At 38.7% G+C, this 72,089-nt stretch overlaps 2 protein-coding genes across 2 annotated transcripts; both read right to left on the bottom strand.

The window, feature by feature from the left end:
• Positions 1-1,222: 1,222 nt before the first annotated feature.
• Positions 1,223-3,280, bottom strand: RBMXL2 (RBMX like 2). Its single transcript, XM_003920376.4, has one exon. The coding sequence runs from the start codon at positions 3,243-3,245 to the stop codon at positions 2,052-2,054; it is 1,194 nt and encodes a 397-aa protein (XP_003920425.3). The 5' UTR covers positions 3,246-3,280; the 3' UTR covers positions 1,223-2,051.
• Positions 3,281-26,598: 23,318 nt separating this feature from the next.
• On the bottom strand, positions 26,599-64,181 carry NLRP14 (NLR family pyrin domain containing 14). The gene is made up of 11 exons (XM_003919796.3): positions 63,882-64,181; positions 62,982-63,053; positions 58,489-60,085; positions 55,642-55,806; positions 53,962-54,129; positions 45,244-45,414; positions 44,636-44,806; positions 42,860-43,030; positions 41,952-42,122; positions 27,432-27,602; positions 26,599-26,734 (listed from the first exon to the last, which is right to left on the bottom strand). The coding sequence occupies exons 1-11, from the start codon at positions 64,168-64,170 to the stop codon at positions 26,599-26,601; spliced, it is 3,282 nt and encodes a 1,093-aa protein (XP_003919845.3). The 5' UTR covers positions 64,171-64,181.
• Between the last annotated feature and the right edge of the window lie 7,908 nt (positions 64,182-72,089).

Genomic DNA, 72,089 nt, shown 5'->3' with positions numbered 1-72,089 from the left:
AATAACTTTTAAAACTACCGCTGTCATACATTGTGACAGACGTGGACTTGTATCTAGGATAACAGTTTTGGTCTATTGGTCTGCCTATCCTTGTTTGTTGATATCATACACTTAAATTGCTAGAGCTTTATAATAAGTCTTGGTGTCTGTAGGATGACTCCTTCCTAACAGCTGTTTTTCTGAATCGATTTGGCTTTTCTTGCTCTTTAATCCACCATGCAAATTTGAGGATTAGCTATATCTCCCATTAATGTCTCTTTTCTAAATATTTGTTTCTTAATAATTTGTTGGTGGTGAAATGAAGCTATTGATTTTTTTGGTTTTGTGGTTGGTTTACCAAATCTTTTATTATTCCATCGTTGATCAACACAAATGTTATTAGGAAAGAGGGGAGGGGAGCTGTGTGAAAAAAATCATGTGACTTCATTTAAAGTTGTATTGGTTTTCCAAATTAATTGATGAGGCTGAGAATAGCTATAATAAAGTCTTCCCAACCATGAGCATATCAGTCTCCACTTACAGTTCTTTTATGTCCTTTAATAAAGATTAATAATTCTTCCATAAAGATCTTACACATTTTTGCTAGATTAATCCCTGGATCATTTTTGAACTACTTCTTGCATTTGGTCTTCTGAGCCACTAGTGTGTACTCTCCTTTAATGCGCCTATTATTTTGTCAAAAAATGATATTTTTAAGAGCTGTGTATGTGAATGTGTTGCATTCAGATCCCTTTAAGTACTTTTTGTTGTTGTTCACTTGTTCATCTGTTTCCTCCAGCAATTATTACACTGAACATGGCTTCTAATCGTTAACCTGATCCTTCTTTCTCTGGTTGCTAGAGTCCCTTGACTGCACAATTACCCTTCTCACAGATAAACTGGGAAATCCACAGGTGCTGAATGGAAAATATGTTTGTTTAAAAGAGGAAACGTGCTCCTCCTGACACATCTTCGAGACTTTTTTTCTGCTCAAGCCCTTCTCCCCACCTTAAAACTAAGAAACAATCCATTCAATCCTGCCTTTTGTGGACAGGAAGACCAGCCCCTTCATGCCAGTTTGAGATCCTCAGAGGCTGAAATGCCAAGCTCTTTCAGGGATTCTCTGGCCTTTGCTCCTGAGCTCTTTTGATTCCTTCACCCCTAAAGGAAGCAGCTCAATTCTCTCCACAGAACTCAGTGGCTGGCTCTAGAGCCAAGGGCAAGTGGCTTGGAATTAGGAATGGAAACCATTATGGTCCCCAAATCCACCATTGGTTTATTTTCTATTTGTTTCTTAGTAATTAGTTGGTGGTGAAAATAAATGCTATCAATTGAAGAATTTGGGGTTTGCTTGTTTTCAGCAGCTTTGTGGTTGGTTGGCCAAATCTTTAATACAGTATTCCACTCTTGTTCAAAACATAACTACTACTTTTGGGAGAGAACAGGTGATCCTGTAGATCCCCAAAGAAAAGGCAAAGGCAAAATAGGGCCAACATTATCCATTTGCTTCTCAAATTTACTGAATGAATATAAACATTTGATTTAAATCATTTGTGTTGTTACTGCGGTTTGTTTGGTTTTTAATACTGGGAACACAGAGATTTCAGTTTGAAAGATATCTTGAAATCTTAAGAGTAGCATACAACAATCCCTCCCATTCGCCACCCAAAATCTAGTTGCTTTAAATGAGCAGAATGATCCATTTTTCCATCTTAGGTGAGCGGATGTTTACGAAATATCTTAGAACTGTTTGCCTCGTTTATCGGGAAAAATGACAAGGGAAGAAGCCATTAACCGAGGTTCTACTTGTAAATATAAGAAGACTAGCACTCAGGTTCATAGACTTTTAACATGAGCTTGTTGAAAGAAACGTTAACAACTCCAAAACTAAATGAATGTTAAGATTTTGCTCCGAAAAACATAAAAATGGAGAAGATTTTAACAGAAAATTTTTAAAGCGTAAGAACAACTCTTCCTTGGGTAGTTACTAGTCCTTGGGTAGTTATCACAACAGATTCTTCTTTTTGTTAGTTTCTTCGAAAAGGGACTTTCGCTTCCAAGTCAGTTCCCGCTTAGTATCGGCTCCGGCCTCCCCCTCTCTCCAAGCGGCCTCCTGGACGGCCTCCGCCCCTGGGCACCCTGCGGCCCGACCGGCTGTAGGAATCACGCGGCGGAGGGCAGCCCCTCTCCACGGACAGAGGGGGCCCCCGGTCCGGCCTGCCCACGCGGTCTCGGCCCCGCGAGTAGCGCTCGCTCCGGCTGTAAGTGCTGCTGTAGCTGTCGCGGCCGCCGCTGTAGGCGTCGGGCGAGCAGCCCCGGTACTCGTCGTAGCGGCCTCCTCCTCCGTAGGACGGCGGGGTCCCCCGGCCCGGCGCGGCGCCGCGCAGGTCTCCGTAGCTCTCGAAGGGCTCGCGGTAGGAGCCCGCGCTCAGGTGGTCCCCGTAGTCGCGGTCGCGGCCCCCGTAGCCGTCTCGGTCGCCGTAGCCTCTCACGGGGCCGTCGTCCCGCGCGCCGGAGTGGCCGTAGCTGCGGTGGCCGTACTCGCGGGGCGAGGGGGCAAAGCCCCGCGGGTCGCGGTAGTCGCGGCTGGAGTAGCCCTCTCTGGACGAGTAGCCCTCCTCCCGCGGGCCCAGGTAGGGCGCGCGGCGCGGCGGCGGCGGCTCCCGGCGCGGCGGGCCCGAGTAGCCGTCCCGCCCCCGCGCGGCCGGGGCCCTCCCGCGCACGCCGCCGCCGCCGCCGCTGCGAGCCAGGCCCGAGGGCGCGGCCCTCTTAGGCGGCGGGCCGGCCCTGCGCGGCGGCGGCGGCGGCCCGCGCTTCATGGGCATCGGGGCCCTGGAGGGCCGCGGGTCGAACTCCCCCGGGTAGTCGCCGTCGTCATCGGGCCCGCCCCGGGAGGGGGGTCCGCGCGGGCCGCCGCCGCCGCCGCCCCCGTGGGTCCCGCGCAGGAACCTCGGGCGACCGCGGCTGCGAGGGGGCGGCGGGCCGCGCCGGCCGCTCTCGAACGCCGGCTTGGTGGCCTGGGCCACCTTGATGGCCTTACCATCCAGGGACTTGCCGTTCATGTCTCTGGCGGCGGCCTTGGCGTCTGCGGGGCTCTCGAAGGTCACGAAGGCGAAGCCCCTCGACTTGCTGGTCTCTCGGTCTTTCATCAGGAGCACCTCGACGATGCGGCCGTACTTGCCAAACTCAGCCTCGAGGGCCTTCTCGTCGGTTTCGAGGTTGAGGCCCCCAATGAACAGCTTTCCTGGGCGGTCCGCTTCAACCATGGCTGCGGGTCAAACGGTCGCTCGGCGGCGGCGGGCGGGCACGCTCCTGGCGGCTGGCTCCCACCGGTCGGGCGGCGCGAGTGGCGGAGGCTCCGGAACCGCAGCGCGGCGTGGCTCCCGGGCGCGCCCCCTCCCCCCGGCCTGTGATTGGCCGGCCGGGCAGGTCCGCCGTCGGGAAGATTGGCAGTTCCGTGTCTCCCTTCGGTCTTTAACTTCCTGCTCCCCTAACCCGGGCTTAACGGCTTTCGTGGCTCTCCGAAAGCTCTGGGGCTCCAGGAAAAGCCGTTAGGTGGGAAAAAACTTTTTCTATTACTTTTTATGAGAAGAAGGATAATGACCCCAACCTAAGTTGCCCAAACTATTTTTAAACAGAAAAAAAAAGTATGAAATTTTTAAATTACTACATTTATTAAGTTAAAAAAATCAATTTTCAATTATTGAAAAACAGAGTAACAGTTTGCAAGTTTAAAAATGGCGTTTGTACATAAAATTAATATAAAATGTTTGTGCACTTGCTAAAGGGGAAGAGAAGACTCTAGTTGGGAGTTGGTTGGCGGAGGCCAAAGGAGAGAGCCTTTTTGGATGCACCATTTTTTCCCCCTTCTGCTGTGTTTTCTTCAGTTTTTCAACCCTCAACATATTGTATTCAAACTGCCGTTTTTAAAAAGGGTGTAGCACAGAAAGTCACCTTTAGGCAAAACATGAGAGCATTTGCACAGTCATCAAAGTAGCCCCTGAGCAAGCATAACAAGCAAGCCTTTACTCCTTCACCCCAGCGTGCTTTCTTGGAAAGAAGTAGTAAGTACACTTTGGCATAGCACAACCTTCTGGGTTCCTCCAAGCAAATTACGTAATTCAAGTTTGTTCCATACGATATTCTCTGAATAGAGAAGTAAGCATGAAAAGTAAATTAATGAGCTTATCTTTGCTTGAAATAGTAATATCTAAAACCCATTTTTCTTTACTGTATTGATTTAATGTGGTTAGGGGCTATTTATTCAAAAATGGTATACATTTTTCAAAGGCTATGATGAAAAGTTACCACAGTCATGAGAAGTCTATATAACACATATATATTATATTGGTTTATTGCAGTAGGTGTATAAATTTGAAAGAGTTTGTGAAGGCAGGCATTTTTATGTTATTTCTGACTTTAGTGGAAACAATTTTAAAGTGTTAGAATTTTTTTTAGCATGCCAGAATGGAAGTTAAACGCATCACATCCGTTCATGTGATGAAATATAGTAACAGACTTTTATTGTTAAAATATTGCATTTCCAAGGAATGTATTCATTTTCTAAAAATTGATAAATTTTGTTTGCTCATGTTTTATTTACAAACACCATTTGGGCTTGTGTTTTAAGTATATTTTAACTAACTAATGATTCAATTTATTTTAGTTTTGAGTCTATCCAGATTTTTAATAATTTTCTCTTGACTTTTTTTCAAGATACACATTCCTAAGAATGTATTTATTTTGTTTACATTTTCAAATTTATTTTATCTATAGCTGTGCCTTGTTTTGTTTTCTCTTTTTTTGTGACTAGTCTTGCTAGAAGTTTTCTTTCTTCTTTATATTGCTAATCTTTTTAAAATAATTTTATATGGTGCTATTGTCTATTTTCTTTCTACATTTATTGGATTTGTAGTTTAAATCATTTTTTTCTAATTTTTTACATAAGGCACTTAACACATTAAGGGTTTAAAAATGTTGCTTCTAATTGTTATATTTAAGTTTAAAATTTATTCTCTAAGTACTGGTTAATATCATGCCTTGAGCTGTAATACATGTTGTTTTCATTGTTGATCAGTTCCTAAGATTTTCTTATTTTTATTATTTCTTTTTTGGTTCATAAATTATAAAGAAGTATGTTTGCAAATTTTCAAACATATGTGCCTTTTCGTTATTTTTTAATATGCTCTGTACGAGATCCATTGTTTTTCATTGAGACTTACTTTGTGACCTAAATATGGTATAATTAATGTTCCATATATACTGAGCAGAAATGGTATGCTCTAAATGTTGGATGAAGTTTTTTCTTATTTTGTAATATTTAAATCTTCCCCTTTCTAACTTATTTTTTATTTGATAGAATTGGCAAACACTAGAATGCTCTTAAAATTTCTCATAATTGTGGATTTGTAAATTTCTCTTTGTGTTTATGTCTGGATTTTGCTTCATGTAATTTAAGGTAATATGGTGAGATATATAAAAAAATGAGAATTGCTATGGATTTCTGGTAAATACATTTTTTATGTAATGATCATTATTCATAAAAACCTTTTTATCTTAGTCTGTTTTGTGCGATGCTTATATCTTTCAGTGCTTTTGCAATTTCTTCCTAAATCTTTGCCATCAACCATGCCTTTCTTTTTTTCATCCTTCTTCCCTTTTTCGGTAGTCATTTGTCTTTGTTTCTTTTTCCTCTACTATGAAGAAGTTATGCCTTCTATTTGTATTTTTTTTTGAAAGACTGCCCTTAATGTTTTTATTGAATGCTAACTTAAAAATGCTGTTTGTAAATTTACTTATAAAATCAAGTTTACTGCTTAATTTTTACATCTGTGTATATCCATGTAACCATGATGTACATCAAAATCTATAACACTTCCATGATTCCAGAGGGTTCAATTGTGCCATTTATTAATGAAACCTAACTGAAATCTGCTCTCCTGGCACAATAAGACCAGATATGCATACTGAGGTTTGCAGCAGGAAAAAGGAGGGCATTTATTTGCAGAGCTCCAAGCAAGGAAGACCAGTCAGCTACTCTTAAATTCTGACCTCTCAATGGCTTGCAGGTAAAGGTTTTTTTAAAGGAAAAATGTAAATTTCAGTAAAGCAGAAGTTACAGGCAAAATCATAAGTCAATACATGGAGGCTACATATTGGTATTGGCCCAAAAGGAAGAAATCTCTTGAAGTGGGGGTCTCCCAGGTCAGAGGTAGATTTAAAGATTTTCTGATTTGCAGTTGGTGAAGGAAGAGAATTTGCAGTCAGCAGAAAGGAATGAGTTTTGGCTCCTGGGTGGGACTCCCTCTAGGCCCCTCAGGAAGAAATTTAGAATAAAGAAGGGTTGCCAGAGTTGAGTCACCAGTCCCTCTTATCTGAGGTCTACCTAGCCATGGAATTTTTTGGTGGGATCTGGATTTCTGAAAGACAACTCAGGGACATATGTTAAGATGTTATATTTAGTGTCTATAGGGGAACAAAAAAATCTCCTGACTCTAACTTCCATAGTTATTGTTTTAAGTTCCTATTACTTTCTTGCTTATCAAGTTCCTTATTCATTTAAGAAATTTGATGAAGTTCCTTAACTTCATTTCTCAGGGCTAGCTAGATGCCTGGAATTTCTCTTACAAGAACTCTAGATTTTCCTTTATTTCCATTTTTGTGGGAGAGGGGTTGCACAGGCCCCTAAAACAGGGTCTCTGTTCTGCAAAAAAATGATATAGAATCAAGATCAAAGTTTGGGCAAAAATTGGAATGCTTGCATAGGCTTTATGTGAAATGATTGTGTCTCTTTTACCTGAAGATATTTTGCATGTATTTTGGGAATGGATATTGTGTCTGACTGGGGAATGTTTCCCTACCTAGTACTATAAAACACAAGTTATATAAATTCCGCCTTTAAGCAATAGTACTTATATTTGCTAAACAGAAAGGAGTAAGTTTGTCCAAGCCTACACAGCATAGAATAAAACTTGAAGTACTAGAAAGGACAAATTATCTGTTCAGGGGACCTGTGCAGAGGGTAGATTGGGGCTTGTGGCAAAAGCCTGGGGGGCCTCCCAGAACAACTACAGGGACTTTGAAGTAGAGAATTTACATCTGAGGCAATTACTAGCTCAATCGTGGACATTAATTGAACCCACCCCGTGACTAAAGAAAATGTAATAATCTTATTATCTTACATCAATTAGGATATTGTCAAAAGCACAAAAAGAGTAAGTGTTGGTGATGATGTGGAGAAACTGGAACCCCTGTTTACTGGTGGTGGGAATATAAAATGGTATAGCCACTACTAAAAACAGTATGACAGTTCTTAAAAAATTAGGAATAGAATTACCATAGGATTCAACACCCTACTTATAGATATTTAACCAAAAGATTTGAAAGCAGGTTCTTAGATATTTGTACACCCACACTCATAGCAACAATATTCACAATAGCCAAGAAGTGGGAATAATGCAAGTGTCCATTGACAGATAATTTAAAAATGTACCATAGTCAGCCCTCCATATCTGTGAGTTCCACATCCATGGATTCAGCCAACTGAGGATCAAAAATATTTGACAAAACACTGTATATGTACTGAACATGTACAGACTTCATTTCCTTGTCACTATAAAAAATATAAATACCTTATAAAAACTATAAACAATACCTTATAAAAATTATTTCCATAAACAATACCTTATAAAAACTATTTCTGTAGCATCCATGTTGTATTAGGTATTATCAGTAGTCTAAAGACTTAGCATCCCTGGTATTCTTGGTGGTCCTGGGACCAATTCATCATAAATAGCAAGAAACTATTCTATATACATACAATGAAATATTATTAGCTTTAAGGAAGGAAATTCTGACATAGACTACTCATGGATGAACCTTAAGGACATTATGCTAAGTGAAATAAATCAGTCACAAAAAGACAAATACTGTATGATTTTACTTATATGAGGTCTTATCTAGTTAAACTCAGGGAGACAGAAAGTAGAACATCATTGCCAGGGACTAGAGGGAGGGGAAAATGAAGAGCTGCTGTTTAATGAGTATAGAGTTTCAGTTTTGCAAGATGAAAAAGTTCTGGGGATCGGTTGCACAACAATATGAAAACACTTAACACTATTAAACTGGTTAAGATGGTGAACACAATGCTTTATGTATTTTACCACAATAAATATGAATACACCTAACACTACCAAACTGATCAAGATGGTGAACACAATGTTGTATGTATTTTACTACAGATTAAATTTTATTTAAATATAATTTTTCCCACACCAACCAACTCTCCAGCTCCTGGACACCAACAGGGTGTCCTATAATTCAATTTTGACCCTAACTGCCTGAATTATTGCAGACCTCAAAGGGCTTATTTACACAAGATTAACCCCAACTTCAGACACCAGTCACAAAAAGTAGGTCCCTAGATCATCCACACTTCTTACCCGACTTGGCTACAAATTGGGGATTACCACAACCCTCTCCTTGGATTTGATAATTTGCTATGATGTACACAGAAATCTGAAAAACATGTTTCCAGTTTATTATAAAGATCATGATAAAAGATACAGATAAACAACAGATGAAGATGTACATAAGTCAAGGTCTGGAAGGGTCCAGAGCGTAGGTACTTCTGACCCATGAAGTTGAAGCGTGCCACCCTTCTGGGAAGTGAATGTGTTCACCAACCTGAAAGCTCTCCGAAGCCAGTGTTTTCCAGATTTTTATGGAGGCTTCATGACATAGACACAATTGATTAAGTCAATCTCTAGCCAATTTCCCTTCCCTGGAAGATGGGGTGTGGGGCTGAAAATTCTCCACCTCTAATCATGGCTTGGTATTTCTGGTGACCAGCCACCATCCCAAAGCTATCCAAGAGCCCACTGAGACTCACCTCATAAAAACAAAGGGTATGAGTATCACCCAAGAAATTCCAAAGGTTTTAGGATCTTTGTGTCAGTAACTGGGAGCAGAACCCAAGCATATATTTCTTATGTCAAAATAGAAATACACTACTAAGGGAGTAGGTAGACTCTTCCCCAGGACTGACTTTGGAATATTGTGAGGAGATGCCAGATTCTTTTATTTAGATAGTACCCTGTGAATAGTTCTCGCATGACCAGCAGAGAGTTGTCTGGTTTACAGATAGCAGTTTCAAGGTGAATGGACAACATCCTATTTGGAAGGCCACCTCTATGTTGGAAGAAGATAAAAATAAACCAGTTTGATGGACAACATAATGTGCTACAGTATTTTCCTTATAGTGATCAAAGAATTGAACAAGGATAAAACCCCCTGCTTGAGTTTTTACTGCCTTTTGGATGGTGACCAATGGCTTGACCATATGGCCAGACAGAGAGAAATGGAAAACTGCCTATTGAAAGCATACCCTTTAAATAGTGGTGATAGGAAAATCTCCAAGGGAATCTGGGGAGGAGTAAATTGGTACTCCATTAAGGTATGTTGATGTCTAACAGAAGAATCCACTTGTAGGTTCAGCAGGTGACTGGAATTGACTAGTAGATATTCCAGTTTGCTTGCTTGAAGTGGCCACCTGGGTCCATGAAATGAGTGGACATTGGGGGCCTGCAGCAGTGTCGAGATGGATTAACTCTAGACATATTCCTGTTGTACCTCTCAAACACAAAATACCACTAAAACCGGTTTTATCTTCCAAAAATAAGAGACAGACACTGCAGATGACGGTGTTGGAGTCACTGGGAGAAGACCCTGAACATAGCTGGTAGCTGGGACTGATGCTTACTATGAGTGGGTTTTGACGGGAACAGACTCTGGACTTGGCTTTGCCTACCCAATGATAGATGCAAATGTTCAGAGAACTGTCAAAGAACCAGAATAGAAGATACTGCATCAATTTGGACTACTAAGTATCATTGCTGCAGACTGAAGGAACACCTTTCACAACCTCTAATTTCAACAATGAGCAGAGAGATATTTTCCTCAGAGTAATGTAATAATTCGGTAGAGAGCTGGAATGGGCATTTAAAACATTAGTTGCCTAAAATGGGAGAATATAAAAGCATGAAGAGCTGGCTTGCATGCCTTCACGAATGTGTGCTCACACTCAACAATAAGGAGACAGTGAAAGAGTGTCTCCACTAGATAGATTCCTGGTTTTCTGGTAGATCAGCAAGATGGGGAGTCAGAGAAGATACTGGTATGACTATGCATTTTTTCCTGCAGGGAAGATGACTGATGACTCTACTTCTTCTTTCTTTGCCATGTCACTTCAATTTTGCTTTTCCTACTTCATGGTCACAGGCTCAAGGCTCCAACTGCAAATGCTGGAGGTGGTGACGATTCCTAAACAACAAAGTATAGCTATATTCTAAACTTTATGTCAGAAATCCTACAGGCCTGATGGAGCAGATTGTGCCTTTACTTCATCTAGAACTATTAGGATTGACCGTGAACACAGTTATATTGTCTAATGGTAAAAAATAGCCCATTTCTATAACTATGTAACACTACCTATATGAATAGCAGTGGACTGATGGGGAGTTACTAGCTAGATTAGTATTGCTGCCTGCAATCGGACCAGCACAGTGGTTGAACCTAATGTCCCTTCCAAAGGTGGTAAAGTTTGTATAAATGAAGAGAAGGAGAAAAGGTAGATGAGGATAAAGAAACAAAAAATGGATTCTGGAATGAGGAAAATCAATAGTACTTTAACACCTTGAAGGACGCTCAGAGCAAAAGATGTTATTTTCGTTTACTCAATTATATCTGATGCCTCAAAGGGTGAAACCATCTATTGCTGATACCACTCCTGCTATTGGAACTAGGTGGAATCAAATGGAAGCCTGCAAACTGGAGTGGCCTCATCCCAGGAGACATTTTCATGCAGTATGATAAAAGACTGAACTAATTATTAAGGACTGAATGGGGTTCTAGCAAAGTGCCAGCATTTTTTTGACTTTTTATTTTTCAAGTTACATCTACCATAATGTAATCTGGTCTTACACTTGCATTGTTGGTAAAAATTACAATGCCAATATCTATAGTTAAATGAATTGGAAAAATGAGTTAAAAGCCTCCTATTCCTATACCACACTCCTTCCTCAAAATGCTGCTCAGACAGGTGATCCTTTTGCTAAAAAGAATCCATGGTGAAAGACCAAGGGGTAACCTGTGATGTAACAAAAAATATATATATATTTGGTCCTTGTCCTGGTTGCTGGTACAGAGCTTCTAAAACCCTTGGAGATTCTTGAGTGGGAAGACTGTCTTTTGTTATCCATAAAGAGCCCCTTTGACCATACCTGAGTTTATGCTAATGAGGTTATTCATAATGGGGGCCCTAGATAACTTTAGAATGGGGGCTGCTTACCAGAGAAACCAACTCTGTGAATGGAGGGTTAGAACTTTAGCCCTACCTCCCGCCCTGAATTCCAGAGAGATGAGAGGAGTTAGAGGTTGTATTTAATCACTGATGGCCAATCATTTAATCAGTCAGATATATATGATGAGACTTCACGTGAAAAACTCCAAGCAGTGGGGTTTAGGGAATTTTTAGGTTGATGAACACATGGATGTGCTGGGAGGGTGGCACGAGAGGGCATGGAAACTGTACACCTTTCCCCCTTCCTTGCCCTATGTACCTCTTCATCTGGCTGTTCCTTTCTATCCTTTAAAATAAACTGTAATCGCAAGTATATAGAGCACCCTTGACCTAACTAACTCCATCATAGAAAAAGACTCCACTTGATATTTCACAGGACACTTTGGCAATAAGAATATGATGTTTTATTTAATACAAATTTAAAAAATAAAGACTGCATCCAACCACATAAAGACACAAACAAGCACTCTTCTACTATCTGTTCTCATCAGAGGACTCTGTGACTATAAAAGATTAGGCCTTCAGCAGCTCAAAATGGCCATCTTAAGTGATACCATCTTGCAGTCAAAAACTCTTCCTTGCAAGACCAACAGACCACCGAGACCAGGACTCTGTCTTCTTCACTTTCCCTGGTCTGGTTCATTAACCCTTTCTCCTATCTGACAGAGCAGAAGCATCATCATCTTGGACAAGCCCCTCACTCTAAAGTTCACCTAATAAAAAACCACCTAAATCCATAGGGCATCAGCCTAATGGCTAAGGTCAGAATGATCATAAACCACAAATAACATCTCCAACCAGAAACATTCCAAACTCCTCCCCGACCAGAGACATGCTATCTATCCCCTAGAAAAGCCCCCTCTGACCATGTAGATGCCAGGCTCAAGATAACCACCCTCCAGGTCAAAAAGATGTCTGCCCCAACCAAGATAACCTCCTCTCCTCCTGGGAGATTCCAGTTCCACCATAAACTTCTCCACACACATAAAAGCATTCCAAGCTTGTAATAAGCTCTCTCACCCTAAAACCAATATATACTCTTAGCCTGTAAGAGAAAGTGCTTCTGACGGCAATCGCCAGCAGTACCTCTCGGGTTTTAACTAAAGAAAACCTGTCTTTGACTGCCAAGCCGTTTTAGTTTTCTTTCCTCTTTAACTCTTATATTTTGTGCCAAAACCTGAGACGGGTGCTTGGGGCAGAGGTTCTCCTGCAACCGAGAAAGCAGTGGCAGCTCATCCTGAGTTAATTTCTGAATCCTAAGGGTCTCTGGCCACCTGCCCCATCGTTTCTCTCACTTCACTTTTCCCTCATCCTCCCTTTTTTTCCTCTCTCTCTTCCTTGTGCAGCTGCAGTCCAAGAGGTCCTTTCCAATTCCAACCAGAACATCCATCAGACACAAATCCAGCTGACTGGTAAGATCTACTCACCCTTCTTTCCCTGCCGGCTTTCTCGTGGTACCCAGGAAAAGTCAGGTGAGCAGTCTCAGTCCTCGGAGGACCAGCGGGACTAAGCTAGAGGAAATCTTGGGGATGCCCAGTTTCTTCTTAGCTTGACCATCTTCTTTAAAAGAGGATTCTGGATTTTTGTCTTCTGTCTGGGGACACCTAGAACAAAAACAGACACCCTTGGCTTCTTCTCACCAGTCCACATGGGTGCCAAACAATTCCCACATTCATAAGCCCTCTCCACTGTCCTGTCTCCTTCACAAACTCACCAAACTTGGCTTAAGCATTTAGTCATTTACTGTAAGGGTCCTGGACCCAATACACATTAGATGATGACAGCTGATGGCCTGAAAATAGCTCCTTTGACTTGAAAGTTCTCAGGAACCTTAACAACTTTATAACCAGGAAAGGCAAATGGCAAGATGTTCTCTATATTCAGGCTTTCTTCTACTTCAACCTTAAATCCCAACCCTCCCTGTTCAAACTTACACCTCTCATAAAATCTGTCTTCTTAATAAAAACCCTCCCTGGGTCTCTCCTTACTCTGAAACTCCTTTTGACCCTGCAGATGAACGCCCTCTGTATTCTTATCCCCTTGCGCCTGCCCCTGCCCATCCAAACCCTCTGCCCTAGTTGCCCCTCCTGCCTCTACACCTTCAGCCCCAAACACCACTCCTCCTCCTTCTCCACCTGTTACCCATTCAAACCCACCTCTGCCATTCTCGCTGTCTGGGAGGTGGCTGCGGATACAGACATTGCTCAGGTTAATGTCCCTTTCTCTATGTCTGATTTGTCATAAATTAAAGCTGTAAGTATATTTAAAAGGCCTTTATATTTTTCTCTTCATCAATCTTGTTTTCCTGGAAAAGATTTTTCTCCGTTAACTGAACTACTTTTCTCCACTCTGTCTTGGCACTTTGCGCATGTATTAAAAAACCCTAAAATAACTTCCGGTGGCCTAGGACTCCTTGGGAAAACAGAAAAGACACCACAAATCCTGTCTCGAGAAAAATCTATCATTCTTATGGAACCCCTAGAATTAGAGGTAAATAAGTTCCTCTCCAAATCTGCCTTTGTATTCCAGCCATACTTGTTTATTAGGCCCTAGAAACTGTGTCCCTAGATCTGTTTTTAAAGGGCCTCACCTGAAGGCCAATAATCCAATTGGGAAATTAGCAGGAAAAAAAAAAAGTCTTACACTGCTGAAACTTCTTCTGGTTGTCTCTGTGGCTATGTAATTGTTAAGCGTGCAATATCTATTAAAAGAGGTCTAATTAATTGGCCCTAGAAAAATAAGCACGTAAATCAAAATTTTAAGGAAAAAGTAAAAGCTGTGGAACCTTTCTGTTCACATGGCTTTAAACTTACGGGTACAGTAAGATTAGAAATGTCTTAAGAGTTGCCAGCATACATTTTTGTTCACATTTCTTAATCAAGCATTTCCTACTTCTCTCTGCCACACAGTATAAGGAGTCAAAATTTGGCATAGAGGCTACAAAACTATAACTCAGCCCAAACAAAATAATATTTGCTTGTGTAATTTTTTAATAAATGAAGCATTAAGATTGGTTTAATGAAGATAGCTACATCTTCAACTATTTAGTAAAACATCCTAACTTCTAATCTTGTGTTCTTAGGCAGTCTGGTCCACAGACATGAAGGAAGTTTGTTTTTGGAAAGAACCGTTATCTTTAATATTAAAGAAAAGGAAATTTATATAAAAAGAATCTTATGTGGTAAAGTCTTGTCCTAAAGTAAATTGACTGGTTGTTTAAAGAAAGGGATGTTTACAACAAGTCAAATAGTTAAGGTATGTCCAAAATTGTCTGTGAAAGTCATGAAAAATTTTATAAAAGGAAATTTATAAAATTCCCTTTTTATAATTTTATTTATAAAATTCAGTGCACTGTATGCACTGAATACTTTATAAAATGTCACTATAATTCTTACTCTTAGCTGTACAACTTACCTGATTTGCAGCTAGGTAAAACGTAAGGCACATGGAGTTAAATGTTGGAATAAACCAGACCTTATCTGCACTTCTGTCTAGGTCCTAGGATCTACACCTAGCACGTAATTAAAATCCCAAACTTAGTAAGGTTTTCAACAAAGGTAAAGGTTGCTAAAAGTTAACAGTGTAAAATGTATTTAAAACCATTGAAGAAGCAGTTTATGTGCAAGGCGTGTAAGGAAAGTAAAATATACTTTTGGTAAAAAGATTATAAGGAGGCATAAGAATGTGGAGTTTTACCTAGATTAAATGGTTAAGGAGTTGTTTTAAAGGTTTAAGCAAGTTTTGAAAGGTTAATTGTAAAGGAAATTCTGTGTGTAAACATACTGGCTAAAGTTTAAGGGGTATCATCCTGTTTTTCTATAAATTGAGCATTAAAGTAAAAGCACAACAGGTTTCTCTTAAAGCACTAACCTGTTCTTTAACAAAAATTATAAAGGGTTGATAAGAGTCTATAAAAATGTTACCTTATGGTCAGACATTAAAATTGGGTAAATATGCCCACAAGGTTTTATTAAAATTGAGTTTAACATTAATAGCACACTAATATAAAGTTTGGGTCAATTGGTATAAAATCATACAGGAAGCATTGTCAAATATAAAATGGTGTTTGGCTTTCTTTGGGCTATATTTGTATAAATATGTTATTTCCATGTGTTCCAAAGTTATGGGGGACTCCTATAATTCTAATATATTTCAGTGTACATTATCAGCAATAATTATAATTGTTATGTTAAAATTATTGTTTGCCACAGAGGTAAGAGATATCCTTGTCAACTGTGTCTTTAACTACGGTTACCCTAAAATTTTTTGTCATCCACAAACAATTGTCTTGTTTTGGTCCTCTTTAAAAGGTGGTTTTATAATCAGCTATAAAGCTCTAACAGGTGCTCTTAAATGCAGGTTTCTGATAACTTTAGACATTGCATCATCAGAATAGAGGGAAAAATGTTCAGGACTTTTGAAGAGCTAAAATGTTAATTAATATCAAGCGGGACAGGAATTAACTGCATCAGCTAAATTAATAGGAGACTGGAGTAATCTTTTAAATGTTTTGCTTAAAATATTGCTAATCCTTCATTTTGCTTTTTAAAGTCAAAGAAATGTCTCTTTTGAGCTATTGACAGCTTTTAGCAATTTAGTATACTCCCATGAACAAAATTTGGAACATACTTGTTTCTCTCTGATTTTCTCCAGAATTTGGAAACTGTGAGTATCATTAAGTTATGGCAATATAGTTATTTGCATAAGTGCAATAAGAATCTGTTTTCTTTTGTAAGAGGACACAATTGGAGAAACTGGTTATTTTACCAAGGCCTTGACGGAATGGTGTGCTTTCCTGTAAGGAATCAAACTTGACTAACGGAGCCAATAAAGCCCTTGGAAAACAGGCCTCATATTTTGTGTGCACAGTCCCTGTACAGGGTTTCTGATCTGTGGGAAGTAAAGAATGCCACTTTCTAGCCGGCTGGGAACCTCAAGTTATCTCGGGATCTCAAGAGGAGTGGAATTCACCAACTCGTAGCTATTTGATGACACAAATCCATGGCTGAGTTTGGCTTTAAATAGGTATCATCTTAGATTCCTTCTACGAAACAAAGTTCCATCAAAACCAATTTAAAAGGCCTATGTAACAAATAATTATTCTTGCTGCACTGTATGCAAATAATTAAGCCAAGTATAATAAAGCACATCAGTCCTACCATAATTTGTGTTTTAATAAAAATGGAAAACTGAAGAGAGAAAATCATGTTTCAAAAAGTATAGCACTGCCTGTTGTTAAATTCTAGCATTGCCTAATGTTTTTCTATTTTTATGATTTTCTACTGTTTAAATTCTATTTTTTCTGGCTACAAGTTTCCAAAATAAGCTGTGCTTTCTTAAAGGCCTATAAACAGAAAACTAGATGTTTCAGCAGGCACTGCCTATGAGCCTCCCGACCATCACAGGAAAAAATCTCTTTGCTGCTGCTGCTGCTGCTGACAACTAATAACTGAAGGTACCTGGAATCCTTTGCCCCACGTCCAGTAAGTCCACAGAACCCAGGTTAATTAAGGTGGTATGTGTTGCAGGAATCAACTCCTAAATACATCATATTCAAGTCAAATCCTTGAAAACTAAGGCACCAACCCCTGAGAGCCCCCCAAAAAGTTCTAAATATCAGTGTAAAGAAACAGAAAATATTAAGCCGCAAATCACAAAACATAAGTAACTAAGTGAGAACTACGCATCTTACGTAGTCTCAGCCCTACCTCACCAAATACTTTTGTCATTCCTACCTCTTCTTTCAAGCCAAATATTAAAACTTTTTAATGGAAATTATTTATTACACCACCCTTGTGGGAATTGCTTTACTCACTCTACTGTTTGCAATAGGACTATATACTGCAGCACCCTCAGGGTGGAATATCAGACAGAAAATCTCAGTTACTGTAGTATCTTGCTTAATTATTACCGTCATAGCAGGAATAATGGTTACTAACAGAAAATAACACACGGGCCTTTCTAAATACGTGCCTCTGCCTCTCATTAGGTAAGAAATGTTTCTATAGCAACAAATCAGGCCTAGTAAAAAACACTGCTAAAAAACTTAAAGAGCTAAAAAGCTAAGGGAGTACCAAAACAACCAAATAAATTTTTGGTTTGGGAACAAAACCATAGCATGGGTTGTTAGATATAAAAAGAGTTCCTCTTCAAAGGGTTAACTTGCTCAGAGTCCTTGTTCTTTGATCCCTGCTTTCAAGGCCAGACTTCCTTACTCTTTGTATCCCCCACCCTGGTAAACAAACTTCCCACCGGTCTTTACCTATAGAGACCACATTCCACATCTGCTACTCACTCTACAGATTACTCTTCCTGTCTCAATGACTCTTCCCATTGAAACTGCACTCTCAGCTGGTAGAACCACACTCCTGCACTTTTCAAGTTAGCAAACCAGGTTCAGATTAGGTTGTGCGGTCCATCTCCAGCCAATGGAGACAGGACATAGTAGCAGGGACGAGCTGCATTACAAATAAAAACTCCTTCCCTCCTTTGTTCAATGTTCTCTTGCCATTGCTCCATCATGAGTTCTGTGGAAAGTAAGTTTCCCTTGCTGAGGTATCTTTTGTCTCAGTGTTGATTCTTCTTTGCAGCACCGAGCATTTGTTACTGACAATGCATCATCCCATTCCTGGGCCCTCTCCTAATACTATGCCTGGAACTAATGTTCTTACCCTGCCTAATTAACCTTTTTCAAGATTTTTAACTGATATGATCATGGCCATTTCACAAACAGCTACCCAAAAACGTCTACAGACAGCTTTGCTCCTACAGTAAACCAGAGACCAGAAAACTCTCCATCTTCTCATCAGCAGGAACTGCCCAGAAAAAACACACTGTCCTTCCTCCTTTTTATAACTATAGAGTCTGGATTGACAGAGCAGGAGCACTGCCAACTTGGACAAGCCCCTCGTTCTAAAGTTTATCTAAAACAACAACAACAACAACAACAACAACAACAACAACAACAAAACGCCTAAATCGGCCGGGCGCGGTGGCTCATGCCTGTAATCCCAGCACTTTGGGAGGCCGAGGCGGGTGGATCACGAGGTCAAGAGATCGAGACCATCGTGGTCAACATGGTGAAAACCCATCTCTACTAAAAAGAATACAAAAAATTAGCTGGGCATGGGTGGCACGTGTCTGTAATCCCAGCTACTCAGGAGGCTGAGGCAGGAGAATTGCCTGAACCCAGGAGGCGGAGGTTGCGGTGAGCCGAGATCGCACCATTGCACTCCAGCCTGGGTAACAAGAGCGAAACTCCGTCTCAAAACAAAACAAAACAAAAAACGCCTAAATCCAAAGAGCATTAGCTTAATGACTAAGGTCAGCATAACCGTAAATCACAAATAACATCTCCAACCAGAAGCATTCCAAACTCTTCCCCTATCAGAGGCATTCTATCCCCTAGATAAGCCCCCTTTGGCCAGGAAGATGCCAGCCTCGACATAACCCGCCCCCCAGCCTGGAAGATGCCAGCCTTGAGATAACCCCCCTCCAGGCCAGAAAGATGTCTGCCCTAAGATAACCTCCCTTTCTCCCTGAGAGATTCCAAGATTCCATAAACTTCTCCACACACATAAACATTCCAAGCTTGTGATAAGTTCCCTCACCCTAAAACCAATGTATACTCTTAGTCTGTAAGAGAAAGTGCCTCTGACCACAATTGGCCAGGAGCACCTCTCAGGTTTTAAAGAAACCTGTTTTTTACTGTCAAGCCACATTTCGTGTTCCTTTCCTCTTTCTTTAACTCTTACACTATCTCTTTTCCCTCTCGGTGATGAATGTTATTTTGGTTTTTGTGGAATGTTTAACCTATAACATTTGAATATTGATTAACTGTACTATTATGTATGGTTTGCCATATTGACTGACTTACGGAGTGGTTTGAACCTGTGTAACCATGGCTGTGGCTAGGGAGTAAACAGGAAGTACTATGAATAATTGTCTCCATGGGAATTCCAGGTGGCATTTGTAATTGAAATAGCATCAATAAAAGCCTGACATTGTGGAAAGACACAAATATGCATGGACCTGGTTATTTCTAAGCTTGAACTGCTCATGACAAAATGTATAGTTCTTCCTTGAGTACTGTGAATGGTTCTAGTGAATTATTGAACCTGAGGGGTTGTAGAAATCCTCAAGTTGGCTGGGAGACTACTGCAGTAATCAAGGAAATATAGTGTATCATTTTCCAACAACAATTCTTAATTTTCTGCCACGAACCATGTGTCCTACAATTCAATTCTGACACGAAGTACCAGGAATTAGTGCAGATGCACATTTTAAGGGCTTAGTCACAATAAGGCTACCCTCACTTCAGATGCCAGTTGCAAATGGGGTCCCCAGGATACCTAGAGTTGCCAAGTAAACTGCATTAAAGGGGTTCTAACACGTATGGGCTTCATAAATTCTAACACCCACAGTTTAGACCATTTTGAAAAATTATTAAATAACAATTTAATGTATACTTATATCTAACATGCAAAAATATGTTAAGTAGATGAATATTTTATGGTTTATATACTATTCTCTATGTGATTATGACAAAGAATGACTCACAATATTTTTTATTCCTTTTACAACTAATGGCAGAGAATTGTGGTATATCTGAATGAATGAAGGTGTGAATACTGGTGAACCAGCAAGAGTACACCAAAGGAACAAGAACCAGGAAAAGAGGGGGCATTCTCTAAAGAGTTCTTACTGGCTACATTGGCCTCAGTATCCTCCAAGAGAGTAACTGGAACAGGTGACTCTAGATGAGAATTTAGGGGGCAGAAAAGCTCCAAGATGAAGAAGATAAATGTATTCACTATGGAAAAAGAGAAAGAGGAATCACCTTCTTCCCCTACCCACCCCCAAAATCTGCATAGGGCTATGTCCTGACAAGGAAGAGCTGGAGAATACAAAGAACTGTCTTGAAAATCCCTGTATTTCCAGGGTATAAGTCCGCAAGACAATTAAATGGGACTCTAACTAGAAAGGTCAGGGAAATTTCCCTGAAGCAGAACCAAGTGCTTGTGGCCTAGGACCCTTACTTTGTTTCTGCTATCTTCAGGGGTTGAGTTCTGGTTCAATATTCCAGACATGTGGAGCAACCCCATGGTTCTATGCTATCTCACAAGTTCATCAGCAGTGGGGAGGGAGACTCCCAATTTGGTTCCCTTCTAGGTTTTAAAAGATTTAATGATTTAATGTAACTTAATTTGTTTCCTTTTTTTATACTGAGTTCTGGAGAGCAATGTTGGGATCCTGACTCACTGCAATCTCCACCTCCTGGATTTAAACGATTCTCCTGCCTCAGCCTCCTGAGCAGCTGGGATTACAAGCACTCACCTCCACCACCACACCCGGCTAATTTTGGCATTTTTAGTAGAGACGGGTTTCACTGTGTTGGCCAGGCTGGTCTCGGACACTTGACCTCAGATGATCCACTCACCTTGACCTCCCAAAGTGCAGGGATTGCACGAGTGAACCACCGTGTCTCTCCATCACAAGAGAAAGCAGGACCCTGGACAGTGCCAAGAGCCCACAACCACCCTCATTTCTCCTATAAGTAGATTCTTCCCCCAGCCACATGGAACTGTAAGTCCATTAAACCCCTTTCTTTTGTAAATTGCTCAGTCTCAGGTATGTCTTTATCAGCAGCGTGAAAATGGACTAATACATCCTCATTTATTCAAACGGCATGAAAGAGACTGGTTGACTTTTAATATTTTGCTTAATTCACATATATGTAAGTGACTTCAATGAATGGCAAGCATCTACTTTTGGGGAATACATTTCTGTCTTTAGGAGAGTGGCTTCAGAGATTGGGACCCTGGCTCACATTGGCGAAATTGACCCTGTCGGCAAAGAACTTAGAACTAAAGGGAGAAACGCGAGTGGTTACGGGCTCTCGGCGCTGTCCAGCGTCCAGCTTTCTCTGGTGATGGAGACCAGAATTGGAGTCAACTCCTTTGCAGCCGCGTCCACGCCCTTACCAGGCGCCCCATGCCAAATTCCAAGGGTGTCTGGCTCAGGGTCACAGAAGGAGAAGCAGAAGGGCAGGACCTGAGAGCTGATTCACCACACCCAACTAAACAATGTAAGAAGACACCTAGAAAAGTGGGGCACACTGGGATAAAATCCTGGGACTCCCACTGGATGCGATTTCAGGAGTCTCCAGACTGAGGTGTTTCAGTAAGTGACTTCCCAGTTTGCTGGAGTCTGCGGGGCTTCCCATGATAACAAGATCACCTACTTTACCGAGTTGCTGGGAAGTTGAAAAATAATACAAATGTTCCCTGGAATAGTAGGATGTTTTTGCTTCTATTCATTCTTCATTCATTCATCAATTTTTATTCATTCATTCATTCTTGAATCATAGCTCACATGTGCAAGAAGACACTGTGCTGTAGGCTGGAAATAAAATAGTGAAGAAAAGGGTCATAGCTTCTGTTCTCAAAGAACTTGCATTGTGATGAAGAAGATAAGCAACAGGAAATAATTACATATCTATGATAGTGGTAGAAAAAAAAGAAACATGACGTTTTGCTAGGAAAGGGGAGAGGGCAATGATGATATATGAGATAGAGTGCTCAACCTCTCTGAGGAGGTGGTATTTCAACTACAGGTTAAGGGATCATCGACAGGCAGCTGTGTAAAGAGCAGGAAGAGAAGCAGGGTGGCCAGAGAGGATCAGCTATGCAAAGGGAAATTGATAGTATTAATGCTTGTTTTCAATGTTTAAATGCTAATGCTTCTAACTGTATTGCTATTAGTTTAAGATAAACATTCCTCATGTTATCAAACTACCTCACAAAGAGACTGAATTTTATTAAATGCCTTTTCAACATAAATTGAGGTAAATAATTTTTCCACATCATCCAATTAATGTGATAAATTATAATATTCCTCCTAACACCAGCCCACTCTTGCACTTCTAAGTCACAATAATCACAGTGTATTTTAATTAAATGTTGAAATTTTCAAAAATTTTAATACTAGATCTTTGCATATTCATAAGTGACATTCATCTTTAAGTTTCTTGATAGTGCTATTAGGTTTGAAAAATAAAATCCGAAGTCACCAGCTGACTGAACGGACCCTAAGGGAACCCTGAAAAAACCTTGGAAGCTGAGTTCCCATTCATGTTAGGAGAGATGGGAGATCAGACACACCACATTATTGGCTCTGCCTAGCTAACTACCATTAGGATTTCTTCCCTATAGGCCAAACAGAAAGCAGCCCTTTCAAAAGACTCCACACTGGCTGGGTGCAGTGGCTCATGCCTGTAATCTCAGCACTTAGGGAGTCTGAGGCAGGTGGATCACGAGGTCAGAAGATCAAGACCAGCCTGGCCAACATGGTGAAACCCTGTCTCTACTAAAAATACAAAAATGAGCCCAGCATGGTGACACATGGCTACAGTCCCAGTTACTCAGGAGGCTGAGGCAGAAGAATCACTTGAACCTGGGAGGCGGAGGTTGCAGTGAGCCGAGATCACATCGTGGCTGCACTCCAGCCTGGGTGACAGAGTGAGACTCTGTCTCAAAAACAAACAAACAAACAAAACCAAAACAAACACTCCACACTTTTTTTCTCCCAGTTAAAAAAAGACAAAAATTGTTCCTTCACTCCTTCCTGAGATATCTACTTCTTCTATTTCTTTTTACTTCAAATATTCACCTTATGTAAAATGTGGATCTACTGGGCACTAAAGTCTGAAACCTCTATATAATCATTCATCTCATTGCCACACCTCCTTTTAAAAGGAAGATACATAAATTCTAAACCTCTTGAGACCCTCTATGGAAAAAACAGCCACAGATGCCTCTGTGACTCATATTTTTCCCAGATGCATTCTCAAGCTGGCTCAATAAATCCTGACGATTTGAGACTTATGCCTCAGTCACTCATTTTAGTTGTCAGATTCTATTATCAATAGTTTTCCATCTTTAAAAAATGAATTGGAAAACCTGTCTTCTATAATGCTCTGAAATGATTTCAGAAATACAAGAATTTTCCTTTTTCTGACAGTTTGGTAGAAATTATCTTAAGAAACATTTGCCTTTGTTGGCGTTTTCCTTGGGCTGCTTGAAAATCCTGTTGTCTGTGAAGGATGAGATGATGACTGCAGCTCAAGATGGCGATAGACACCTCTATCATGTGAAAGAGGCGTCACCACTTTGGTGTATACTTTCTGTGTTTGTTAGAACAGCCCCAGTTAGCTTTCTCTAACTAGCAAGACTGTTCGCACTGGAAATCACCCTCAGAAAAGCCACCTATCTATATATCACCTATGCCAAATGTCAGCAGTATCAGTTGTGTGCAGATATTGGCACCAGTAACATTACTTGCAAATTTTCATTAAAAACATTTGCCCTCCCTCCAACTGCCAAGGTCTATTCTCCAGTCCTGCCACATTGACTCAGGGAATATTACATGAGTATGATTTCCTGGCCCCGTTCAAGAAACACAGTTCCTAAAACTTTGGGAATATTTGAAACAATAAGTATTTTTGCATGCTAATGAGATGGCTGGTAGCTAGAGGCTCCTGGATAGCCTCAGGACATGAGCTGGTTGCTAGGAAAACCAACCACGTGATTAAAGGATTGGAACTTTCAGCACTCCCCATCCTGACCTCCAAAGAAGCAAGGGGGTGCTGAGGTTGAGTTTATCACAAAGCCCAGTGATTGACTCAGTCATGCCTACCTAATGAAGCTTCCACAAAAACATAAAAAAATAGGATTCAGAAAGCTCTCTGGTTACTAAACATATCCACGTGCTGAGAGGGTGGCACAAGTTAAATCCACAGGAATAGAATCCTTCTGAACCTTGCCCTATGTATCTTTCATATAGCTATTCATTTGTATCATTTGTAATATTCTCTATAATAAATGGGTAGATGTAAGTAAAGTATTTCCCTGAGTTTTGTGAGCCATCCTAGCAAATTATGGAACCCAGGGAAAGAGAGTTGTGGGAACCCTGAATTATAGCCAGTTTGTCAGAAGTACAGGTCACAACCTGGGACTCGCAATTGGTACTTCAAATAGGGGACAGTCTTGTGGGACTGAGATTCTCACCGGTGAAATATAATGCTCTCTCCAGTATGATAATGTCAGAATGGAATCGAAGTATAGGACACCCAGCTAGTGCTGGAAATTTGCTCAGTGTGGCAAAAACCCACACATTTTGGTGACCAAAACTGTGTGAGAATTGACTGTGTTAACAAAGAAAATGTGTTGGGTTTTGCCTTACAATCAGTTAAGAGGCTTTATTATCTCCCACAGACAAGGAAAAAAACATGCCATTTGTGGTGAACTAAAGAAGACCACAGATTCTTTGACACTACTCCAATCAATAATTGATTGCCCTAGAATCTGGGCTGGCCTGTACTGTTTTCACCAATAGAGGATTATGGAAGTGACTTTATGCCAGTTCCGGGCCTAGCTTTTAAGAAAACTGGCAGCTTCCACTCAGCCCTTTCAAATCCTGAATCTCCACCCTGCAGAAACCACATGGACAGGCCCTAAGACTAGAGAGAATGTTAGAGTAGGTAGTTAGACAGCTATGAGCAGGACTGGAGAGAGGGCCCCCAGGAATGGCAACCAATTTTTGAGCTGTAGTCAGGCAATCATAAACCTTTTCCTCTGAGAATGAGCAGGACAAGGGAGGGTCCCCAGAGATGTCTGGCTCACCTCAGGTGAAGGGCAGGTGACCATAAAACTATCCCTCTGAGACAGTAAGTGGCCACAACTGGCACCAGGAGGGAAAGAAGGCCTCCAACAGATAGAAAGCACCTGGAGCCAGTGAACCATAATCCCTGATAAGGTTTTAACCATGGGCAAAAGGGAGCAAGATGGTGGACCTGTATATGACCTTCCTCTGGGGGAGCTCAACCAGTAAGGAAAAATCACCCCAAGGGAGCATGCACACAACTTCAGTAAACACTGTGCATGGGGCCCCTCCCAACTGCTGGCAGGCCACTGCACATGGAGTAATCAAGCAACAACCTGCCCAAGGGAGGGCTCAGTGGAAGAGAAAATGGACCCTAGAAGATGAGTCAATGTATAAAGTCCCAAGCCAAGAATCAAGAGACACTTGAACCTCTCAAATTGCCTGCTTGGTTTCTGCCAAGTATACTTTGCTGCGTTGCTTTCTTTAATAAAATGTGCCTCTGCTTTAAATCTACTTCTGCCTCTCAGTTGAATTCTTTCCTCTGAGGGGCCAGGGACCGAAACTGCTGCAAACCACTGTGGCTGGTAACAAAGAAGAGGGGTCTGGCCCAATCCAGCCTTGTAGCCATCCCTGCCAAGGCAACAGACGTGTAAAAGTTATCTGGGGCCTCCAGAGCAACCTGGCTGCAAGGTGAATACCATCAAGAGACCCCAATTGATACCACATGGAGTATAAGAATGTTCAGCTGGGCCCTTTCTGAATTCCAATCCAAGTTATGAGATTTAATAAAATGGTTATTGTTTTAAGCCACCAAGTTTTGGGATAGTTTGTAACACAGCAGTAAATAACAAGAACAGTCTTTCAGACCAAAAAATTTTATTGTGTCATGTTTTTGCCAAATGAAAGACTCTGTTTCTAGCTCTACCTCAAATAACCTTATACCCTCTTAAGGGAAATTAATCCTCCTTATCTTTACAACAAGCTACAGAAAGTGTTCATTGTAGAAGTCGACTCCCATTTCTACTTAAACTAGTGATTCTCCACTATTACTATACTTAAGAATTTGCCTGGGAAATTATAAAAAATGCTGGATCCTAAGGGCTCTCATACAGACATTCTGATTTGGTAAGTCTAGTGTGGGGTTCAGGAATCTCCATTTTAAGACAGATACCCAAGTGATCTTGACACTGGTGATTCCAAGAACACACATGGATACACATTTTAATAAAAGGTGCCAGAGATAGCGGGGCTGCAAACTAAGCCAGGTCAATGGAAGTCAGAAAAAAACAAGGCACACTTTAACTGATCTTCCCTGTCCCCATCCGTCAGCCTCATATCCAGGCTTCCCTTACCTGCATTCTTAAGCTCTATCTCCAATTTAAAACATATTATACTTTCCAGAGAGTTTGATGCTTTTCATTTTATTTTAGCCTCTCAACACCTGTGTGAAGTAGAACATTTTACAGAGAAGTGGGTGAACAGTATCTGACAGATACCAAGTGCACTATCTCTGGGCATAGAGTATCTAAAGCTAAGCACTCAGGTCTTGGTATTGATTGATTGATTGATTGATTGATTGGAATGTCAGGTTCTTCAAATCAGAAACACCGCCACCAAGACCCATCTTCTTCATTATGATAGTTACAATCTGGCTTAATGATTAAATGTGGATTGCTAACTCCCACAGCTTCCAGCAGCTTCTGGGCTTTCTCATCAAATGCCTCTTTGCACAACCTGAGAAAACAAGGGAACATCTCTTTTCCTGCACTCAACTTCCCTACAGCCCTCTACTTTCTCTGTAAAGAATTTATTTCAGGAGAAAAATAAACTGTTCCGTTAAAATAGAGAAAGACTATTACAACATGGATGAGGAGTGGGGAAGGGAACTGAGAGATACAGTGAGGGATATACAGCAGTTGAAGGAAGATAGAATATATTAACAGAAGAGAAAGCTAAACTGATTAAAATTAAAAAGGGTCCTCCAAAAGCCTTGCTATCCAAGCAAAATTAATACTACCACTGATAATAATGAAAACAGCTAACACATTTATTGTTTATTATTATGCTAGGCACTGTTCTAAGTACTTGACTCAGATCCTCACAATAACCTTATGGGTAGATTTTATCATTTCACCCATTTTACAGATAAGCAAATCCAAACTAAGAACGATGGAGGACTAGCCTTGATTAAATATTTAGTAAGTGGTAGGGTCAGAATTCAAACTCAGCTAGGCTGGTTCCAAAGTACTCAACATTTAACTACCATGCTATATTGTGTCTCTCAAAATTCAATGTTGTATGAGAGAAAAACAAGTGTCTAGAATATACCCAAGGATACACAATCAGGTTGATTTTGAGGCCTGCAAAACATTGGCTCCCCAAATCCCTCATCACAGGAAATGCTCCCCATGAGAAGCCAATAGAGACTTACCCTAGAACTTGTAGGTTACACTCAGGAGACTTCAAGACTTCACATAACTTCGCAATTCCTTCATACCCTAAGATATTCTGTGTTAGGTTCATTTTTATCAGTCTTTGGTTGATGCTAAGAGCAGAGGAGAGATCTTGACAGCAGAGAGATGTCAAACCACAGTATTCCAAACTGTAGAGAAGACAGACAAAAGACGAAAATGACTTTGTTTGATGACAGAGAATAAGCCCACGGGAGATCTGTGAACTCAAAATGGAGGATAATTCCAGAAACTTTAAAAAATGAGCAGTTAGTATAATTCAAGGACGGTAAGTACATATAATATTCATTAATACCAGATATTTCTAGGCTGAACTTATCCCTTCCAAAATTATGAATTACAAATTTGTAATTATTGTTTAGGTAATAAATAAAACATGCAAGCACATTACAAAATACTATGAAGCAGCTGAATCCGTGAAGATCACTAAAAATATATTACTATAACAAGAGATTAGAAGCTTGGTAGTGAGTACTTAAAAAGCAAGGAATAGGCCAGGCGTGGTGGCCTGTAATCCCAGCACTTTGGGAGACTTAGGTGGGCAGATCACCTGAGGTCGAGTTCGAGACCAACCTGGCCAATGTGGGGAAATCTCATCTCTACTAAAATACAAAATTAGCTTGGCCTAGTGGCATGCACCTGTAATCCCAGCTACTCGGGAAGCTGAGGCAGGAGAATTGCTTGAGCCTGGGAGGCAGAGGTTGTACAGAGACAAGATCATACCACTGCACTGCAGCCTGAGTGACAGAGCAAGACTCCATCTCAAAAAAAAAAAAAAAAAAAAAAAAAAGGCAAGGAATATAATAAGGTTTTTAGCATCATGCCACTGATGCAAATAAAAATGCAATTCTATGGCACATTTCCAATACATCAGGTCAGCTGCCTATAGATGGGAAGGAGAATGGCTAAGGGAGATAAATTAACCAACCCACCCATCCATCAGTCAAGGGCCTCTGCACAAGCCAGTAGTATATACTGAGGAACTGAGGAACTATGTCAAATTCAACTTTCTACACCAAACATTCTCCTAACCAATTTGAATCTAATTTTCACCCTATGTTTACCTGGCCATTGAACAACTGAGTACCTATATAGATGTTGAGCATACAAAACTTTTTTTTTTTGTTAAGTGATCACATTTATGTGATGAAGAATGGTCCCACTAATTATGAGACAGGGTATGTAAATATCACACAAAATCTTCTTTAGGTCAAAAAAGCATTATAAAACAAAGTGTTATCATGAATTCATCAGGAAATACAGTAATTTTATATTTTCAGTCAAATTAGTCTCAAAATATGGAAGAGAGAAACAGACCTACAAAGTAAAAGACTCAAATCTATAATTTTAATAAAAATTTTAGCATATATTTCACAGTAACTGACTGGAAAAAAATCACTAAAATTTAGATAGTTTGAACAGAATTAATAATGTTAATTAACTGATACAGAATACTGCAACCGGCCAGGCACAGTAGCTGGTACCCATAATCCCAGCACTTTGGGAGGCTGAGGAAACAGGGTGGCTTGAGGCCAGGAATTTGAGACCAGCTTTAATAACAGAGCAAGACCTCATCTCTACCAAAAAAAAAAAAAAAAAAAAGTAGCCAGACAAGGTAGTGCACACCAGTAGTCCTAGCTACTCATGAGGCTGGGAGGATTGGTTGCCTAGCTGATTGCAGTCTACAGTGAGCATTGATCATACCACTGCATTCCAGCCTGGGTGATAGAACAAGACCTTGTCTTTAGAAAAAATAAAAATTAAATTAAAACCAATAATTTTTCATGTTCTTTTTAAGTGTGTTTAAAGTCATGTAGCAAATGACAACAAACTTCAAAGAACAGCACTCACACACAGTATGTTCTCAGACAACAATTCTACAGACTGAATATGAAAAGGTAAGAAAAGCCTTATGTTTGAAAATTAAGGAGTATGTTTAAAAATAACCTATTAGTTGAAGAAAAAAGTTCTATGGACGTTTAAAAATATTGTGGACTCAAAAGTAACAAAAAACACTGTATACAATATCAAAATCTTATGATAAAGTTAATGTAACCATTTGAAAAGAAGTGTTGGAAAAGAAAAAGAAAATATGTATGATCTAAGCATCCAATTCAAGAATTTAGTAAATGGTAAAATAAACCCAACAAAAGTACAATAAAATAAATAAGATAAAAACAGAAATTAATGAAATAGAATGTAGATGTACAATACAGGGGATCAATGTTGTGTTCTTTGAATACAAAAATAAAGAAAGGGTCAAATTCAATATCACAAATGAGAAAAAGACATCAATATAGATGATTAAGAAGTTAAGCAAATAATAAAATATTAGATGCCTGCCAATAAGTTTTAAAATTTAGATAATATAGATAAAAACCAACAGTATTTACTTACCAAAAAGCACTCCACGAGAAAGAGAAAACCTAAATCTTTTAAAAATAGAATCAGAAGTCAAAAATCCTACACACAAAGGAAACTCCAGATTAGACAGCTTCAAAAATTTCAAGGAAAAAATAATTTCAATCTTACAAAAATCCTTGCAGGAAACTAAAAGATAAGGAATGCTCCTGAACTCATTTTATAAAAATACTGTAATTTTGATACAAAAAGTTGATGAAGACTGCACAAGACAGAAATTATAGTCTCCATTATGAACAAAGATGATTAAATTCTGTTACTAACATTAACACAGTAAATTACACAATGTATATAGGAGATATGACCAAGTTGGTTTTAGTCCAAAAATGCAAGGTTGATATAACGCATAAATCAATGTGATTCATCATATTAGGCAAACTTCTTCAAGGATAAGCAACTTCAGCAAAGTCTTAGGATACAATATCAATGTGCAAAAATCACAATAATTTTTGTACACCAATAATAGACAAACTGCCAAATCATGAGTGAACTCCCATTCACAACTGCTACAAAGAGAATAAAATACCTAGGAACATAATTGAAAAGGAGTGTGAAGGACCTCTTCAAGGATAACTACAAACCACTGCTCAAGAAAATAAGAGGACATGAACAAATGGAAAAACATTCCATGCTCATAGATAGAATCAATATTATAAAAACGGCCATAGTGCCCAAAGTAATTTACAGATTCAATGCTATCCCCATCAAGCTACCACTGACATTCTTCACAGAACTATAAAAAACTACTTTATATTTCATGTGGAGTAAAAAAAGAGCCTGTATATGTGAGAAAATCCCAAGCAAAAAAGAACAAAGCTGGAGGCATCATGCAACTTGACTTCAAACTGTACTACAAGGCTACAGAAACCAAAACAGCATGGTACCGGTACTAAAACAGATAAATAGATGAATGGAAAACAACAGAGGCCTTAGAAATAACACCTCACATCTACAACCATCCGATCTTTGGCAAACCTGAAAACGAAAAATGAGGAAAGGATTCCCTATTTAATAAATGGTATTGGGAAAACTGGCTAGCCATATGCAGAAAATTGAAACTGGATCCCTTCCTTACACCTTATACAAAATTAACTCAAGATGTATTAAAGACTTAAATGTAAGACCTAAAACCATAAAAACCCCTAGAAGGAAACGTAGGCAATATCATTCAGGATGTAGGCATGGACAAAGACTTCATGACTAAAATGCCAAAAGCAATGGCAACAAAAACCAAAATAGACAAATGGGATCCAGTTAAACTAAAGAGCTCTTTACAGCAAAAGAAACTATCATCAGAGTGAAAAAGCAATATATAGAATGGGAAAAAATTTTGCAAATATCCATCCAACAAAGGGCTAATATCTAGAATCTATAAGGAGCCTAAACAAATTTACAGGAAAAAACAACCCCATCAAAAAGTGGGTGAAGGACATGAACAGACACTTCTCAAAAGAGGACATTTATGCAGCCAACAAACATATGAAAAAAGAGCTCATCGCCGGGCGCGGTGGCTCAAGCCTGTAATCCCAGCACTTTGGGAGGCCGAGGCGGGTGGATCACGAGGTCAAGAGATCGAGACCATCCTGGTCAACATGGTGAAACCCTGTCTCTACTAAAAATACTAAAAATTAGCTGGGCATGGTGGCATGTGCCTGTAATCCCAGCTACTCAGGAGGCAGGATAATTGCCTGAACCCAGGAGGCGGAGGTTGCGGTGAGCTGAGATCACGCCATTGCACTCCAGCCTGGGCAACAAGAGTGAAACTCCGTCTCAAAAAAAAAAAAAAAAAAAAAAAAAAGAGCTCATCATCAATGGTCACCACAATGAGATACCATCTCATGCCAGTTAGAATGGTGATCATTAAAAAGTCAGGAAACAACAGATGCTGAAGAGGATATAGAGAAATAAGAACGAATGCTTTTACAGTTGGTGGGAATGTAAATTAGTTCAACCATTGTGGAATACAGTGTGGCAATTCCTCAAGGATCTAGAACCAGAAATACCATTTGACCCAGCAATCCCATTACTGGGTATATTATCCAAAGGATTATAAGTCATTCTACTATAAAGACACATACACACACAAGTTTATTGCAGCACTATTCACAATAGCAAAGACTTGGAACCAATCCAAATCCCATTACTGATAGACTGGATAAAGAAAATGTGGCACATATACACCATGGGATACAATGCAGCAATAAAAAGGATGCATTCATGACCTTTGCAGGGACATGAATTAAGCTAGAAACCATCATTCTCAGTAAACTAATACAGGAACAGAAAACTAAACACTGCAAAGGTCTGGAGGGGGATCCAAGATGGCCAAGTAGGAGCAGATCTGGATTGCAGCTCCCAGAGAGAGCGCAGAGGGTGACTAATCGCCACATTTCCAGGCGGATTTCTATCGACCACGGACCAGGAGATTCCTGGGTGGAGGAGTGCCACACGTTTCCAGCGTGGCTGTTTTGGCCAGCACGGCTGTTTTGGCCAACGTGGTGGGTCTCCACGGGTCTCCGCACAAAAAACTCACACAGGTCTGGATGCTGTTTCAGCTGGCAATGAGCTCCTGAGAGAGTCACCCATTCAACTGATAAAAAGAGGACTGAAACAGGGAGCTAGGCCAGGAGATTCCTGGGTGAAAAAGCAACACGAGTCTCCAGCATGGCTGTGCTTAGGTCTCCACACAAAATCTCACACAAATCCAAGCACCTTTTCAACAGGCAAGTGGAACACCTGGGAGACAGAGTCACCCATTCAACTGATAAAAAGGGGCTGGAAACAGGAAGCCAGGCCAGGAGATTCCTGGTGGAAAAGTGCCTCCAGCATAGCTGTTTCAGCTGGCACAGTGGGTTGCCACACAAAATCTCACACAAATCCGGGCACCTTTTCAACTGGTGACTGGAATGCCTGGGAGACAGAGTCACCTGTTCAACTGAAAAAAAGGGGACTGAAACAGGGAGCGAGGCCAGGAGATTCCCAGGTGAAAAAGCGTTATGAGCCCCCAGTGTGGCTGTTTCAGCTGGCGCAGCAGGTCTCCGCACAAGAACTCTCACAAATCTGGGTGCCATTTCAACTGGTGACTGGCACACCTGGGAGACAGAGTCGCCCATTCAACTGAAAAAAGGGGGTCTGAGGAAGGGAGCCAGGTGATCAGGCATGGCCAGTCCCACTCCCACAAAGACCAGCAATCTGAAACACTCTGGATTGAGAGTTTCACAGCAAGTAGAGCTGTTCTGCAGCCACTGAAGGTGAGCCCCAGGCAAGCACGGTCTGGAGTGGACCCCCAGAAGTCCTACAGCAGAGGGGCCTGTTAGAAGGAAAACTATAAAACAGAAAGAAATAACTTCATCATCAACAAATGGGATGTCCACTCAGAGACCCCATCTGAAAGTCACCAACTAGAAAGACCACAGGTAAATAAATCCACAAAGATGAGAAGAAACCAGTGCAAAAAGGATAAAAACACCCAAAACAAGAACGCCTCTCCTCCTCCAAGGGATCACAACTCCTCACCAGCAAGGGAACAAGGCTGGATGGAGAATGAGTCTGATGAATTGACAGAAACAGGCTTCAGAAGGTGGGTAATAAGAAACTTCTCTGAGCTAAAAAACATGTTCTAACCCAATGCAAAGAAACTAAGAACCTTGAAAAAAGATTTGACGAAATGCTAACGTGAATAAACAGCTTAGAGAGGAACATAAATGAATTGATGGAGCTGAAAAACCACACGAGAACTTCGCAAAACATGTACAAGTTTCAATAGCCGAATTGACCAAGCAGAAGAAAGGATATCAGAGGTTGAAGATTAACTCAATGAAATAAAAAGAGAAGGCAAGATTAGAGAAAAAGAGAGTAAAAAGAAATGAACAAAGCCTCCAAGAGATATGCGATTATGTGAAAAGACTTAATCTATGTTTCATAGGTGTACCTGAAAGTGGCAGAGAGAATGAATCCAAGCTGGAAAACACTCTTCAGGATATTATCCAGGAAAACCTCCCCAACCTAGCAAGGCAGGCCAATATGCAAGTCCAGGAAATACAGAAAACATCACAAAGATATTCCTAAAAAAGAACAACCCCAAAGCACATAATCATCAGATTCACCAGGGTGGAAATGAAGGAGAAAATGCTAAGGGCAGCCAGAGAGAAAGGTCAGGTCACCCACAAAGGGAAGCCCATCAGACTCACAGCAGATCTCTCAGCAGAAACACTATAGGCCAGAAGAGAATAGGGGCCAAAATACAACATCCTTAAACAAAAGAACTTTCAACCTAGGATTTCATATCATGCCAAACTGAGTTTCATAAGCAAAGGAGAAATAAAATCCTTTAAGAACAAGCAATTACTCAGAGTTTTCATTACCATCAGCCCTGCTTTACAAGAGCTCCTGAAAGAAGCACTAAACATAGAAAAGAACAACCAGTACCAGCCACTCCAAAAATGTACCAAATGGTACAGAGCATCAACACAATGAAGAAACTGCATCGACTAACAAGCAAAACGACCAGCTAGCATCAAAATGGCAGGATCATATTCGCACATAACAATATTAACCTTAAATGTAAATGGGCTAAATGCCTCAGTAAAAAGACACAGACTGGTAAATTGGATAAAAAGCCAAAACCCACTGGTGTGTTGTATCCAGGAAACCCATCTCACATGCAAGGATACACATAGGCTCAAAATAAAGGGATGGAGAAAGATTTACCAAGCAAAAGGAGAGCAAAAAACAGCAGGAGTTGCAATCCTAGTCTCTGATAAAACAGACTTTAAACAAACAAAAATAAAAAGGTACAAAAAAGGACATTACATAATGGTAAAAGGATCAATGCAACAAGAAGTTCTAATGATCCTAAATTTATATGCACCCCATACAGGAGCACCCAAATACATAAAGCAAGTTCTTAATGACTTACAAAGAGACTTAGATTCCCACACAATAATAGTGGGAGATTCTTAACACCCATTATTCAACAAGGCAGAAAATTAACAAGGATATCCAGGACTTGAACTCAGACCTGGACCAAGCAAACCTAATAGACATGTACAGAACTCTCCACCCCAAATACACAGGATATACATTCTTCTCAGCACCACATCACCCTTACTCTAAAAATGACCACATATTTGTAAGTAAATCACTCCTCAGCAAATGCAAAAGAATGGAAATCATAAGAAACAGTCTCTTGGACCACCGTGCAATCAAGCTAGAACTCAGAATTCAGAAACTAACTCAGAACTGCACAGCTTCATGGAAACTGAACAACTTGCTCTTGAATGTTGACTGGATAAACAATGAAATGAAGGCAGAAATAAAGATGTTCTTTGAAACCAAAGAGAACAAAGATACAACATACCAGAATCTCTGGGACACATTTAAAGCAGTGTCTAGAGGAAAATATATAGCAATAAATGCCCACATGAGAAGCAAGGAAAGATCTAAAATCGACACCCTATCATCAAAATTGAAAAAGCTAGAGGAGCAAGATCAAAAAAACTCAAAACCTAGCAGAAGACAAGAAATAACTAAGATCAGAGCAGAACTGAAGGAGATAGAAACACAAAAAACCCTTCAAAAAAAAATCAATAAATCTAGGAGCTGGTGTTTTGAAAAGATCAACAAAACAGACACACCATTAGCCAGATTAATAAAAAAGAAAAGAGAGAAGAATCAAATAGATGCAATTAAAAAAAGATAAAGGGGATATCACCACAGATTCCACAGAAATACAAACTATAATCGAAGATTACTACAAACAACTCTATGCACACAAATCAGTAAACCTGGAAGAAATGGATAAATTCCTAGACACTTGCATCCTCCCAAGCCTAAACCAGGAAGAAGTCAAAACTCTGAATAGACCAATAACAAGGGCTGAAGTTGAGGTAGCAATTAATAGCCTACCCACCAAAAATAGCCCAGGTCCAGATGGGTTCACAGCTGAATTCTACCAAACACATAAAGAAGAGCTGGTACCACTCCTGCTGAAACTATTCCAAACAATCCAAAAAGATGGAATCCTTCCCAAATCATTTTATGAGACAAACATCATCCTGATACCAAAACCCTGAAGAGACTTAACAGAAAAAGAAAACTTCAGGCCAATATCCATGATGAATGTAGATGCAAAAATGTTAAAAAAAAAAAATACTAGCACACCGATTGCAACAGCACATCAAAAAGCTTATCCATCACGATCAAGTAGGCTTCATCCTGCGGATGCAAGGCTGGTTCAACATATGCAAGTCTATAAATGTAATTCACCACATAAACAGAATCAAAGACAAAAACCACATGATTATCTCAATAGATGCAGAGAAGGCCTTTGACAAAATTCAACAGCCCTTTATGCTAAAAACTCTCAATAAACTAGGTGTAGATGGAATATATCTCAAAATAATAAAAGCTATTTACAACAAACCCACAGCCAATATCATACTGAATGGGCAAAAACTGGAAGCATTCCCTTTGAAATCTGGCACTAGACAAGGATGCCCTCTCTCACCACTCCTATTCAATATAGTATTGGAAGTTCTAGCCAGAGCAATCAGGCAAGAAAAAGAAATAAATGGTATTCAGATAGGAAAGGAGGAAGTCAAATTGTCTCTATTTGCAGACAACATGATTGCATATTTAGAAGATCCCATTGTCTCAGCCCGAAATCTCCTGAAACTGATAAGCAACTTCAGCAAAGTCTCAGGATACAAAATCAATGTGCAGAAATGACAAGCATTCCCATACACCAAAACAAACTTAAAGAGAGCCAAATTAAGAATGAACTGCCATTCGCAATTGCTACAAAGAGAATAAAATACCTAGGAATACACCTAACAACGAATGTAAATAAACTCTTCAAGGAGAACTACAAACCACTGCTCAATGAAATAAGAAAAGACACAAACAGATGGAAAAACATTCCAGGCTCATGGTTAGGAATAGTCAATATTGAAAAAATGGCCATACTGCCCAAAGTAATTTATAGATTCAACACTATCCCCATCAAGCTACCAATGACCTTCTTCACAGAACTGGAAAAAAACACCTTTAACTTCATATGGAACCAAAAGAGAGCCTGCACAGCCAAGTCAATTCTAAGCAAAAAGAACAAAGCTGGAGGCATCACACTATCTGACCTCAAACTACACTACAAGACTACAGTAATCAAAACAGCAAGGTACTGGTACCAAAACAGAGATAGACCAATAGAACAGAACAGAGGCCTCAGAAGCAATGCCACACATCTACAACCATCTGATCTTTGACATACCTGACAAAAACAAGCAATGGGGAAAGGAGTCCCTTTTTAATAAATGGTGTTGGGAAAAGTGGCTAGCCATGTGCAGAAAGCAGAAACTGGACCCCTTCCAGACACCTTGCACAAAATTAACTCTAGATGGATTAAAGACTTAAACATAAGACCTAACACCATAAAAACCCTAGAAGAAAACCTAGGCAAAACCATTCAGGACATAGGCATAGGAAAGGACTTCATGACTAAAACACCAAAAGCACTAGCAACAAAAGCCAAAATAAACAAATGGGACCTAACCAAACTCCACAGCTTCTGCACAGCAAAAAAAAAAAACAACCATTAGAGTGAATCAGCAACCAACAGAATGGGGAAAAATTGTTGCAATCTACCCATCTGACAAAGGGCTAATCCAGAATCTACCAAAAAAAAAAAAACTAAAACAGATTTACAAGAAAACAAACAAACCCATTCAAAAGTGGGCGAAGGATATGAACAGACACTTTACAAAAGAAGAAGATGTATATGAGGCCAACAAACAGGAAAAAATGCTCATCATTACTGATTATTAGAGAAATGCAAATCAAAACTACATTGAGATACCATCTCACGACAGCTGGAATGGCGATCATTAAAAAATCTGGAGACAACAGATGCCGGAGAGGATGTGGAGAAATAGGAACACTTTTACACTGTTGGTGAGAGTGTAAATTAGTTCAACCATTGTGGAAGACAGTGTGGTGATTCCTCAAGGATCTAGAAATAGAAATTCCATTTGACCCAGCAACCCCATTACTGGGTATATACCCAAAGGAGTATAAATCATTCTATAATAAGGACACATGTACGCAAATGTTCATTGCAGCACTGTTTAAAATAGTAAATACTTGGAACCAGCCCAAATGACCATCAATGATAGACTGGACAGGGAAAATGTGGCACATATACACCGTGGAATACTATGCAGCCATAAAAAACGATGAGCTTGTGTTCTTTGTAGGGACATGGATGAACCTGGAAACCATCATTTTCAGCAAACTGACAGAAGAACAGAAAATCAAACAACGCATGTTGTCACTCATAGGCTGGTGTTGAACAATAACATATGGACACAGGAGGGGAGCATCACACACTGGGGTCTGTGGGGGGGATTTAGGGGAGGGACAGTGAAGGGTGGGGAGTTGGGGAGGGATAACATGGGGAGAAATGCCAGATATAGGTGATGGGGAGGAAGGCAGAAAATCACATTGTCATGTATGTACCTATGTAACAATCTTGCATGTTCTTCACATGTACCCCAAAACCTTAGATGTAATAAAATATATTAAAAAAAAAAAAAAGAAAACTAAACACTGCATGTTCTCACTCAAAGGGGAACGGAACAATCAGAATACATGGAACCAGGAAGGGGAACATCAGACACTGGGACATGTCGGGGGATGAGGTCTAGTGCAGGGATAGTATTAGGAGAAATACCTAATGCAGATGATGGGTTGATCGGTGTAGCAAACCACCATGGCATGTGTATACCTGTTTAACAAACCTGCACATTCTGCACATGTATCCCAGAACTTAAAGTACATTTTCTTTAAAAAAAGAAAAAGAATACTCCTAGCAAACTAGGTGTCAAAGGCAATTTTCTTAAATTGATAAATTGGTGGACCACTGAAATTGCGAATTGTGCTTTAAACATTGGGAACAACATATTAAAGTTCATTATCCCCAACATATTAATGTTATATCACATATATTAACAGTTAGTAAGGCATATTAAAAAGGAAAAAAGAATGTAAGATCAGAAAAGGAAGAAACAACTACATTGTATTATGCCCAAATGATGTGATTGTATACCCAGAAAATACAAAATTATCTGTAAATTAGCAACTAGAATGAGCAAGAGAATGTGGCAGGCTATTGGATAGGAAACAAACTTTAAAAAAATTCCTGTGTTCCTGTGTATAAACACAACGAAAAAATAACTAAAACAATCATTTACAACAGCATGAAATATAGCAAGGCACTTCGGAATAGTTAACCAGTAACAAAATACAAGACCACTCAAGAAAAAATTACTAAGCGTTACTGATAGAACTAAATAAATGAGATATAAATGAGACATGACTTTTTGGTGCATCAGGAGACTCACTGATAGATTTAATGCAATTCAATTCAAGATGCCAACATATAGGTATGTTGGGGGCAGTACATGTGCATGTAACTTGTTAAGTTTATATTTTCAATTTATTTGGAAGTGTAAAGTGGAAGAAGAACCAAAATTCTCTTTAAGAAGATTGGAAGACTTGCTGTTGTGGGTATCAGGGTTTATTATAGAGCTATATTAATTAAGATAATGCATTGTTGGAACTGGGAATTACAAACAGGTCAATGGAAAAGAATAGAGAACCCAGGAACAGATCCATGCACCAATGAATATTTGGTTTATAACAAAGATGTCCCTGCCAAGCAGAGGAGAGAAAAATTTCAATATCTTTTGCTGGAAAAAAAATGAGTATACAGGAAAATTTTAAAATTGAATTTATCTTTACCCATATTTTTAAAAAGTGGATTAGAGACTACAAAGTTTCATAATTTGCCTTTGATATTTAAGAGATAACATAGAATTGGAATATAATATATGGGATATAATGGGCTTCTGTAAATATCGTAAAGATGTTTTTCTCTCTCACCCATCTGTATAGTTTCTCCAGACCAAAGGTCTGCGTGCAAATAAAGGATAATTGGAGAACAGGTGAAGTTCTAGCCACTGGGATGGGACAAACTGACTTCATCATTGTAGGGGAAGAGCAGCAACAATATTTGGAAAGGAACACCTTAGAATCTGGAGGTGTGGAGACTGGGGAGAATAATTAATACTCTCTTTTTTTCTCCTATATGCAACATTTCAGCCTGGCAAAATAATTATGTAGTCTGTGGAGTCTAAGCAGCAACTGCAGCTGACAGACCAACCCATTGCCTGGTTTCTCATGCCTATCTGCATACTATGAAAACAGAAAATCTTGTGTAGACATAGCAGGTCCTGAACTACTTTGCTGTGCCTGATGTCATCAATAGCAGCCTCCTAATGTGGAGCCTTATCATATGTATACAAACACAATCACTAGCACAACCTTGTTTCAATGTGATACAAATCTGCAAGCTTCTCTTGATGCCAGAACAGTCTTGGGATATACCATGTATGGAAATGAGGCAGCTACAACTACCAGTGAGACTGCTCAGCTGGCTTAACCAAACTGGTGCAATAGCTACCCAAATAAAATATAATAGCAAATCCAAAATTAGAGTGACCTGTGCTCCGCTGAGTTACACGTTTGCATGTGGGGAAGAGTGGACTGCTAACTGTCTCTTTACTGTGGAAGACGGTTACTTTTGGGCCATCTTTTGCCCTTTATTTATTGCCAGAGACACCAAAGAATGGCAGGTCATTTTAGACTCTCTTTTATAGGTTCTCATGCATAAAAGACCTATTAGTCCTTCTTGGGACTTACTCAGTTGACTGAGTCAGAACTCTGTGGGAATGCTTTTGAAATCAGTACTACAAGTTGGCCTCACCCTGTACCTGGAGTCTTGTTATTAGTAGTTTTGATTAAACAGATGAGATTAATTGAACAGATTTGGTCCCAGTCTCTGTTAATCAGAGTAGCCAATGGAGTAGCATATTCATGTGAAAATTCACCAGAAGCCAAGACTTTACTGTGTAGAAACAAGAGCTAGATATTTATTCTTCCATAGGTCTTTCTTTCCCTACATGTTTGCAAACAAAAATGCAAGGCCCTGACAACTCTACCTGAGCTGTTTCCCAGGGTTGTGTTTGTAATGAGCAACCTTGAGGGACAAAGAACAGGCTTATTACTGCTTCTTGTAAAATCCCAGGTCTCTTAATCTCAGTGCTGCATGTGCAGGCATCTGTCTGGGCCCTCTTTGTCAGCGCTGTGAGCTTGGTGGACAAAAAGAACTGATACAAACATGCTAATGCTCATGCTTTTGCTCTGTTACAAGTAATAAAGTCCTTTGTCTCTCGTAAGAGTCTTGTGGGTTTTGTTTTGGACCGGCATCATGAAACAGTAACAAGTAGTTTTATTAGGTTATAAGTAGGATAAAATTAAATCACAGACCTCACAGTTATAGCATCATCATTGTTATTATAAAAATATACAGTCACTGGAAATATAAAAACTGCATTTTTTTGAAGAGTCAGGGGAGATTTCTCTGCAAGACTCTTAAATTTCTAAAGGCTGAGACATATCATATGTCTGAGCTTCCCATATATTAAACACAATTCTTGATGCTGAGATCAAGAATTTATGTTGAATAAGTGAAAATATACTAGCCAATATCGGTTCAAAATTAAATAAAATCTAAATACAGAATTGAACATAAGAAATGTCCACAATACAGAATGTGATTTTATTAGCTTACAAGTTCCTTAAGAAAATAATATTTTACAGATAGAAGATAATTAGTAAAATCTTAAATTTAATTAAAAAAATCAATTCAAAGGCAAATGAATATCTTAAGGATGATAGAACATGGAAGACCCAATCTAGGTACCACTTACGTAATAAGTATCTGTCCAAGGTACTAAAGAGGACACAAACACGAAATACAGCTTCTACGCTAAAGAACATACAGTACATTGGCCCATTTATTTGAAATTTAGATTGTTATTTCTGAGATTAACTTATCTTCTAGCCTCATTTATTTTTTCCCTCTCTCCATACACTAGATATCTTCTAGCTATACCAGCTACCAAATAGGCATCATTTTCCTAATGGAAAACTGAACTCACCCAAGCCTCTGAATGTTACAGTTTGGATGTCGCAAAGCGTCACATAGAATTTTCACTCCATCATCCTGCAAATTGTTGTTCCCAAGGTCCAGACTCCTCAGGTTTGAGTTGTTCAGAATAACAGAAGCCAGATCCAGACAACATGCATTAGTGAGAACACAGCCCATTAATCTATAAGAAATACAATAGGAAAAGTGAATCCTTCCATTGTGAGGCTTACTAAGTTTCTTCCCAGAAGATATACCCAGGTATTTGAAACTCTTTTCTGTGTCTTTTCTATCTACAATCCAGGACATACATGAAAGGTTCTAATTTATCAGTAAAACAGATGGAATTTCTTAATGAGCAGATGAAACCAGCAGGTAAAATTGTCTTCTTCCACAAACAGCTTATATACTTCCACAAAGAGTATACACATACAATGCATATGTATGTACACTTGCTCACATACTGAGAGAATGTAATATTAATAAAAACGGTTAAGAGTTTAAAAATGTGCAGGATATTGTTAAAAATCCCCTTCCCATTCTTTTAAAGTTGACTTAATTACAAACCTGAGTTTAAGTATAAAACTAAAAGAAAAACTAGCAGAGCACAATTTCTGCTTCATGGATAAAAGTAGAGGACACACGGTAGATTCGCTAGGGCACAACCAAGGAAAGAATAAAGTGGCTACTGTTCAGATTGATGCCTGTGGTCCTCCTTACCTGAGGAAAGTTGATTAGAATTACTATGGTAATTATTTTTAAAAACCTGATGAGCAGACTTCCTCAGCTTGTCTCAGGCAGAATGAGAGAAAATCAGCTGTATATTCTTTCCTCTGATAGTTCTCAGTTCTCAGCCTTTCTTTATTTCCCCAGACACTCTGTTGTTGAAACTGCACAAAAGTAAAGTAACAGAAAACCTACTCCAAGTCCTGAAGATTGCAGCTTGGATGCCGAAAGACATCACACAGAAGCTTCGCTCCATCGTCTTGTAGAGAGTTTGATCCTAGATCCAGATGTGTCAGGCTCTTGTTGTACAGCAGAGAAGTTGACAGGTGCTCAGTGCTAAGTGAAGTGAAATGACAACGCCTCAGCCTACAGGATGGACAGTGTGAGGAGAGATGGAATCATTGCTGTACTGTCCAGAGAGTTCTCTCTTTGAAAAGATTTCATGATTTGATCCCTATCTGTCAACATTTCATCTCAAAGGAAACACCCTCACTGCCAGCCTATCTCATTTGGGAAACAGATTTACATAAAATTGGGCTACAAACTAAATTCATATTCTTCAGCATTTTTCTTATGATACATCAAATGCTAACCCCGTTACATATACATATATATATACACATATGTGTGTGTGTGTGTGTGTGTGTGTATATATATGTATATATATATATATATATATATATACACACATCAAATGCTAACCTTGTTACATATATATACATATATAATGTATATGTGGTACATTATATGATGTATCATATATATATATATATATATATATATATATGTATATATAACCCTGTTGCAGAACTAGCTCCATGGAACAGAAAAACAGATCGAGTAGAATAAGAGTAATCATAATAAAGTAAGTATTCTTTGTATGTAATAGAAGTGTCATTTTCAATCTGTAAGGAAAATACATATTATGCCATTATTGCTTTTTGTACAACAGATCTGATATGGGGGGGAAATAAGTTTAAGCCTTATAATAAAATAAATTTGGAATAATTTAACATGTAAATGTTAAAATTAAACTCTAGAGTATGAGATGACGTAAGTATATTTTTTAAAAGAAAGGTACTTCCAATTATGACAAAACTTCTTGAAGTCATGAGGCAGAATTCAACATCACAAAAAATTTTAAACTTATCTGTTCTAAAAATGACCATAAATTAGAAATAAAGCAACATGCTAAGAAAATTGTTTATAATATATATAATGTATATGTGGTATTAATAACTATAATACGTAACATATATAATAAAAACCATCAGAAGATAACAGCCTATGAAGAGGAAATTCCTCAATATGAAAGGCCAAAAACACTTGAAAAAATGATCAACATTTAAATTACTTTAAAAGTTACTTTTCAACTATCGAATTATCATTGGTCAAAAAGATTGTAGATGTCCCATGAAGGTGTTAAAGTGTAGGCCCCTAGACTGCTGCTGAGGATATAACCAATCTATCTGGGAGGCAATTTAACCATATTTTGCCAACTTAAAACTTTGGCTTATTAATTCCATGTTTATAAAATTACCTAACAAAACTGAACAGAATAATCACAATGTGATTCAGACATACAACAAAGTGCTGTATTTCTGTTCTGAGCTCAGATTCTAGAGTAGGAGAGGTTGTAGGCTTTAGTTCTGAATTCATCATTTTCTTGTGAGACATTAAGCATTATCTTTCTAAGGCTCACGTTCATCACCTGTAGAGTGAGGCACCTCAAAATCAAGTGGCCAATTTGACGCCATCAGGTACTATTGTGCAAATTAAACACACTTAACACAAGATCCAGAGTACAGTTAGGAAGTAATAAATGGCAATTATTAATAACATCATCACCTTCTTTTTCATTAAGCGTAACAGGGAAAAAGCAAGGGACAGAATGTGTTCATAACATTTTACTATTTTAATCTTATTTCCAAACATATAATATATTGAAAGGATAAAAACTTGAACACTTACACAAGGCTCTGTAGAGTACATTGTGGATGTTGCAAGGCATCACTTATAAGCTTCACTCCACCATCTCCCAGGACATTGTCTGCCAAGCACAAATGTGTCAGTCTTTTATTGCTGATGAGAGCCAAAGAAAGATCCTCACAGCCAGCCTCTGTGAGACCACAGCTTTCTAAGCTGAAGGAGAAACACAGATGGGAAAGGATCTGTCACTTCCTGAAGCTCATGCTTCTCTTCTCCTTCACAGGGAAATCAGTGGAACTTATAACCCCCATACCTCAACAATAGAAGTAACCTCAACGAACCTATTTAAATTACAAATTCCATTGCAACTGTGTCCAGGATATGATGAAATGAAACATGGAAGGTAAGAGGGAAAGCTTAAAAAAGAATGAAAATAAAGAGGTCAATCAGAAAAAAAAAAAAAAAGGTAGGTCTAAAAGTGAAATAAGAGAGGGAAGCAGAGGAAAAGAAGGTGGATGCATGTAGAGCTTATTCAGGATTGATAATCAAGCCAGTTAGTGTCAAGACCCAAGCGATTTCCCCATCAGATCGTAATTAAGCTACACAGAACCAAGCAAAATGACTACAGAAAACAAAACAGAAACACTCACGACAGTCTCTCTAGATAACATTCTGGATGTCTTAAGGCCTCACACAAAAGCTGCACTCCATCATCCAACAGATTATTGGTTGACAGATTCAGAAATATCAGGCTCTGGCTTCTGATGAGAGCATTAGATATATTTAGACAACAAAATACAGTTAGATTGCAGGATTCCAACCTGGAAAACAACACAGAAAAACAAATTACCATTCCTTAGAGAAAAATTACAACCAACACCCACCCAGCCTGAAGGTAGGGAGTTGCCCAATCTTTGTGATCTTGCCTCAAAATCCAACTTCTCTACACAGAAAAAAAGTTATTTAATTAAATTATAAGGCTCTGACAGAGTCAAGGAAGGAAGGGAGGGAGCTTATCACATTCCCACCCCCTTAATTCATAAATACATGAAAATATATTGAGAGCATTCAAAAGTATCTTTAAATGATAATATTTTTTAGTCTGGGAAGAATTTCCTCTACTACAACTTGGAAGACAATGGCTCAAAGGATGACTGTATCCTTCTACACTCCAACTTCTGAAACAGAATAGAAATGGACAGGGAATTGGGAGCAAAATGTCTCTCCCATAGCTCATTTATTCATGAGCCCATGTTTTCTGAGGAATCCAGTTCTTACAAGTGAAAAACAAGAAGTAAATCCTACATAATAAAAAACTGTTTTTAAAGATAAAGTAAAAGAAGAGGAGAAACAGGACAAACCCATGTAGAAAGACTCATATTTAGAGACAACTTGTGCCTTGTACATGGTCGGGAGTGATACTATTTGTAGTAAGAGTCAGGCAGCAGCAGCAGCATTTCTGGTATTTGGAATTTCTCTGGGTATTCCTTTTAATCAAGACTTACCAACTTGAGCCACTCAAGAATTGGTTCTTTTCATCAAAATCAGGGCATATAGAGGAAGGAACAGGAGAGCTTCCTCTTCAGTCCAGAATTAGATCTTAATAGATGACCTAGAACATGGGCTAAGGCTGAAAAAGCTCAGCTTGCCTAAAACCTCAATTACTTTTGCACCAACACATAACTAATAATCACCTTAAGTTAAAAACACTCCAGACTGGGTGACAGAGTGAGACTCCATTTCAAAAAAAAATTAAATTGGTAGTATATTATTTTACTAATTGTACTTTCATGAAACCAAATGTAGCACATTTTCAAAATTTAAGATTATGTATGAACTTAATTTCTTCAACATTTCACGTCAAATATTGTGCATTAAATTAAATCTTGTCATTCCACTTACTTTAACCTCGTCCCCTTTACTCAAGTGTGTCAGTATAAGATTGTAAGATGATGGACTAACATCTCTAGTCTTTTTTGCCAATGGTTTAAAACTTCAAATAAGTTAAGAAATATTGTTTCCACAGGTAATAGTTTTCTCTTTTTTTTAACCTTTAAATTTATTTCTGTTAATTTTTGTGGGTACATAATATTTACGTCATGTATACATATTCTGATAAAGGTAATACAATATATAATAATCACATTTGGCTAAGTGAGGTATTTGTCACCTAGAGAGCTTATTTTTTGTATTACAGCCAATTCACTTCTACAGTTTTAGTTATTTGAAAATGTACAATTAAAATGTTATTGACTACAGAATCATTTCTGTAATAGTAAAAATTACATGCAGTTAAAAATATAATTTACACATATCTGAGTCCTAAATACCTTTCAAAATGTATTATATATTTTTCTTTGAATACGTGGCCTGTATGCTTGCAAACACACAGACTTTTAGTTTTGATTTGCATTGAGTTAAACATACACATCTATTAGTCTAAATATACACTGTTGGTTTAAACAAATTATGAATTAATTGTGTTTGAGGATGAGTTTTTAAGTATTTTCAGAATAAAATATCAATATTGAAAGAAAAAAAACAGGCAACATTACTTGGAAGTTTCTGGACACAAATGTACACAGAACAAAATGAAAATATATATATATCCCATTTATGAAGGAAAAATGGTACTGAAAACATTTAAAAATGTTTCTAACTATAAATATTACATGCTTGGTAGTCCATTTTCTCTCATCCTTTCCATATTATGAGTTTCTTGAGATTTTTGTCTTTTTGTATTAGTGCTAATAGAATTTCAGCTATGGGACTGCCTAACTCTTTATGTGTGACATGTCAGCCTCATAAAAATAAAATGTTTCCCCTTTCCCTTGCAGCTGCAAAGAAAAGCAGAGAGTATTACAAATCAGAAAATATTTTATAAGAATGATTTTGTCTCATTATAATAATGAAATCTTATAAGATACCTGGACTTTAGAAATTATTGCTATGCCTTGTGGAAACAACCCTTACCTACTATTAAGTCTGTAATTTTTATCAGTTGTCTTAATTTGTGTCACTCTTGTAGTAGCCACATTGATATTTCTGAATTCCTAAATTTTACAAATATTGTAAAGATTTTTTTCAAATGAGAAAAAAATCATTAACACTCTCCTCTCACATGTATAAAGTAATAAAAAATATAACTCTTTTCTAGTTTTCTAGAGTTTGGAGGTTTTTTCTCACCTGCATTAATTATAATATCAATCACCAGTGATTCAATCAAAGAGAACTGACCCCTAAATATAAGCCAGCAAAACGAGACAGATTAGCTTATCACTTATATTTAGGTCCTTCTTAGGAGCCTGCACAGCTTCCTCTTAATAATGCCACCAAAACAACACCCTTGGATAAAAATTCCCAAGGCCCGAACCTCCTTAAAAGTAAGAAAAGTATAAATGGTTTTGTTGTCCTTATTGCTTGCTGTCTGTAGCTCTGACCAGCTGCTATTAAGTAAAGGTCCATAAGGTGGTAAAATTGCTGTTGACTTAGAGAACCAGAGTTCCATCTACCAGAATAAGCTCTTGGTTTGAGGTTAGTCAGGGTAGGATTTTAACTGATGCAAGATGCTGGAGCTTTCTTTATAAATTGAGCCCTGTTGGAGTAAGTTCTCCTGTCCTGCTAGCAAACTAGGATCAGAAAACTGCTGTCACCTGAAAAAGTGGCTATTCCTCAGTAATGAGTAACTGCTCCTCCTGAAGGTGAGCTCCCAGGAACTCAGAGAAGCGGTGTGAATGTATTTTTCCCTTCTTAAAATGTCTGCTGTGTAATTTCCAGGTTGCTCAAGAACTTCATAATTTATTTTTGTTTTTTTGAGTTTAATATTCTGTTTCTGATAGGAAGAGAAATTGAGAGAGAACAGGAGAGTTGTTGCTGAAGCTATGTGGCTGCAGGAGCTGTTTGTCTCTAAGGATCAATATAAATGTACTGCAGGTGGCAGAAGAATGATATTTCCAAGAGAAGGAGCATTTCCATTAACAGGATAGGCTTCATGGACCTATTCTAAATCAAGGTGAATCATTAGATAAATTAATTGGCTGTGTAATTTGAGATTTCGATTTTACCACAATGAGAAATAAAAGTACCACATGCAGAGATAAAGCCACACATCTACAGTGGACTCATTTTTGACAAAGGTGCCAAGAGCATACATGGTGGAAAAGACAGTCTCTTCAATAAATGGTGCTGGCAAAACTGGATATTAACATGTAAGAGATGGAAATTAGACTACCATCTCTCAACATATATATAAAAAAATCAAAATACATTAAAAACTTCAATCTAAGACTTCAAACTATTAAACTATAAAAATAAAACATTGGGGAAACTCTCCAAGACATTGGACTGGGCAAAGATTGCCTGAGTCATACCCCATAAGCATAGGCAACCAAAGCAGCAATGGACAAATGGTATCATATCAAGTTAAAAACTTCTGCAAAGCCAAAGAAACAACCAACAAAATGAATGGAGAACCCACAAAATGGAAGAAAATGTTTGCAGACTACCCACTTGACAAGGGATTAATAGCAGAAATTTATAAGAAGCTCAAACACCACTATAGGGAAAAAAATCTAATAATCTAATTAAAAATGGGCAAAAGATCTGAATAGACATTTTTCAAAGGACATACAAATAGCATATGCCAAGGTGCTCAGCACCATTGATCATCAGAGAAATGCAAATCAAAACTACAGTGAGAGATTACCTCACTCCAGTTAAAATGACTTATCCAAAAGTCAGTTAATAACAAATACCTGTGAGAAGGTGGAGAAAAGGGAACCCTTGTACACTGTTAGCAGCAGTGCAAATTGATACAACTATTATGGAGAACACTCTGGAGTTTCCTCAAAAAACTAAAACTAGAGCTACCATACAATTCAGCAATTCCAATGTGGAGTATATACCCAAAAGAAAGAAAATCAATATGTTGAAAACATCTCTACTCCCATGTTCACTGCAGCACAACTCACAATAGCCAAGATTTGGAAGCAATCTAAATGCCTATCAAAAAGTGAATGAATAGAAAAAATGTGAGATACACACACACACACACACACACACAAAATGGAATACTATTCAGCCATAAAAAAGAATGAGATCCTGTCATTTGCAACAACATGGATACAACTGGAGATCATTATATTAAGTGACAAGCCAGGCACAGAAAGACAAACTTTCCATGTTCTCACTTATTTGTGGGAGTAAAACATTAAAATAATTGAACTCATGGAGATAAAGAGTAGAATGATAGTTATCAGAGGCTGGGAAGGGTAGTGGGGAAAAGAGGAAAAGAGGGGGATGAGTACAAAAAGTAGTTAGAAATAATGAATAAAACTGAGTATTTGACAGCACAACAGGGTGACTACAGTAAAAAATAATTGTACATTTTAAAATAACTAAAAGAGTATGCTTGGGTGTTTATAACACAAAGGATAAATGCTTGAGGTGATAGATAACCCATTTACCCTTATGTGATTATTATGTGTTGCATGTCTATCAAAATATTGCATGTAATCCATAAATATACACACCTACTATATACCTACAAAAATTGAAAACAAAAAATTGAAAGTGAAAAAATACAAAATCCTCTCCGAAAAAAATACAAATAATGGCTTTTTAGATCACAAAAGGTTCTGTATTTCTTTAATGAGAAGTCCAAATTAAAGAATTTCCTAAGTATCCTACAATTCTCTTGTAGACATATAATTATTACTTATATTAACATGTTAAAGTATATAAATATATATAATTAAAATGAGTTAAATAAATGACCAGCATCTTTATAAACTGGAAGCTTGTAAATCTGGGTATCAGCCAAGACTGTAAATATTTTATACTATCTGGGTCAAGTTTTGAGGTATCATTGTTTGGCTAGATTGTTAGTTAACAACAGTGGTTATATTATTCCTAATATTAACTTAAATATATTTTCCAATCTTATTGATTTTGAAATGTTGAAGTAATATAATATTTAAAAAATTAGTTCTTTTTCTTAATTGCATTTTAGGTTTTGGGGTACATGTGAAGAACATGCAAGATTGTTGCATAGGTACACACATGGCAGTGTGGTTTGCTGCCTTCCTCCCCTTCACCTATATCTGGGATTTCTCCCCATGCTATCTCTCCCCAACTCCCCACCCCCGACTGTCCCTTCCCCATTTCCCCCCTAACAGACCCCAGTGTGTAGTGCTCCCCTCCCTGAAAAAAAAAAGATATTTACAAGGCAAAATATATCACCCTTAAATCTGAAAAAAAAAAAATTAGTTCTCAATTTGTTTATTTAAATGTTTCTAGAGAGGTTTAGTTTCAAAGAGAGAAAATAAATTAGTCTTATCACACAATTTGTTGCCCATTTGTTCTTTATACTATTCAAATAAAGACAGCAAAATAAACACATAGTTTTATATTCCATACTGAGATCAAAAACTTTTGGTCTCAACCATTAAAAAATATTTAACTTACACCTCATCTGGTATGATTATGACGCTACATATACACATGTATCATGGTTTATTAATGAATAAATGAAATGCTTTTGAATGGAGAAGAGGACTGGTAGTTTCGTCTCTGCTTGCTGGGCAGTCTGCCCGGTGGCAGAACTTCTGGTTTTAAGTGTGTATTCTCATTTCTCCAAACTCTGTTTATATTTATGATGACTCATTAGACACTTCATGATTATAAACAAATGTAGTGAGCCACAAATCTTCCTCACTCCCGAAGAAGAAAAAATTTCTATTGGTCCACATGCTATCTACCTGTTAAGCAATATTTTACTCTAGTTGATAATGAGACACAGCTGTGGATATTTGCCATTCTGAGGCAAATTCCTCTCAGCCAACTTTTTTTGTTGTTTTTGATTTTTTTTTAACACAGAGTCTTGCTCTGTTGGCCAGGCTTGAGTGCAGTGGTGCCATCTTGGCTCACTGCAACCTCTGCCTTCCAGGTTTCAAGCAATTCTCCTGTCTCAGTCTTCTGAGTAGTTGGGATTGCAGGCATGTACCACCATGCATGGCTAATTTTTGTATTTTTGGTAAGAGCTGGGGTTTTGCCATGTTGGTCTGGCTGGTCTCAAACTCCTGGCTTCAAAGTGATCCAAAATGGTCGGCCTCCAAAAGTGCTAGAAGTGCAAGCATGAGCCACCACACCTGGCCTTATCTAATATTCCGAAATATTCGTCCTCTAATTCCATGAAGATATAGTGAGTGCTCTGCATTTATATACCATTTTGGTACCCTTCAGGTGGCTGTTCTGTGGAAGCAAAAATCGTTCCCTTACCTTGCTTATAAAGCCCCAACGGCAGAGGATATACAAACTAAGAAGAGATTCTGGGCACAACCAGAAATTACTGGACTATGCCAAGGTTTTTGTTTTTGCTCCCTTCTTGCTGAGCAAATTTTAAGAGCTCACTTTAAAGCATATTTTAAGACCTATTATAAGGTCTATGATGTGGAACAAATGATCAGGACAAGGAGAATAGATCTTTCTCCTCTTGTTGAGGGGAGTCTTTGGTAAATATTTTAGTGAAGCATTCTCATGAAAATTAGTGATTATTTGTGTATCTTTTCAGTATGCTCATGTACAAGGGTTCACATGAACAATTTAAAATTTTAAAAGATATTTTATTTTCTAAATTAACCAAGTTCTCACAATAACGGGATTATGTGTTGGAAGGCAGACTGGCAAAGTCCTACCAATGTATCTACACTACTGATGTATCAACACTGCCCACATCATCTAGAAACAGAGAGAGTATAACATCAAAATGCAATTCTAAAAACGTGTGCCTGGTCTATACACAAACCCAACTAATGAGGACATTCATACAGCCCATGGCTCTTATGAGATATGAAGCAAACAGAAAACTGAACCTTCTCCCACATGAAATGTTAATAGGACCATCAGTGGCCACCCACTGATTACCCATCACTGGCCACCCACACTGGGGGAACATGCAGTCCCATATAATGGAGTATTAGATTATTACAAAGATCTGATGACTTTTGCCAAAGCATTGTATTCACTGTTGCAAGGAGCCCTACTAGTTGACCCAGAAAGATGGTTTCCTATTTGAAAGCCTGGTGACTGTCTGTATCAAGGTATACCAGAGGATGACATTACTCAAACCTCAAATGAAAGGAGTCTTTATCAAGTCCTCCTGATCTGTCAGACGCCAAAGTCTTTTTGTCTTGGATCCATAGCTCCACTGTAAGAAAACATCTTTCCTCTTTTCCTCAATGTAACAGCTTTTTGCTACTAATGTATTTTATTTTTAGACATAAGAACCAGTGACATACTTCTTACCTGAGTTTCAGGCCAGAGATTTCTGTAATGTAGATTACAGAAAATTCCTCATAATATCTTTAAACTACTTCTTAGTGGGTAAAACCTTTACTTTGACCTGGCCTGCTCACAGCTGAACTCAACCTGTTTGAAAATTATTCAACAACTTTCCAGACATGCTGTAAGTGAATTCCATCTTATACTGATAAGAGTTTTAAAAATGTCAAAGAAAGTCTTATCCCAGACTTCGCTTATTTTTCCCATATCTGGATTATAATTTGCTTCCTACAAATACAAATCTACTTTGGCCCTCCATGCACCAAGCTTCAGTCTTGGCCACCCTGAACTGAATCCAGGACTTATAAAAACTTCTAATGTAAAACTTACTGCAACTATTTGTTTTGTTTAGTTTTGTCATAAACATATTTCACCACCTTTCATTGGAAAATGAGACCTTTGTTAAAACCTGTCACACAATGTGGAGAACACTATGATTGTGAATCTTCTCACTTTCATAGACATAAAATCAGCCAAAGAAGAGTCACCACTAAGTAGTGTGTGGTAGCCAGCAAGCACCTTGAAAGATGACCATTTCCATGCTGTTCTTTCTCAGCTTTCTGGGCTGGTCACCAAGTTGCAGTTCTAAATTAAGGGTGAGTCACCATCAAAAATCAAATAAAATTGAGTCTGTCCCAGCACTGCCCCCAGTTAAAGAACACCCCCCAGTGCATTTTTTTTTCTATGAGAGTTCAAAGATACAAGAAATCTGTTCCAGCACTTAAATATTAGAAGTGCTAATTGTTTACAAATTCTGAATCTGCTTCTATTCTCTCCACCAGCAGATTTAGGATATGGAAACACAGAGAACTAACTATACAATGAGAAATCTTCATGGGGAGATGGGAGGAGTAAGAAGTCCTACCAGGATGAAATCAGCCTGATTCTGCTGATGCTTGTTACCCTGTATTATGAAAGTAGATTCAAGTCAGTCCTATAAATAGCAAATCCAGGCTGTAAGAATGTACTTGGACAGACAAAAGCCTCAATTATAAAAACAAAACAACACAAAACAACTGAAGGCTTACCTGAGAGTCTGTAGTTTACAATCCGGGTGTTTCAAGGCTTCACACAATGACTTTACTCCATTATCCCCTATATCACTCCCTTTCAGGTCAAGATGCTTCAGATTCTGGTTATGAATCAAAGATGTAGAAATATCCTGACAACCATCAGAGAAAGTGAAAAATTTCAACCTTCAGAAGAAAAATATACAGGAGATATTAGAAAAATCATCTCCCCTTGGTTACAGGATTCCTTTCTTTACAATCTAATTCTTGGATATATTAATATTTTTATCTTATTTTTATCTAAAAAAATAGGTTATGACTTCAATTTCTATTATGTCCTGATAATTGATACTCCCAAGTTTTTTTTACCTTAAGGGAAAAGAAGGTGATGACATCATGAAAAGCAGAAGAGGAGCCTCTGAAACTTGTAATCCCAGGAATGACTATCAAAAATTATCAGGACCATTCCAAGTACTACAATAACATTAATTTACAATAGCCAAATCTTTAAATAATCGAAGGTTAATTCACAGTTAGCATCCCCTATTTGTTGCTTGGTGACTTTGTTAGATACACAGAGGCAGCTCAAGCAAAATAATGAAGTCAAATCTGCCATTTTGTCTTATTTTCTACCTCCTCAGCCCAAAATCTTGCTTTGTAATACCACCTTTCCTCCCTTCTGCCCACCACCCACCCACGCAAGTACACACAGGAAAATAAAGCTTTTACCCATTTACAGCACTAACCATCCTCATCTAGTAAAAGTGCCTAAGGCACTCCATAAATATAAATGGCACCACCTCACTTATTAGGGAAAAAGGATCACACTAAGTAAGATCACATTAAGGTGGCACAGACTGAAAACAGTCATCATGGTGCCATCTCACCAACGCAACCCTCCCATTCTAAGAAAGGAAGTCTTTTAACCCAGAAGGCAAGACTATTGTAAAGATCCAGATTTGTGACATCCAGTGAAGGGACAATGTGGGGGAAATGTTTAGGGATGAGTGGAAAGGACTTCCAGGAACCAATTAATCATAACACATATCCAGTTGCCTTATCACATCCATATGCAAGACCAGACCTACTCTAGATGCTTGCAATCTGAGGTCAGAACTCACTAAAAACACTGAGACTGGGAGGAAAATATTTGGTGAGAAGCCTGTTTCTACTCCCCACCCAAAAGAACATCTATTTCCAGTGCTAATGGAAACAAAGATCTTTCATTTGTTCAGCATGCAGATCATACTAAGCAACAAATGCACCTTGCACACAGTGACAGGCACAAAATACACTTGTCAAAACTCAACAAACTGAACATTATTTGTGCATTTTATTAAATGTAAATTTTTCCTCAATAGAGAAAAATTTAAGAAGATAGTAAGTTCCAGAACATGTCCTTGAAAGTGTGTTAGTCACCTGCCTAGGCTTTTAGCTCTGTGCTCTTCATTTAGAAAGTTCCTAACCAAGCCCAAAAACCCCATGTGAACAGCTACTATGCCCTGTGGAATCACTGAGAACAAGTTAGCCCTGATCCCATGTCCCCAGTGGATTCCATTGCTCCTGTTCTTCGAGTATTTTACACAATGGGTTATAAGCGTTTGTTTAGCGTTGGCTTCACTTAACAAGTATGAGTGGAAGGTGGGACACAGAAAGAAATTAGAATAACTCCATTAAATTTTCTCATACCAGACTTACAGTAGCTTTTGTAGTTTACAGTCTGGGTGCATTAGTTCTTGATGAAAGATATTCATTGCTGATTTATCAAGGTTGCTATGGGACAGGTCCAATTCTCTCAAGTGTTCATTTGTATGAAGCACGGAACAGAGATCTTGCCAACAATGAGTAATGCGATCACCATCCCTTTGCATAAATAATCGAAAAAAGAAAAACAACACTGATTTTATTTCAGCCCAGGCAGCTCTCAGAAGATAGTATTGGGCTAAAAGTAAGTGTACTTTGGAAAGGCAAGAGCATCTAGTGCAGCTCTGATGTGCCACAGTCACCAAGAAGTCTTTCTCTGGGCACTCCAGAGGCCTTATTTGTTCAATGGCTCTCCCACTTCCCATCTGTTCCCCTCAACACACACAAAATAAAAACCAGAGAGGCTTTACTTTAGAGGAAGAGACTCAGGAGGAATAAGAGAGAAGTATTCAAATACTTGAAGAGCCAATTACCAAAAGATAAAATTTGGTCACAAAGAATATGATTAGGATTAGTGGGTAGACATTAAGTATAAAGTGGTAGAGATTAAAAAACACAGGCCTGAGCCCCAGGTCTACCAATGACTAGCTACATTATTTTAAGAGAGTTTCATCAATTCTGTAAGTTACAAGTTTTCATCGACTATAAAATGGAAATGTTGTCTCCTTCCACAGGGTTGTGAAAATTTAACAGTGCATTTTAGATGGTACACAAAAGCACTCTGTAAATGTTAAATACTTAATTATTTAATTATTAGGAATATCATCAATAAACTCAAAGAATAACGAACAAAACAGGGAACAACCTGGTGATTATAAACTCAACAGTGGAGCAGTTCTGAGTCCCAGTTCAGCTCTGTCACTCACTAAACTGAGTTATTCTGGAAAATTTACTAACCCATGTGAGCCTCAGCTTCATCATCTTGAAAAATGAAGACAATGGTTATCTATTTTTTAGGATTACTGTTAAGATTCAGTAAGGTAGTATATAAAAAATGCTTAGCAAATGTCTCATGCTGTAAGTATTCCTAATAATCAGTAAATGTTATATACATGTTATAGATATTAAATATATATTATATTAAAATATATAAAAGTCTAGTGTGTTGCCTTATATATAATGGCTACTCAATAAATAAATATTCATTCCCATATCTTAAATTTGAACGAATGGCAATTCATAGTGGTGGTCTATATCACTTGAGGTCTTAAATTTCTAAAAACAAGATAATAAATCATTCAAACATTCAAGTGTTTCCTATATGCGAACACTAGATAAAATGGTAAACCATACGGAGATCTCCTGCTCTTATAAAATTTACAATGTAGTTGTATTACAGAAGAGACTGGGGTCACCTACAGTGTTTCTTTCAAAACACTGGGTTCTCTGGCTCCTTATTTTAGCAACAATGCCAATTCTAGTACTAAATAACTCTACAACATAGATAAGGAAAGCTAGCAGGAGAACTGGGAATCAAGTGGCCAGAATACTGTTCTAACATTTACTACAAGGCATAAAAGATGCTTTAATGCCCTGGGTTAAACAGCATCTTCTTTAAACAGAACTCTTAAGTCTGAGTTAAGAAAACTGACTGAAGATTACTCACAATTTTCCAAGGAGGGTAATGGTCATGGCATCAGGGCCCACAATTTCTACTACCACAGTTTGGAAATAAATAAAATATATGTTCTTGTAAGACAGGAATGCTTCCGCAATTGTATTTAATGGCACTCAGCAGCTTGGGTAAAGTTAGCAAACCAAGGAAGTACAATCAGATGTTTACCTCAGTCAAGTTATATGCCTTCTTGGTACCACAATTTTGTCCTAAGTAAAATGGAAATAATAGCAACTACCTCACAGGACTATTGGAAGACTAAACGAGATTAAGGACTTAGAAGACTGCCAGGTTATGTGGTAAGCACTCAGCAACTTAACTATTATTTCAGTGTGCTTGAATCAAGAAGTTTTCTAGAAATACATCTCTGAGTCTCAGTTTTGTAATCTTAAAAATAAATACAGATGGTTGCCAACATTAAATTGGATATTATGTTAAACATCTGGTTCACTATACAAATATATAGCACATAGAAAGTCCTCAATTTTATATACATCTGGGAATGAATTCCATAGTTCATTTCTTTCCTCAGATTTAGATGACTACAGTCAGAAAAGCCAACTTAAGGAAGGAGATAGAGTAGAATAATATATATATAAAACATTAAGGTTCATTTCTTTTTTTCAAAAATATTCATTTAGCACCTACTATTTCCTACTAACCTCCAATGTCTCCAGATAGGCACTAAAAGGCTGAGACCCTTCACAAGCTACAACACAAAGGCCAACCAATGTCTGAGCAATGGGGAAAGTGAGCTAGGTCAGCCAAGTACACAGGAATGTAACACAGAGAGAGAACCTGTGTTTACCAGGCTCAGCAGGAAATTTCTAGTTCCTTATTCTTCTGGACGGCATTATCTTTAGACATTAAAGATACGTACTAACATGGATGCAAGTTTGTGCCAGGCCACATTCCTCCTTGAAGAATGAAGTGCTCATTCCCTGAGTTGTTGGAATTGTCAACAATTTAGAGTCCCCAGCCCAGTCCCTCTCCTGGAATTGTCTTCAGGTCAAAAAAGTCATTTCAGGTAAGTTTTTGCACACTCATCACCAGTAGTCATGACTGGAAAATAAAGGGTTTAAATGCTTGGCCTCCCTGCCTCAAGATGGGACAAATCTAAAGGGTTATCTCAGCTCGGGGACCTCAGCCAAACAACTCCTTCCTCTGACAAAATCTACTTCTCTCCCTTACAAGGCACTTCTAGGGAATGGCCCTAACACACTTACCAAGTGTTAGTTGGGAGGCTTGTTTTTAACATCTTCTTCTCAAATACCATAGTTACAGACAGCCTGATGGTCTGCAAACACCGGCAGTGCTTAAGACAGAAGGAAGATACAAGCAAATGGATTTTCTCAGAAATATTAATGGCAACCTTTTGGAAATATCTCATTGACTGGCTTATAAATGCTTTATCTTGAGTCTCATACAGGTAGTGAAACAACTCCAGAAATCCCAGCTGTGATGGAGAATATTCACTTTTTCCTAATACTTCCATCCACTGAAGTAACTTTGACTTTATCTTCAGTGATATTTTACAGTTAAAAGTCTTCTCCAGTTGTTTTACTCGATTTTTATTCAAAAGGCCAAACAAAAAGCACTTGGTCTGTGTCAAATGGGGTTCTTTATGACTTGTGCTTTGAAGTAATGACTTCAAGTCTTCAAAAGGCTTGAAGGAAGGGTCCCCAGATTCCCAATTGCCTTTCAACATATAGAACATAGCTGCAAAAAACTCCTGAACATGAAGGTGGGTGAATACATAGCAGTTTTCATACTCTGCATCCTTTTGAAGAATATTCCTGTCCAGAAAACTTGAGACATCAGATTTAGTTAACCCAAGCCTTCTGAGATTTTCTCTGTAAAACACGTAAGTCATAGTCCATATTCCTTTGGCAGCAACATGGCACAGGCTTCTAAGCTGGGCTTGGTTGGGTAGACTAGGAGAGCATCCATCTACTGGTGTGAATAAGCTAGAGATATAGCAGGTAAACAGAGCCGTGGTTGTTTGGCAGGTCAATGTGACATCACCACCCTTCTCCATTTGCTGCTTCAGACAAGTACAAGTGGCCAGGCACACTAGGGGGACTTGGCACATGCTGAACAGCATCTCATTGTTTTTTAGTGAGCTGAATGCTTTCTTGGCCCACCTCTTATTTTCAAAAAACTGGTAAATATACTCCTCTCTTGCACCCTCAGACATTCCTAGCAGCTCTACATAATGGTGATTCTTCAACAACTGCTTTAGTCTCTTAGAAGCTGTGAGTCTTGTTGTCACCAGTAAGGACGCCTCAGGGAGCATCACTTTCCTCAGCAAACTACTCATGAGGAAGGACACTGGGTGTTCTTGGGTCCAGTCCTCACACAGTGCAAACTCGGGTTCTTCAAAGGCAAAGTTGAGTTCATCGAAACTGTCAATAATAAACAGGAGGCTGCTTTGCTGGGATAGGATCCCTTCAATGGGGCCTTCTGTGCTGGGCCAGTCCTTTGATATCAGTTGAACAAAGCTTCTCTCTTTCAGTTGATTAATTTCTCTCCCGTTGAGATAAAAAACATACGTAAACCTCTGCTGGTAGAGATTGCCCTCTGCCCAATCCAACATGGCCTTTCTCACCAAGGTTGTTTTCCCAACACCAGCAGCTCCCTGAAGCACCACTGTCTGTGGCTGTTCACCGGTTTTGACATCCACATCAAACAACTGTTCCAACAGTTTTCTGTCTTCCTGAGTAATTCTATAATGGAAATCTTCAGGCTGTCCAGCCGAAGATTTCTTGTCCCATGCAATGCAAAATTTTTCCTTTATTCGAATTCTGTATTCTGTTCCATCACCTAAGTCAGAATGGCATAGGTTAAAAGCACAAAAACAAAGACACATGATTAAAACAAATTCTATGAAATGCAATGTCAAGAAGACCAAACTTGGAGTTAGGAAAAAGAAAGAATATAGGTTGAAATCAGAGCTGGTTTAGATTTTTTAAAAATTATATAAATCAAACAAAAATCTTTCTATAGATTTAAAACCTGTATTAGATGCTGTAACAAAAAACAGAATTGACAATATGGAAAAATGAATTTGTGATGGGAAATAAAAGCCAGATACATTCTAGAAATATTTTTTCTTCTTTCCACTTTTCCTTCTACAGAGAAAAAAGGTGATAGACATGGAGAACAGAGATGTCATACAGATAAAAAAAGAACAGAAGTGACTATTAATAATAATAGGGAAGACCCCAAGACAGACCTGAATCTACAGATCAAAATAATTTACTTTGTACAAGTAAAAAGTTAATAAACATTGAATCATAGCTTAAATAATATTCTGAAAAAGAAAAATATCCTAAGTGAAATAGAATGAAAATATAATTCATCTTTACCTGTTTAAGTTTGATCCTATAGAGATCCTTTAGATCTCTAATAAAAGGACAAGATCTCAGGGAAGACTTCTCTGACCCTCACTGCTAGACTACTTCCCCCTTTTATATATTCTCAAAACAGTACATTTTCATTCACATACATGTCACAAGCTATAATTACTTAATTTTTTAAATAAATGATGCATTTGGCTAGGGGCTTCATCACTGCATGTTCAGTGTCTAACACATCTTCTTGCACACAAGAAGTGTCAAATATATTTGTGCAATAAAAAATGAGAGACTACAATCATATAATTGAGTACTTTACAACTTTTGAATAAAGTATAACTATAGATACTGATATCCCCCCATGTAATAAACAAAAAGATTTCAAGTTTCTGGGAATTATGTACAATATGATCCTCTCCTGGGGAAAAAAATGAACCAACTTTATGTATCTGAAAACCTATACCATATCCACCAATATATTAACACTGGTTATTTCTGAATCATAGGATTGGGGATGGAGAGTGGGAAGAGTGAGAAACTCACTTTATGTACTTTTTAAATAATATTTGAATCTTTTTTTTTTTTTTTTTTAAAAAAAAAGCTCATTTTGCCTATGTGAAGTTTAAAAACAAAGCTAAAACATAAACAAATGATAACTAAAAAAGAAAAAATGATTGTCCAAGCAGGGAGGAAAAAAAAACACACAATTTACTCAAAATTAAAACCTACCATGAAACTATAGTAATTCAGTGTGATGTCAGTACATTCATAGAGAAAATAATCAGTAAATCATTGCTGATTATTTACTGAAAATAATTACTTATTTCCTATTTTGTACTTACAGTATTTTCCAAAGTTTCTATAATACAGATTACTTTTATCACAATTTGCCAAATAATTTCAAGACATTTATTAGCTATCTGTGTGCAATTATCTGCACATAAGAAGGAAATACCCATAGGTTTGAAATAACAAAATTTATTAACCATGAGTTTTTCTCAGACCACAAACATAAACTTCTTTATATGGAATCAGAAATTAAGGTCACAGTGGGAAATTATATTCAAGGTCATTTAATGTAGCAAGCAATTGTTATATTTTAGTGCTTTGGATGAAGTTTTCAGTTATTTCTTGAATGAAATAAAGTGGCTTGTTAGAATGTGGCTGGGTTAAGAATAAAGTTTTCTCACTTCACCCAATTTTCTTTCTACTGTAACTTCATTTCTATAAACTGGAATTAAATTACGTAGAATTCAAAACAAAGTGGGGAAATGGTGTTAGACCAATGATCTGAAATCCCCAAGCTTTTGGGCACCAGGGACAAGTTTTGTGGAAGACAATTTTTCCATGAACGTCGGGGGCAGGGGTGACAGGGCAGGGAGGGGAGATGGTTTCAGGATGATTCAATTACATTACATATATCATGAGATTCTCATAAGGAGCATACAGTGTAGATCCCCTGCATGTGCAGTTCACAATAGGGTTCCTGCTCATATGAGAGCTCAGGCGGTAATCCTCACTCGGCCCACCACTCACATTCTACTGTGTGACCTAGTTCCTGAGGGGCCACCAACCAGTGAGAGTCCATGGCATAGGAGTTCCGGACCCCTGTGTTAACTACAACTGAGAAGACCTGGTTCTAGAAATCAGTTTTTATATGAACCAGTTTGTCACCACTCTTAGAATTTAATTACAGCACCATCTTTAAAGAAAGAAAGGAGATGTGATAAACTGAAAGTTTCTTGCCAACTCAGTGAACTCTTTAGTCCATAAAATATAAACATTAATATACCTTTGTGCATCAGCCCTTCAACTTTCGAGCAGGCATTCTAAACACTGCTCTCTTGAGGACGAATTAACAAGGCCCTGATTCTGACTTTGGCCAGAGAGTCAGTTTTGTTAACTCTTTTGGGGTGACATTCAGGGAACAGGTGGGGTATTAGAAGTTAGCAAGAGTTGGACAGGCACAGTGGTTCATGCCTGTAATCCCAGCACTTTGGGAGGCCGAGGCAGATGGATCATGAGGTCAGGAGATAGAGACCATCATGGATAACACTGTCAAACCCCGTCTCTATTAAAAGTACAAATAATTAGCCAGGCATGGTGGTGCGTGCCTGTAGTCCCAGCTTCCCAGGAGGCTGAGACAGAAGAATCGCTTGAACCCGGAAGGCGGAGCTTGCAGTGATCCGAGATCATGCTGCTGCACTCCAGCCTGGGTGACAGAGTGAGACTCCGTCTCAAGAAAAAAAAAAAAAAAAAAAAAAGTTAGCAAGCGATGAACAAAGTTCTCTGGGAGATAAATCTCCATCCTGTATAACAACTTTGAATGCCTCCCAAATTAGACGAAAGGCCTAATTACTCACCCAGCACTGCCTCCTGATCTCTTTGTGTGTCTTCAGCGGTGGCATCATCTGGTCCTATACTCTGGGTCGACCCTGCAACAGATTCCAATGGAATTTTGAGGTTTAACATAAACAAGTAAGCTTTCATGGTGGCCAGAACAGAGGCCAGCATTCTCATCAGTAGTACAATTCTATGGCTATCTGGATTGAAGAAAACTAGAGCTGCCAGAGACAAAGCTTAGCTAGGGGAAGAAACAATGTGATATGATCAACACAGAAGTAAGAGACCTCTTGCCCAGGTTTCCACCCTGTAACTAACTCCGGGGCAAATGGTGTAGTGTAAGCCCCAGTTTCCTTGTCTATATTGACTTCACTAGGATATGGTAAGGTGCAAAGGAGACAATGGATATGACTATTTTATACGTACATATATGCTTAATATATATATATAACTATAAAGCCTTGTACATGAGTAAGGAATTCTGGATGTCTATAATATTTCATATCTGAGAATGACTAAAAATACTAGATTGGCTTATATCCAATAATAATTTTTATCTCATTCCTTATAGTTCAGCAAATATGTTAAATCATATTTGATTCCTCAAAATGTTGCCTAACTTATAACTTGTAATTTAGCGAAGGCACTTTATGGAACAATTTCTATCACTTAATTCCTTTAATCATTTCAATTAATACAAGATGGATGAATTGCCCCTAATTGAGAAGCTAGGCTGAGTAGCAGTACTCAAAACCCTTCTGCCTCTCCTTCCTCAAATAATCCAACAAGCTCCCCATGCACAAGACCACCATGGAGCTTCTGTCCCCCAAAATGGTTTAATCCCTAAATCCCTCTTACAGAATCATTCCAATGGGCTCCAGGAAACACCTCCGTCCCGCCTAGCCCCTAGAATCACTCACGGTTGATCTCTGCTTTTGCTCTCTCACACAGATTCTTCAGATTCATCTTGCCAAAGATTTTGAGAGTCACACTCCAGGCTTTCTCTCCTGGATAATATTTCTTTATCAAGTTGGCCAGGTCCTCCCTCCTGGCCTTCCTCACTTCATTCCAGGGTATCAGGCCGTGCTCAGGTTCCATGGTGTCCTTTAGGAATAACTTGAATGTATTTAATTCCTCTTTGTTTAGTTCCTCCAAATACAATAGCAGCCCAAGATCAGCAAAGAAGGAAGATGATGATGAATCTGCCATCTTGTCCTTGGATTAATATTCAGGCCTCCGTGGGAGAAAAAAAAAATAACCACAAGCACATGGAATAAATGGTACACAGGAAAAAGACAGATTTCAAAACGAAATACCTATATAGATTAACAAACATTTGCAGAAGTCTACTGTATTCGGTTTGCTACTGAGTCAGTGTCCTCTGTAATACATCTTCTTTCACAAAGCGTTCTTCTAATATAGACTACTATACTGAATATTTATTCTACCTTCTTAGGATTTATTCCCAGCCCTACCACTTATGAGCTATAAAAATAAAGATAATTTCTCTCTTCCAACCACTTAGCAGAAGTTTACTCTTCTGCTAAGTGGGGATAGCAGAGCCAACCTCTAATTTTTGTGTGGATCAAATGAACTAGGGTTCATATATAACCTGGCACAGAACCGGCTCCTCGTAAGTATTGCTAACCGTCCATCCTTATCCCTTCTAATCACTTAAACCATACTCTCCCAGGCACCATCAAGTTTTCTTAATCTCTTTTGGTGATTTGCCTGAAGAGACAGAGCTAGTAAGTGGTATAGCTGGAACTCAACTTAGATCTTCACTAAAATTCCTGCCCTTTCCAGTCTTTCATAATGTCTCCCCCATTCTTGCTAATACAATTGGAAAAGAAAGACGGATGGGGGAAATTAAAGTATATAGAAGGGAGAGTTCTCCTTTTAAACAGAAGGTGAATTATCGTAAAACTTATATAGTAAATCTGGATTTTCTCCTATAGCAATTGGTGAGCTATCAGCTGTTTCAAGCTTGTTTGTTTATACAGTAAAAACATTCTAGATTACAGATAAATCTGACAAATAAAAAGTCCTATAGTAATTTTTTTAAGTAAAAAAGAAAAGATTTGAGGAAATTTGAAAGAATAACACTGAAATTTCTTCAGGACATAGAGAATATAGTAGGTGAGGGAAAACAAAGCACAGAACACATCTTCCACTTCCTGTCTGAAAATGGACAGATATCACTGCATGCGTGCCCATCTTTATCTTTGTATTTCCTGTAACAAAGGAGGGGAGCTCTTTTCCCTTTTTTATAGCGTATTCCTCCACCTGTGATCTAAATCTCATAAGCAATTGTTCCCAATGGGATTTAATCCATTAGAAATCTATCTTCTTTTTCTTCAACTTCTCCCCGTCCACTAAGTCCTTCTCATTAGCACTTAAATGCGCCCAAATCTAACTTAGATTCCCTTTACTCCAAATCCCCTTCATCTTCATAGTCAAACTTCTACAGTCTTCTATACTCTATCACCTACTATACCTCCTCAATCCACTGCAATCAAACTTTTGCCACCACAATTTCACTGAAATAACTCATACCAGTAACCTCCTTGTTGCAAAATCCAAGGAGCATTTTGAGATACAAATTTCCTATCTATAAACAGGAATAGCAAGAGTACCTGCCTTTGCAAGGATTAAAGAAGCTAATCTATGCATCTAACTTTAACAAGGTGCCATATGTTAATAATACTATTTTAACAAAGCCTTACATCTGGATATTCACATGCCTCTTTTCTGTCATAATCCCACACTTTCTTCATTTTCCTCCTCCTTTCTGGGTATCCCTCTGAGCCAAGATCTATGTGGTTCGGAATCCTATTGGCTTTCTACTACATAATATCTATAATTATAATTCAGTACAATATACTTTAGTCTCCTTCCCAACGGTTTTATGCTGTTCTTGAAGGATTTTGTTGTTTTGTTTTGTCTTTTTACATTTTTTTTTTCTGAGACAGAGTTTCACTCTTGTTACCCAGGCTGGAGTGCAATGGCGAGATCTCGGCTCACCGCAATCTCCGCCTCCTGGGTTCAAGCAATTCTCCTGTCTCAGCCTCCTGGACTTTTTACATTTTTAGAAAGAGGAACACATGTTTGGTACTGTTTCTCTTATACGAAGGCATTCATTCATTCAAAAATGTCCTGAACTAAAATGGGAACCCATGATCTATGAGGACTTCAATTTGCAAATTTATTGACATAAATTTTTGCCTATAACAAAGCATATTTGTTCAAAATAATTAGCTCATATTAATAATGACTATATTTTTGAGGACCTGGTGAATATAGGCTCTTTATAAAAATTTTCTCTAGTCTTTAAAACAGACCTGAAAGTTTGATTTTATCCAAATTTACAGATACAGAGTCTCAGAAATTAAGAAACTTGCCCAGGTTATAGAGTTGACAAATGACCTATCAAACTACAAAGCTCATTCTCTTTCTACTACATAGCATTGCCTTTTAACTTCACTTCATTTTCCTAGTGAAATTAAAAGGAAATTCAGAGTTATGCGAAATCTGTGTGGCCATGCTCTGTGATAGCAGACCCTGGGCTGAACACTGGGCTAGAAGAGGAAGACCTCTGAATATAGGATGACAATCATCATGTCTAGAGTAGCTCTAGGAGAACACAAAGGAATAAGGGATTCTTGCCTAGAGAGGGTAGAGACAAGGAGGTCTCAGGGAAGTAAGAGTTGACCTAGGAAGCCAGGTGTTTCCACCCTTTTCATACAGTCCTGACTGATTTCCTTTCTTGGTCGCTTTAATTAAATCTCCTATAGCAGTTTCCCAACCTCAGTAGTACTGACACTTTAGGCTGAGATTGGTACTACTGCCTTGGCATCCATACCATATGTGTCTTATATGTTTAGCAGCACTCATGGCTTCTACCTATTTGATGCCAATTAGAACCTTGGATCTTCTACAGTTGTGACAAACAAAAAACGTCTCTAGATATTGCCCCAGGGAAACATCCCCAGGGCAGCAAACTGCCCGCAGTTGAAAAAACAAGAGTCTAACCTCTACTGCTAAGTGTACAACTTCTTTTTTGGGGAGATGGAATCTTGCTATGTCGCCCAGGCTGGACTGCGGTAGCAGATCTCAGCTCTCTACAACCTTTGCCTCCCTGCCTGGGTTCAAGTGATTCTCCTGCCTCATCCTCAAGAGTAACTGGGACTTCAGATGCCTGCCGCCATGCCTGGCTAATTTTTTTAAATTTTATTTTTAGTAGAGGCAGGGTTTCATCATGTTGGCTATGCTGGTCCCCAAATCCTGACCTCAAGTGATTCACCCAGCTGGGCCTCCCAAAGTGCTGGGATTATAGGCGAAAGGAGTGAGCCATGGCGCCCAGCCTAAGTGTACAAGTTTTATCATGATAATTAAAGAAAAAGAATAGATAGCCAAGAAAAAATGTTCTCATTAGATTTTAATATATTATAGAAGAGATACCATAATTGGGAGGAAATAATTCAGTGCCATTTATTAGGACAAATTATAAACCATTTTGACAAGAATTAGTATCCCCAAATGCCCATCAATGATAGACTGGATAAAGAAAATGTGGCACATATACACCATGGAATACTATACAGCCATAAAAAAGGATGAGTTCGTGTCCTTTGCAGGGACATGGATGAAGCTGGAAACCATTATTCTCAGCAAACTGACACAAGAACAGAAAACCAAACACCACATGTTCTTACTCATAAGTGAGTGTTGAACAATGAAAACACATGGACACAGGGAGGGAAACATCACACACTGGGGCCTGCTTGGGGGTGGGAGTGGCTAGAGGAGGGATCGCAGAGGGTAGGGGTATTGGGGAAGGATAACATTACGAGAAATACCTAATGTAGATGATGGGGGGGGAAGGGATGGATGCAGCAAATTACCATGGCATGTGTATACCCATGTAAAAATCCTTCACAATCTGCACATGTACCCCAGAACTTAAAGTATAATAAAAATAAATAAATCTTAGATATAGTAAGTGAGTACATCATTAATACTTCAAATCATGGAGGAAAAAAACAGCAAAGAATATTTATCACAACTTAGGAAAGGAGGGACTTACCAGTTTGGATACAATAAGGGAATTGATCAAGAGTCACAATGAATATTTGAAGATATATTGTTAACTATGCGGAAATTAAAACCTCTTGCCCTTAGAATTCAAACACAAACGGTCAACCAAAAACAGCAAAAATGTTTACAGGAAATGTGGCAAATAAACAGCTGAAGTGTCAATTAATAAAACCACTTTAAAAACTGTTTGTATTAACTACTAAAATTGGAGATGTCCACCCAGACCTGAATTTTGGTTTCTAATTGTACCATTTGCCAGTAAATGGAATCAGGGCTCCTCTGAGAAATTGCCAATTCTAGGGCTAGGACAGGGAATAGGTAAGATGAGCCTAGAGCATCTCATAGTGCCAGAAACAAGGAAAAGAAAATAATGGTGTACGTCAAAAAGACCCAAGATACAACCAGAAAGAGATCCCAATGGCCTAAATAAAAGTATTGGATTATAGTCCAAAGTACGCAGCAAATATCCATGAGTCTGTACTGGTATAGATAAATGTCTGAATAAATGAGAGAAAAGAGCCAAATCTCTCTTAGAGACGATTTCCAAATACTTTATGTAGGATATTCTCTCCTCCAAGAAGTGACTCTTAACCCAACTGTACCCTACTTCCAAGAGCATTGACTGTGCTTATTGATTTCCTTCCAAAGGGAGGAAAATAGGAGTAGGTGGGGAGAGTGGAGAAACTTTTTAGTGAGAAACCTGACAAACACTGCCCCAAGATCAAGGCTACTATTATCATAGGTAAGTCACTATGATAATATGTACTATTGATATTGCGACAAGAATGGCATGTTACCACTATGATATTCCTTCCCCAAACCCATCATCCTAGTCCAGTCATAAGAAAATAACAAAATGAGGGACATGCTACAAGTTACCTGACAAGTACTTCTAAGAACTGTCTAGGTCTAGGTCATCAGAAAACAAGGAAACACTGAGATACTTTCACAGACTAGAGGAATCTACAGAGACAAAATGATTCAATGTAATATTCAGGAAAAGAAAAAGAATGCTACGAAAAAACTAGTGAAATCCAAATTAAGTACAACTTAATTGCCTTATTGTATTCATTGTGACAATTATACCATAGTAATGCAAGATATTAAAAATTGAGGAAATTGGGTGACAGGTATACAATAAATTTCTGTAATTCTTTTTTTTTTTTTTTTTTTTTTTTTTTTTGAGACGGAGTTTCGCTCTTGTTAACCAGGCTGGAGTGCAATGGCGCGATCTCGGCTCACCGCAACCTCCGCCTCCTGGTCTCAGGCAATTCTCCTGCCTCAGCCTCCTGAGTAGCTGGGATTACAGGCACGTGCCACCATGCCCAGCTAATTTTTTTTGTATTTTTAGTAGAGACGGGGTTTCACCATGTTGACCAGGATGGTCTTGATCTCTCGACCTCGTGATCCACCCGCCTCGGCCTCCCAAAGTGCTGGGATTACAGGCTTGAGCCACCGCGCCCGGCTGTAATTCTTAAAAAAACTATTCTAAAATGGTTATTCCTTAAAACTGGAAACATACATACACCATGACATAGCAATTACAGTCCTTAGAAAATATCCAATAGAAATGTGTGTGATATGCAAAAACTACAGACCCACTGCTTTTAATTCCTAAGCACTGGAAAAGACCCAAGAGTCCATCTATAGTAGAACCAATCAATACACTGTGGTAAATTCATACAATGAAATCCTAAACAGCAAAGAAAATATATGATTGCAGCTAGAATATGTCAGTAGAATAAATCTCATAATTAGTGAAAGAAGTCAAATCAAACAAGACTATGAAGTAACTATCATAAAAGTTGGTTTCCTAATACCTCTGTGGAGATGAGGTGGAGGAGGATGAAGGGGGCCTTACGTCCTGGTAATGAAAGTCCTATTCCTTGACCTGCTGATGGTTTACTTGAGTGATCACTTGGTAATCATTTACTAAGCTGCATGTTTATGTTTAGTGCAGTCTTCTATGAGTTACAGTTCACACTAAAATATTGTTTTGAAAAGGTTCAAATCCCTAAAATGGCATGATACAAATAGGTCAAAATAGCAATAAAATTAATTTATTGTGAATAGCCTATTCATAGGATAGGGGGAAAAAGGCAAAAAGCAAATGGCTAACAAGTATTTCAGAAAATTTTCAAACTTAAGCAGATACCACAACTGATGCGAACCAGGAAACATCTCTTCTCAAAGATCAAAATGGCAAAAATAAGCTTTAAAAAACAATATCATATAAAAGTAAAGAGTTAACATCAATGTTAATTACTACACTCTTGAAACAAAACTGCATATTTGCATGTCTACTGAGAACTCTACAAACATGCATGACTTTTCAAACAGTATCTTCTTCGGGAAATCATCCCAAATAATAAAAATCCTGAAAAAAAATCCTAAATACAGAAGAAAGGTTTTGTGCATAAGAGTGTTTATTTAGAATAGTAAATAATTGTCGATAAGGATTCAATTATAATAAATGCATAAAAATATAGCACACACTTGATTTTTTAGTCATTAAAATGACCTCATGATACAGCAAAACAGATGGCAGGTATATGAAGCAAGGAAACTACTAACCAACGAAAACAAAACCTCTGCATTAAAAAAAAAAAAAAACATACTTAAAATAATTGTCACGAATTGTCTTAAACTCAAAACACAACTGAGTTTAGAACAATTGTGACAATTATCTTTCATCAGAATACATTCCTTAAATAAGTGGAGAAATAAAAAGGTAAAAGGCAATATCAATTTGTTAAATTCCAAAGAGTTAAAGAAATCAACGTCTGTCACCTGTACTTGAATTTGGCGTGCTGGCAATCATTGCTAACTTGCACAGAGAGCAATTTTGGGTCACTGCTGGAGTAGAGGGAGTGGGGGTGCCGAAGCATTATAGGCTACAGGATGACCAACGCAGGGACAAGCGTGTGCTGTCTTACTAATATTTCCTGAACTTTGCTAGGGGGAGGTGGAGAGGGAGATAGTGTTAATCTGGAGCACCAGTGAGAGCAGCTGGTTCACCTGCGGAGCAGTTTTTAGGCGGTTTCATTTTCAGCAGGGAGAGGGTCTAGGAGAAGACCCAGAGTGAAATCAAGACTGCAGAACACAGGTGGTGGGAATAGCTTCCGACTGAAGGACGAACACCTGCTCCTGGGAAGAGAAGCAAGGGGCTTGCCTGCATTCGTCAAGGCTGGTGAAATTGGTGCTATTCATACCGCTTTAATCCGGGAAATTCAAGAAGCGGGCACTGCACGCAGTGCCTGCCGAATTCAAGTACAGTTGGCAGGTATTCATTTCTTTATCTCTTTGGAATTTATGTATGCAGGCAACACTAGGTCTCCAGCCAAAGGCTACTTGCAGCTGACCGTGAACTGGCGCTGTTAAGGTCGCCTTTCCAGCCTGGTCATGGCTGATGCATGCCCAGAAGTGTCCCACCCTGGGGTGTCCTGGCAGCTCATCCTCTGGGGCCCCGAGTCCACGTCCCTTTCCTTTTCCACACACAATGTGGGCGCTGGATGAACTCGCACAGAACCCAACTTCCCATTTTAGAGTGGACAAAGTACCCATCCAGAGAAAAGGAGGGTCATTCCATACCTTGGGTCACACCAGACGTCGCTGTCCAAGGGTAAAAGCACCGAAAGCCAGGAATCAGAGGGAAAAGAAAGGATCAGCAGGCACTTCCTGTTCCACGAGAAAGGGGAAAGCACTCTTTGGCCCTTAATGCCTCATCTCCCTCCTCCCCTGCGAGGAGCAAACCCTCTAAGAGGGCTGCAGGCCAGCCTGTGTGGTTGGACCCCAGGGCCGGGCCTAGCGAATCTCCCTTCCTATTGGCTGCAGGGGCCAAGAAAGCGCTGCTTCCACTCCCTCCACCCCCCACGCGCTTCCCCGCATTTACCGCAGAAGATACAGTGTTTCCCTCCGCACACCTGTGGGCGCACGGCCTTCGTCCTTGCTTTCCGGATGTGGGGAATTGAACTCTAAATTTGAAGGACCTTTCCCAGACTGGCTGACTCCCAATAAGCGGTGTCCCTTTC

Source organism: Saimiri boliviensis, chromosome 6 (genome assembly GCF_048565385.1).
Source record: "Saimiri boliviensis isolate mSaiBol1 chromosome 6, mSaiBol1.pri, whole genome shotgun sequence".
Classification (NCBI taxonomy): Eukaryota; Metazoa; Chordata; class Mammalia; order Primates; family Cebidae; genus Saimiri; species Saimiri boliviensis.
Note: the sequence above shows the minus strand (reverse complement) of the source record. Positions and strands in the feature narration are given on the sequence as shown.

Bases quoted from the DNA above. Each gene is read 5' to 3' on its own strand.
- RBMXL2 (XM_003920376.4), bottom strand. From the start codon at position 3,245: ATGGTTGAAGCGGACCGCCCAGGAAAGCTGTTCATTGGGGGCCTCAAC.
- NLRP14 (XM_003919796.3), bottom strand. From the start codon at position 64,170: ATGGCAGATTCATCATCATCTTCCTTCTTTGCTGATCTTGGGCTGCTA. The intron at 63,054-63,881 runs GTGAGTGATTCT...AATCTGTTGCAG, and splicing joins AGCAAAAGCAGAGATCAACC to GGTCGACCCAGAGTATAGGA. The intron at 43,031-44,635 runs GTAAGTGTTCAA...TCCATCCTGTAG, and splicing joins TGTACTCTACAGAGCCTTGT to GCTGAGGCGTTGTCATTTCA.